The 72,089-nt window shown below is 48.7% G+C and overlaps 1 protein-coding gene across 1 annotated transcript; it reads right to left on the minus strand.

The window, feature by feature from the left end:
• Nucleotides 1–15,237: 15,237 nt before the first annotated feature.
• Nucleotides 15,238–46,234, minus strand: Clstn3 (calsyntenin 3). Its single transcript, XM_052721195.1, is given in 20 exon segments — nt 15,238–16,143; nt 16,376–16,405; nt 16,407–16,562; nt 16,564–16,580; nt 22,851–22,986; nt 23,402–23,547; nt 24,341–24,511; nt 24,832–25,058; nt 32,842–32,990; nt 33,121–33,278; nt 34,024–34,077; nt 34,644–34,806; nt 38,818–38,930; nt 39,657–39,938; nt 40,327–40,512; nt 40,723–40,872; nt 41,144–41,352; nt 42,970–43,165; nt 43,591–43,713; nt 45,895–46,234. Coding segments are annotated over 20 exon segments (2,871 nt in total). The 5' UTR covers nt 45,959–46,234; the 3' UTR covers nt 15,238–16,002.
• Nucleotides 46,235–72,089: the final 25,855 nt, after the last annotated feature.

Raw genomic sequence — 72,089 nt, forward strand, 5'->3', positions numbered from 1 at the left:
GATGTGTCTGTGACGTCATAATTCTAGGCATGAGTTCAGGAACATGACTCTTCCTCCTAAGATCCTTATTCTGCAGTGCAGGTGCCCAGTTCTGCTGCAGTACTATAGAGGGACAGTAGCTGACACTAAGGCCATAATAGTGCCCCACATGGTGCTCCCTAAAGCACTTTGCATGTGTTCTCAACTAGTCTTAATATGCTTCAGTATGTGCAGAAACAAGCAGGATTGTCTGGTGAGTTACGTGGGACTCTTTCCAAGTTGCCGGACAACAAACCAGCTTGAAGGGCTGGACAAGGCCCCCAAACACCTGCTCTCAGCGGGACAGGCCACTCCAGGACTCAACCTCCAAAGCAACCAATTGGTTTTCACCTTTTCCCCAAGTGCGCAAAGTTGTACCCAGTCTCAAAATACCCCCAAATTCTCTGGGTGCTTTCCCCCCCCTAAATATTGCTATAAACCATTAGCATCTAAATAGCCTGTCAAGGATCCAAACCACCAGGTCACTCATGCCTAACTCATAAAAAGTCAGAGAGCTGTGGGAAGACTCTCTATAACACATACACACACACACACACACACACACACACACACACACACACATACACGCACATACACACACACACACACACACCCTAAGATGCTGAGGATATAAAGAAACTAGCTTTTTTGTTTTTGCAGGATCCTGGGAGTAAATTCAAGGCCTACCCTTGCAAAGCAAGTTCTTATAATCACAGTGCTGGGGAGGTAGAGACAGGTGGGTCCCCGGGACTTGATGGCTAGCTACTCTAGCCAATTCCAGGCCAGTGAGAGATCCTGTCGTGGAAAAACAAAAAAAGATGGACATCATCTGAGAAATAATACCTGAGGCTGGCCTCTGGCCTCCATAAGAGCCCACACATGCACCTGCACCAGCACCTGCACACGCACACACACACACACACACACACACACACACACACACACACACATACACACACAGATAATATAGTCAGTAAATATTTGTAGAACAGTAATAAAGGAATGACTTTATTACTATTGGATTTTAAGCAGTGATAATTATGTTCTGAGTTCAGAGAAAGAAAGCACAAAACACGTGAGGTCAAGTCCAAACTTCAGTTTATTGTTGTTAAACCTAAGTCAGAGAACATAGTTTTAGTCTGTGGGACAAGCTTGCTGATGCAATTCCACTTGTAAACCCACGGCTTGGCACAGCTCCCCAGGGAATGCTGAGGTCCATGGAGCCAACACAGTCACCCAGAACCTCGTACCTGCTCTGCAAGTTGGAGGTGTAAGAACATTCTCACATGTCTCATAGATTAGTTTCACCTGATTTGAAAACCATGGCTTCCTGAATGTCAGCCTTACCAGACATCAAATAACTCTCCTGTGGGATGTGGAGGCCAGTAGCGCCATGTCTCCTAACGGAACAAGAGCAACCATGCATTGTCTTTGTCCCTTTATCCACTGATCTTGGGCATCCATGAAGCCTGTTGTCAACCAAGGGTGTGGCGTCTTCTATAAAAACAGATCTGCTCCCCATCATGACACTACTCCCCAGCAATAGCCACTCCTCCTTTAGGAGTGGGCCTGGAACAAGATGTGCAGCATAGCTTTTCCTCCCAGAAGGTCCAAGACTGTGTAAAAACTTCAGATCTACTAAATCAACTTGAGGGTTCCTCTGGACCTAAGGCTGACCTTCTGCTTCCTAGTTACTCCTCATCGCACGTATGCTCAGCCTTGTTACCCACTGTAACTCACAGAGAACCATGCAGAAAGACTGAATAACGTGATAGACACACATCAGTAATATCCTGGCCACACTTTTCAAAAGCTCAGCCAGGCACAGTGGCTCGCATGTGGCTGTCAGCACTCAGGAAACTGAAGCAGGAGGATTGCCACAAATTCTAGGCCAGCCCAGACTACAGAATGAGTTGTAGGCCAGCCTAGAGCTACAGAGTGAGACCCTGGAGAAAAAGGGTGGGGGGCAGAAAGTAGACAAATTTTAATATACATAGCTTTTAACATATATTTTGCATATTTGTGTTAAAACAATAAATAGGGCCACTAAGATGGCTCAGCAGGGAAAATACTTTCTACCAAGCCTGATGACTTCAGTTCAGTCCCTGGAACCCAAGTATGAAAGAAGAAAACCAACTCCTAGAACTTGACCTCCAACTGCCACATGAGTGCTGTGGAGTGCACACACATGTGTGCACACACAAAATTAACAATGAATAAAAGTATAATAATATGTCAAAAGTAATGCCCAGCTTTATCATATGGGTCACTCACTGTTTTTTAATTTAGTATATTAATTATGCAAAATAATGTACAGTTACATTATTTTACATGTGCACAATGCACCTTACATTGTCATATGTATACAATGTACTTCGATCATTCATTCCATCCAGCTCTCCTGTCCACCTCTCCCCTCCTTCTGGCCCCCTTCCTCTCCTCCAATAGTCCCCTTCTCTCATATCTTTTTTCTTTTCACTCACGATTAAAAGAAAGGGGCAATTTAGGTCAGAAAGCAAAACAGCTCTTCATGCTATATACAAAACACACATTTAAAATAGACTCATTCTGAAATGGCAAAAATAATAAGAGTAGGTAGAAGAAAGCACAATCAAACAAAAAGAAAGCATTGCCAGATAAATATCAAACAAAATAAATTCAGGTCCAAAAGCACTTCATGAGGGGGAAAAAGAACCCACTTCCTAATGCTAACATGGACAATTCCCAGTGAAGACAATACTTTTTATAAACATCCAGGCAGCAGAGCAGGCTGAAATTCGCTCACAGTACTAGAGATCGTCTTCCATCAAGGTCTGCGGTGGGTGATAAAAAGTGGGGCTAGGACTACTCACAACAGCTAAACTGTGAAACAACCGAGGTGTCCAACAGCAGAGGAGCAGGTGGAAAGTGTGGCAAAGGACACCATCAAACTATTTCAGCCACAAACCAGAACAAAGTTCGGCTGTGTGCAGGAAAGTGGGTGTGGCTGCGGAGAGCGGCGTTAAAGCAAACGAAGCCAGTCTCAGAAAGAGAACATGGTATGTTTTCTCTCATCAGTGATCCTACATTTTATATAGTCACATAAAATCATGTGTGTGTGTGTGTGTGTGTGTGTGTGTGTGTGTGTGTGTGTGAGAGAGAGAGAGAGAGAAAGAGAGAGAGAGAGAGAGAGAGAGAGAGTTTATATAGAAAGAAATAGAAGTGAAAATGTCTAGGGACAAGCAGGAGTGGACAGGAACAGAATAATGGAAGTAGAGGGACTATGGCAGAAAATGCCCCGTATATGTGAATTTTTTGTATTTTGTATTTTATTTATTTGTGTTTATGAGTATAGATGTTTTACCTACATGTATGTCTGTGCATGCCTGGTGCCCACAGACACCAGAAGAGAGTGTGAGGTCCCCTAAAACTGGAGTTACAGGGGCTGTGAGGCACCATGTGGTTGCTGGGAATCAAACCTGGGTCCTCTGGAAGAGCAGCCAATGCTCTTAAGTCCTGAGCTGTCTCTCCAGCCCTGGATGTTTTTAAATAAATAAATAATCATGTGCAATCAGTTTGTAAAGTGTTTGCCACACAAGCATGAGTACTTAACTTTAGATCAGCAGTACTCATGCAAAAAGTGGGGTGTGTCACTGTCCACCTGCAGCCCCAGAACTAGGGAGGCAGATCAGGAGGATTCCTGGCACTTGCTGGTCAACCAGGAGCCAAACTGGTGAGCTTTGGCCTCCACACTCATGTGCACACACATACACACACATGTGTGTATACACATATACATACACCCAAATGCAAACATACACATACACATGAACACCTAGGCATGCATACAACACACATATCAAATATAAATAAATAAATAAATAAGATAGAGCCTCGCCGGCGGTGGTGGCGCACGCCTTTAATCCCAGCACTCAGGAGGCAGAGGCAGGCGGATCTCTGTGAGTTCGAGGCCAGCCTGGTCTCCAAAGCGAGTTCCAGGAAAGGCGCAAAGCTACACAGAGAAACCCTGTGTCGAAAACCAAAACCAAAACAAAACAAAGATAGAGCCTCGTTTACAGAGGAGAAAGCAATAAAGAAGGCTCATGGTGTGTGTCTGTAATCCTAGAACTCAGAAGGCTGAGGTAGCAGGATTTTGAACCTCAAACCAGCTTGGACTACATAGTAAGATTTTGTCTCAAAAAAACAAAAAACAAAAAACCAACAAAATTAAGCACACTTAGTTTTAAAATTGGTGTATAGTAAAACTAAATAGATGTATCCAAAGCATGGTCCTTAGACAAAATTAAGAAAATAATAAACCGCCGAGAGGTGGTGGTGCACACCTTTAATCCCAGAACTCAAGAGGCAGAGGCAGGTGGATATCTGTGAGTTCAAGGCCATCCTGGTCTACAGAGTGAGTTCCAGGACAGCCAGGGCTACACAGGGAAACCCTGTCTCAAAACAAAACAAAACAACAAAAACCTGACAAGAGGAAAGGGTTGTAGCATGAAAAGGAAAAATCATCACAGAAATTTTTTAAAAGCCTCTTTTTCTTAACTATGAGACTACGTACTTAGCTCAACTCTATTGTCCAGGGTCGAGGAACCTAGGAAATGCACTCTGACATTATCGGCAAGTGTTTCAGGACCAACATCTCTCAGGCAGACAAGAGAAGGGTTGAACAAAGAGAATTCAGATGCCCTGTCTTCAGGCCATAGGTCACCAGACCATAAGGGGTCACATGTAAAACACTGCAAGCAGACTGGACTGGGTATTTGCTGACTAAAGGGATCGACTGTTAGCAAGACAGCTGGCTGATTGCTCAACACCCACCTCCTCACTATGGTCAAGCAGCCGAACTACAGTTCCCAGCCTCCTCTGCTGGTAAAATGCCCCTGGTATTAGTATTAGCTAGTGGACCATTAGAAGAATGACCAGTAAATGCTCCTCCCAGGCCTTCTTTTGAGGCCCTCCCAGGTGCCATCCTCTGACTCTGGTCCTTCTGAACTAGATGCAGCCATTCTTCCACCGCAGCCTTTGGAAGCTTCGCCCTGAGAGCAACAAAGGCACCAGATGGAGACCTGGGTCCCTATTTCAAAACTGATCACCCCCAATACAATGGTGTCCCGAGAAGCTTGCCACTGTCTAAACCCACATTTCCTCATGTCCACAGTCCCTTATCTGAAACTCTTGGGCCAAGTGTAACTTAGTATTCAGGAATCGGGAAACTTCAATAAGGCAACACAGTATATACACATTATATCTCAGTGCACATTAGTGACGTATCATCCGACGTATCATCCGCAGAGAGGTTTGCAGCAGCACCCTAAAACCAACGCTAATATTTCTTCATCAACATGTATGATCATCACTCTGAGGTTGGTCTGACCATTACAAACAGCCTGAAGAGCAGTTCGGGGAAGGCATTGCCACACATGAATTTTGGCATCAAAACTGATGTTTCTTAAGTGTTTGCTTGAAACATATCTGGCTTGGTTTTCAGAGCTCTGTGGACCTCAAAGTTGCAAGTAAAAGGCTACGTGTAGTATATACAGCCAAAGCCCACAGTCAACCTGGAAGAATGGAGGGAAAACCGGTCTCGGTGTTGGGATATGCTGCTGACTATGAAACTAAACTCCACCCAGAGCATTCTCAGAGCCCGCTAGCTTATGAACGGCCGCAGAGGTGAGGAGATGTAGCTCAGCTCTGTGCCAACATACATGGGCGGGCTCTCCAGCAGCTGCCCTCCTGGTTCCTAGGATCAGACCCTACCCGTGCTGTAGCATTTCCTCTGAGTTGAAACATTCCCTTCTGAAAGGAGGAGAGAAGAGAAGCCCTCACATCTCACCAGGATCTGGAAGCTCAGACAGTTCATTCACAAGGCTAGGCCCCACATTATCTAGGCAGTACAGCTGCTGGGGAGAGACTCTTGCTGGTTGAAATGCTGATGAGTTGTGCAGGGAGCCCCAGGGACACGGCCCTTAGGAGTCCTCACCCATGCTGGTGTGGGCTTTGAGTCATCCTAAAGCAACCCTAATAAACTCACTCCTAAAATGAAGTCCCATGAACTCACTGGTTCACCAAGGTAGACTCCAGTGAAGTTGTTTCTTCTGTCTGTGGCCGGCGCTCTATCTGGGGTGACTAGACATTTATTCATGTCTCCCCAGAAAAAAGCCGCACAATCGACAGTGACTAGAACTGAACTCCAATGAAAGGATTATCCCACCAAGAGCTTGGTGTAGCTTTTAATCTTCCACTTTCCAATTGCTGTTTCTGGGGAGACAGAAAAGAAATGTCTATTTACTCCAAATAAGGAAGAAGCAAACAGATCAAAGATTCCACCCAGCCCTGCTGGATGAATAAATACGTGTCTAGCAGTCACAGGAGCAAGGGTAAAGTAACACGGGCAGCTGCACCAGTGAGGAGTCCCGGCCAGTTAGTGTTGTACCTCTTACATAGTTTAGATTATTACGGCTGTAGTGCTGATCCTCTCTCCTTTCTGATGGAGACCATTAACACCTCCGTCAGTTAGACAGATGTTGCATGCTGGCAGCCCTGGAGTTTAGGAGGTGGAAGCAAGAAGATCAAGAGTTCAAGGCTATTCCCCTATACACAGTAAGTTAAAGCCCCTATGCTCACATGAGAGCTTATCTCAAGAAAAAAAAAATTATATATATATATATATATATATATATATATATATATATATATATTTAGAGAGAGAGAGAGAGAGAGAGAGAGAGAGATCGCAGACCTGGCTATGTGTGTATAACTCTGTTTATGTCATTGACAAGGTCACCTGTTGGTCACCACAACTCTTGGCTTCATGACGGCAATGGTCCACAGACTGGCTGGAGGACACAGACACACACTTGCTCTGTCATGGACTCTCCGGCAGCTCTGAGGAACCGTCCTCAAAATGATGTGCTGGACCCCAGATGTGTCTCTGAATCAGCTCTTCTCAATCTCTGAGATTTCTTTGGATCCCTTACATTTTTCTCATGCAATATCTGACACATGCTTACACACACACACACCACACACACACACACACACACACACACACACATACACATTTACTTACACACAAACACACACACATCACTATGAATATTTAGTGTGTATTATGTGTGAAAAAGACTAGATTTTAAATTAGTATTTAACTTATTGAAATTGTAAGTAGAAAATCTGATTTCACATAAGCCTCTAAATTCAATGTGCAAACCTTGATATTCTGTGTATAATTGCACTAAATGTTATGTTTTAAGACTCACTTCTGTTTGATTTTTGGTTGGTGTTGAGCTCACTTTGAACAGAGTTGAATCCCCTTAGCCATCAATCCCTGTGTTCTTTACCTGTCTCGTTGCTATGGTATTCATTTCATCTTTCATTGCTGTGACCAAACACTGACTGAGGCTCTAAGGGAAGAGGGTTGACTTGGGCTCCTGGTTTGGAAGGGGACGGCCGTAGTGGTGGAGAACACATGACGGTAGGAGATGCTGCTGGGACTTCGTCTTTGGTGGCCAGAGTTTTCGGTGCAGTTTGTCACATCTAAGCACGTTGGAAATCAGAGAGCTCAGGCCTGAGGCAGAGACAGTCTCTAATCCTCAAGCTCCACCCTGAAAGCTCCCCAAACAGCACCACCAGCTAGGACCAGGTATTCCAGCCCCTGGGTGAGGGGCCTTTAGGGAGAGTTCATGTGTGAACCGCAGCATTCCACTTAGAATTGTAGCAAAACTTCCACAGCTGCTTTAGACTGTATTTGTGAGTGTGGCACTTGCTGCCATGCCGACAACCTGAGTTCAGCCCCAGAACCCGCAAGGTGGACAGAAAGAATCAACTCCTGTAAACTGCTCATCTACTCACACATCAGTTGCCATGGCGTGTACACACACACACACACACACACACACACACACACACACACACACCAAATACAAATGTAATAAATGTTTAAAGGATCTTTTTATTTCACTAAATGTTATATAGTCTTAGCTACTTTTCTATTTGCTGTGACAAAGCATGACCAAGCAAGGTTACAGTTTGGCTCACAGTCACAGAGGGTTAGAGTCCATGATGGCAGCTGGAACAGCTGAGAACTCACATTCTAATCCGTAAGCAGGAGGTACACACACACTGGGAATGGGGCAAGTCTTTTGAAACCTCAAGCCACCCCTGTGACACACTTCTTCCAACAAGCCACATCTTCTAATCCTTCCCAAACAGGTTCATCAACTTAGACTAACTACTCAAAAATATGAGCCTATGGGGGCCATTCTCATTCAAACCACCATAGCTATAATACTGTGCATTACCTTGAATAGCATCAAATTGCTTTCAACTAAAAATTAACCTAAAGCCAATACATATCTCCAGCTAAAAAATACAGAGCTCAAGAAAACTTATCTCAGAAAAAGGAGCAATTTTCAGATTCAACAAAATCCTAATTAAAATATCCATAAAACTCCCCACTGAAATAGGAAAAAAAATCCCAAATTCAGATGGAACTATAAAAGACCCCAGACACCAAAGTAACACTGAGCAAAAGGAACAATGGCGGGATTACCATTCCATATTTCAAATATATTATAGAGCTCGATTAATAAGACTGTGATAGTGGCACAAAACAGATATGTGTGACATTGGACAAGATACTAGTCCCAAACATGGCCACACACAACTACAGCCATTCGATATATTTGTAACAAAACAAAAACAAACTAAGGAAAAGACGGTATCTTCAACAAATGGTGCTTGAAAAACTGGATGTTCACACACAGAATAATAAAATTAAACCTGTGTCAGTTCTCTGAGATTGCGCACACACACTACACACACACACACACACACACACACACACCACACACACACACACACACACAAGTGGATCAAAGGCCTCACAGTGAAACAAGAAACACTGAAACTTCCAGAAGAAAACATGAGTGTAGGAAACGACTTTCTGAACAGGACTCTGTTTGCTCAGGAATTAAGGCCCAAAATTGGCAAGTGGGACCTCATAAAACTAAAAAGCTTCTGTACAGCTAAGGAAGCAGGGAGTTGAGGGAAGGAGAGACCCACAGAGCGGGAGAGTATCATTGCCAGCTCTATATCAGATAGAGAGATTAACATACAAATATATAAAGAAGCCAAAATACAAATAATCATGAAAACAAAGGACCCAACTAAAAACTGGGCTATGGATCTGAACAGAGCGTTCTCAAAAGAAGGAAAATATGGCTAATAGATATTTCAAAAATATTCATAATCTTTAACAATTTGGTAAATGCAAATTAAACCAACTTTGAGATTTCATCTCACTCCCAGTCAGAATGACTAAAGTCACCAAAACCACCCGGCAGAGAAGTGCTGGAGAAGATATGGGAGGGGGCCCCTCATTCACTGTTGATGGGTCAGCAAACTGCAACAACCACTCCGGAAATGAGCATGGAGAACCCTCAAAAGCTAAAGAGTGGGGAGCAGGGAAAGGTTTGGAGGGAGGAAATAGAAGGGGGAAAGGATATAGTTCTATCTTCATTAAATTAAAATATATATATATATATATATATATAAAGCTTAATTTAATTCTAAATTCAGACTTCTTAAACTTATTTTCAAATTAATTTCAAGACACTATGATTTTTCCTTCTGTCTATATTCTAAATTCTACACCTTCTCAGGGTTTTAAGTACTTTGTCCCACTAGTCAGTGAAGTTTGACCTTCTCAGGGAAGTTGAAAATCATTTGGTTTAAAAGCTAGTGGTGGAGGGGACCGGGAGGCCTGGGGCTCAGTGGCAGAGTACTTGTCTAGAATGCACAAGGCCCTGGGTTAGACCATAAATAAGTAAAAAATAATAATGTCTGCCATGAACAAAACACTGTGTCTACCCATTCATACACTGAAAGTCCAGCTGATAATATGAGTGGCTGGAGCTTGGGGAAGTGATGAGGTCATAGTGTTGAGACCTCATGGATGGGATTAATGCCAATGATGGTCAGAGTTCACTGTCAGCTTAGAAAAAAACTAGACTCACGTGGAAGATAGGCCTCTAGGCTCACCTGTGGAGAACTGTCTTTATTACAGTAACTGGTGTGGGAAGACCCATCTTAATTGTGGACAGGACCATTGCCCAGTTAGGGGTTTTTGTGGCTGTATGAAGCAGAGCAGTTAAGCTGAGCACTAACACTTGTGCAGTAATGCATTGCTCTTTGCTCCTGACTGTGAGAACAAGGAGTCTAGCTCCCACGAGTTCCTGCGGCTCTAACTAACCGGCCATGACGGACTGTAACCTAGAACTGTGAGCCAAATAACAACATCTCTCTGAGTTGCTTTTGTCAGGGTATTTAGGAAAAGGAACTAAAGCTGCACAGCTCTGGGAGGTGATAGGACCGATGCCCTAACTCTTGCTGTGTCCTTCCATGTGAGAACAGAGAAATGAACTAATCTACCAACCAGGAGGACAGCCCTCACCAGACACTGGATCTGCTGGGGCCTAGAGCTTGGACACCCTAGCCTTCCAAACTGTGACAAAGAAATGCTTATTGCTTAAGTCACTCAGGCCATAGTACTCGGTTACAACAGCCCAAACCAAGTGTCAGCTTTTATTGATCTAACGAAACACCTGAGATAATTTATAGAGACTTTAGCTTCTGAAACATGACATGACAGGATCATTGTTTATAGGTCATTGTTGTCATGTCAGGTGGCAATAACACACGCCAAAGCAAACTGCCCACCTCAGGGCCAGGAAACAAACCGGAAAAGGAAGGGGGTCAGGGACAGCTCTAGTGATAGCCCTTTGACAGTACAACTCTAGTGACCTAAGAACCTCCCACCTGGTCTCTCATTAATTGATTCCATCTCCTAAAACTTCCATGGCCCCTCAACAGTGACTCTCTGAAGACAAAGTGTTCAATCCAGAAGCCACAGAAGGGCATTCAACTACATCACAGTGCCAGAAAAACTCACTTGTTGGGTTGGACAGCAGTATAGAAAGCTCAGGACTACTCACCATCAAGGCCACTCTTATTGGTGACCTCTTAGAACTTTCTTCTGGAGGAATTGCCTCTGCTGCCCTCCAGATGAAGTACGTCATGACTCACATCAACCAGGCATCTTTTTCACAGTGCTTTATCTGATCTTGGGTAGACAGACTGATGCTCACTCTTCAGAGCTCAGCAAACTGCCCTCACACAATAGGCTCTACACACCCTTGGCACTGTGCTCATCTACACCAGACTCTATTGACCCGTCGACAGCCTCTTTGTCAACTTCCTACTGCCAATGCCTGAGATGATCTACTGAAGGAGAAAAGGTGGGACCAAGGAAGCTTTGTCAGCAAGGGTCACTGGGTCAGTAGTTCACGCAGGAATCAGCTCCAGGGGGACAGTGGCATGAACTGCTAAGGTCCACCTGGGGCTTGGTATTCGGGAAGTATCGTCATACTGTTGTCTGGAAGTTGCCACTGCTCTGCCTTCTTCTGGACTTACTTTCCCTTTTCCATAGTGATATGGAAAGAGAGAAGATGCTTCACGGTGACCTAGCAACAAATCAAAGGTATTCTCCGATTGGCTATTGTATCTGTGAACAGCCTCTCCCCCCCAGCCAGCCATTTTGCAACCCACAGAAAAAGGAGGAAAACACCAGCTGACGAGGGAGGTAGGAGAAGGGGCGGGAGGAACGGGGGGTTATGTCTTAGAGTCTGAAAATTGAAAGGGAGGCTCCCTCGTTCTTGTGGACGAGAAGGCAGAGCCTGGAGACACGCAGGCTTCTTACTCTTTCTCTGACAGAGCCAGCTCCAGTACACCCCAGAGTCTCCATCCCCCTCCTTCTATCCACTGTCTCTAAATTTAGAGCTTTGGTCTGTCCTTTTCTTGTAGGATGAGGGCATTTTAAGTACTCTCGGGATGATGTCACAAGAGAGGCGATAACTCTAGCACCAGAGGCAGATAAAACAGCTCCTCCCTGCTGCCTGCCAGGGGTTTACCCATCACCCTCACACCTACCTCCCTTCCGCATGCCTTCCTCCCTCTCAGGAGGCAGCTGGAAGGAGAGAGCTGTGAGCCTCCACAAGCCGCTGAGTGAAGTGGATTCAGGAAATTGGGAACCCACCATGCACAGTGGAACTGTGTGGGCACCAGTCCAGCCTCACCCGGTATACTTACAGACATCCACAGGAAACACCCAAGGCTTTGAAGGATCTAAGGGATCCTCACACAGCCCAGAGGAACCGCACATTGTGACTGGTCTGGGAGTTTTTGTGAAATCACTTTGGAGGGTCTCTGAAAAGCTGAAATCTGGAAGGAACCTGAGATCTTCCACAGCTCCTTGAAGAACGGGAGCCAACTAGTTCTTGGCCCTACCCAACAAAGCTCCCAAGGTGAGGCTGATGGGTTGAGAAGCCCTAAGTGTTACTTATCAGCCCAAAAGTGTAAGGTGGATCTATGCACAACTCCACTGAACTTGCATCCTCCTGCCCCAGTGACACCAGGGCGGGTTTCCAGGGCCCTGGTGTGGTAACATGAATAAAGACACAGTCTGTCCTTGAACTAGTAGTTGACACACTGGCCTCTACAGGGTAGCTTCCCAAGAACTCAGATCTTCATCATGGATTAAGCTAATTAATTTTCACCATCAGGAGTGGACTCAGGAGGGAAAGAGTCTCCACGGCAGGAGGAGAAATTGAGTGTGGCCAGGGGAAATGTGTTTGCTAAGTCTAATTAAATTGGGAATAGGTGAACTTGAAGGCCAGCCAAACCTGAGATCCTGGGGTTTTGCCAGATTCCGTAAGGGAGGTTAGGGAATGTTCCAGGAGATCTTGAGCAAGAAAATAAAGACCCATTTGGACTCTCGCCTGCTGCCTTTTCCCTGGATCATTGAAGTTGGCGTCTTGCCTAATTCTATTATGTTCTCTCTCTCTCTCTCTCCTCTCTCTCTCTCTCTCTCTCTCTCTCTCTCTCTCTCTCTCTGGTGTGTGGTGTGTGTGTGTGTGTGTGTGTGTGTGTGTGAGAGAGAGAGAGAGAGAGGAGAGAGAGAGAGAGAGAGAAAGAGAGAGAGAGAGAGAGAGAGAGAGAGAGAGAAACAGAAACAGAAACAGAAACAGAAACAGGAGACTGAGAGAGGCCAAAGGCCTGGTTTTCTGCTCTTCTGCTTGGAAAGCCTCAGTCTCTGAGACTCACTCAGGGTGAGTGAGGACCTGGAGGTTGACAAGAGGGAGGAGAGGGAGGTTGGATACGCTAGAAGTCAGGACTGTAGATTTCAGACTCTCTGGTACTCTTTGGAGAATTAAAGCTTCGGGTGCTCTTGAGCCTCTGACCTTCACCTCGGGCTTCTGAAGGATGACAGGAGCAGCTGGAAGACTCCTTCCCATGCAGGGTCGTCACAGATACAAACGACACTTCAGGGCATCTTCTGGGCCACCTTCCACCCCCTAACTTCCCAGGCCAATGGGTCACCAAGGCAGCTCCTCTCTCCCCAGTACGTCTTCTGAGTCTGAGGACCACCCACCACGTCATGCATCATTTGGGAGCTCCTAGTGTGTGCCTGGCCCTACGAGTTGCAGAGGATACAGAGACTCTATCTGGTAGACATACGCATGCTACGGTCTCAGGGGAGCGTGCTGCCATGGAGGTGTGACCACAGGGTATCTGAACACAGAAGACCTCCTGGAAGAGGCAAGAGTTGAACGGAGCCTTCGATAATGAGTAGGGCTGTTGGGCAGCCAAAGGGGGGAAAGACATGCCAGGCAGAAGGAACAATTCATACAAGGGACGGAGAGACAAGAAAGAGCAGGGTAGCTCTCAGAAGCGCCAGTTGTTCGTGTGCCCTGCATTCAAGTACGCGGGGCAGCGGTAGCAAGGAAGTCAGGCAGGGGAAGGGGCTGAGAGGCTGCCAGGGGATCTGGGGACTGACTCAACCAGCAACAGAAAGGAAGATTATTCCAAATAAGAGAACGACGCAGGTGGCAGTGTGTGTTGGAAAGGCCACTAAGGCCCAGAGCTAAAGGTGAACGAGAGTGGAGTAAGTCAGAGGAGACGGAGCAGGTGGGAGGCTCAGGACAGACCAGGTCAAAGGTGAAGAGCACACATCAGTGTGACAATAGCAGCAGCATGACACGGCTGAGAAAACTGAGGAAGCCATGACAAGGTTTCGTCACCATGCGGACACGGGGATGGGTGAGAAAAGGAATCTAGGCTGACCGCCAGCTTTCCGGATTAGGGCACTGCATGGGAAGGCTAGGGAGGGGGAACCATGACTGCAGTTTGGGCAAAGGCTAAGTTCGAGGCAGAAGATGCCAGGCCTTCATATCAATAGACAGGTAGAAATACCAAAAAAGAAAAAGACCTGGGTGAGAGACATACATGTGGAGCCATTAACGTACAGCTGAGAGCTGGAACTGTGAGCTAGGTCCAGGGCACCTGGTAGAAGTGGGAACCGAGGTGAATGGAGCATCAGTAGACTAGAAAACTCCAGCTCCGCCCCACGATGCCACAAAGGACCAGGTAGGACTAGGGAAGGGCTAATGCCCTAGGTCACAGGGCTCTTCGGACAGGAACTAAGGTGCCCTGGTATTATCGCCTGGACAGGAACAGTACAGGAGGGACAGTGTCCACGGCAGCCATTTCCTCTTCATTAGCTCCACCTGGGGCCTAGGGACAACCAAGGCCAGAGAACCAAGGGCCCAAAAGGTTGAGGACAGACCAGAATCTGCCATCATAACAGTTCAGTGTGAAGAGAGCTAAGGCCACACAGTAGCCATGTCAGGGGATGTGGCAAAGCAGAGGTCCCTGGGGCCTGAGTCACAGATTGGTCAGAAGAAAAAAAAAAAAAAAAAAAGCCCTGATTCCTTTGTTGCAAAGAGCAGAACCACCAGCCCCCCTCCCTCAGACTCTCCAGGTGGGAGCTGACGTGCTTGGGGTGGGATGTTGAAAGTGGTGAGGAGGAGCTGACAGGCTCCCCGGAGAGTACTGGGCATTTGTCCATGCTTCGACGTCATTCTTTCCCAGGATGCAGAGGGAAGAGGACAGTGTGAGTCGTGTCTCCCCACCCACCCGCCCCCACCCTATCCCCCGTTCTTACCTTCCCAGGGACCTGACACCCTAGGGATTCCCACAGCCAGGGCCACCATATGACAGCCAGAGCCAGCCCTGCCCTACGTCACCTCAACCTGCTCAGAGACCTAAAATGGCCTGCGGGGTCAGAGAGGCCACAATCACACAGCATCAGCCGGGTAGACAGCAGACTAGAGCTCTTTTCTGGTTGTTTTATTTGAAAACCCTAAGGTGTGTCCCCTCCTTGACCACACCCATCCCCTACCCTCACCCCAGGACATGACAATGCCACAACACACGCACACATACACGGCTGTGAGCTGCACACAGAAACACAGGAGCTGTGCTCATGACAACATTGAAAAAATATACACTATATATAATACACCCGGGGCCCCCGCTCCTCCTCCTTCCCCACAACCTAGGCACAAGCAGGCCGTGGAGAAAGGGACGGGGACCGTAGGACCTTGGGACTGGTCAGGCAGGAGAGGAAAAGAGGACAAGAGATGGGGGAGCAGGGATCCCCAGAGTGAAGTGGGAGTAGAGAGGCGAGGGGACCCTAAGGGAAGCAGGGAGGGCCCAATGGACAGGACAGAGTAGGATGGGCACACAGCAGGGCTCCTAATCAACCCCATTCCCACCTCAACCATGGCTGTTAATGTCCCCCTCCCCCAATACAGTGCATGACTGGCAGCCAAAGTCACCCAGCCTCTCCCAGCACAGCCAGCTAGGGCAGGCAGACGCCTCAGAATGCCAGGGAAAGGGCAGCCCAAGGCAGGGGCAGGCTGGAGGAGGAGGGCAGCCCCTGCGGGGCCTGCTGGGTTCTGAGAGTGAAGGAGCACTCCGCATAAAGAGCTCTGCCTCCCCTTGGTCTTCTCTCAGAATGCCTTTCTCCCTTTCTTTCCCGGGTGCCTGTCTCTCTCCAGGGCAGGCCTCCCTCCAGGCAGGGTTGGAGCCTCAGTAGCGGTGTGGGGGGCTCTCAATGATGCGCCTCTCATCGCTGCTGGGGGAGTCGGCTGCCTCTGAGTCGCTGCTGTCCTCTTCCTCTTGCTGGCCACCAGCAACCCCTGCCACACCGGCCTGCTGGTTCTGATAGGACTGGAGAGGGCAGAGGCAGAGAGAACAAGAGCTCAACGGCCTACCCACAACCAGAGCCTCTCCTTAAAGACGCGTACGCAGGCATGCACGCACCACCACGGTGTCCCTCCCCATCTCCTCCCGCATCTCACCCTTCCTCCTCCCTGCTCTCAGCAGCTGTACCAGGAGCTTCCACCCGAGGCCTGGACCCTCATCGGGGGTATTTGCCCCCTCCTTCCTCCAGGCCACTCACCTCCATGGGGTTCACGATTATGGTGAGAGCAGGAGTCATCCCAGAAGAGGTCAGGGTCTTTCGGGTCAGTGGAAGCCCCTGAGGGTCCGCCAGTTCCCGAGACGCGGCGGTGAAGGGAGTGGATCCGCACTAGGCCGAGGATGACCATAAGCACCAGGAAGCCCACACAGACCACAATGATGAGCGTAAGCCGCACTGGGGACCACTGCAGGGAGAGCTAGGAGTCAGGGGAAGCACAGCACACCTGGGAGATCGGGGCTGTAGGGCGCCTGAGGGAAGAGGTCCCGGTAAGAAAAGACAGCCCCACGGAGGCCTTGAGGAAGCCACGAGCCTGAGAACGTGGAAGAAAAACAGACCCCACCAGGAAGGGTAAACAGGAAGTGGAGGAAGGCTGCTCCCTAGGGCCGAAGACACACAGACCGGAAGGGAGAGGTGCAAAGAGAGGTGGGTGGTGTGGAGAAGGCCCCCCAGCCTGGTGCTGCCTTGACCAACCATAATTGCCTTTGTGTAAACGGCAAAAACTGGACGCTGCCTATGCCTTTCTGCCTGGACCTTCCCCAGGGACCGCCTATTTCCCAGAGGGAAAGAGAGGGGCAGCTAAAGGGCACTGACTGGCATGAGAAGAGAAGCAGCTGTAAGCCTAGCCTCCTGACCAAGGAGCTGCTGTCCCCAAGGCTGGGGGACAGGTTCCAGTGGCAAGGAATGGCCCCTCCACTTACCCCACCTGGTCTGAGCTCACTCCTGCTCCGTGACACCTCCCTTCTCCTTGTAGGCTTGAGGTTCCTGGTCCTGCGGGGATTCTGTTCCTTCCCAGTCTCCCCCCTGAGGTGTTCCTGCTTCCACCGCTGCACCCCCCAGGCTCCCTGCCCTGTAGCCTCATTCTGATGCCCAGGTTCAGGGGTACATGGACTCTCACGGGCAGAGAGAAACACATGGGTATGTGCACTCTCACATGGACCTTGGAGCTGATGGCGGAAAAGCAGATGTGCATACATAGGCACGCGCCAACAAAGAGCGAGCGGGCACACAGCTGGACAAACGTTGCCATGCCCCACACCCGAGCCAGGCCTCTAGTTACCCACACACCTGCCTGTACCAGCCACCTAGCAGCCTGCTCACAGAGCAGGATTAACGGGATCCGTGTCAGAGTCTCTAGCACAGCACCAAAGAGCCATATAGGCAGGGTCGCGCAACTCCCTACCAGCTGGGCAAACCAAGCAGTCCCCTGAAGGAACACATAAGCACTACAGGCGTGGGCCCCACGGGCCGCAGAACAAGCAGCTGTAAACACAACCGGGGCTCCCTTCTGCACGCACACACAGAGCACTTGGAGAAGCGTAAGGAGCCAAAGCAGGGGAGCCGCAAAGCCCTGAGACAGCAAGTGGGAGAAGACAACCCACAGATACACTCCCAAGCCCAAAGCCCTCTTGGGCAGCTGGATTACTACCTGCCACATGGATCCACACTTCTCTTCACACCCTAGGCAATCCTACTGCTAAGAATTAGTGTGTGTGTGTGTGTGTGTGTGTGTGTGTGTGTGTGTGTGTGTGTCAGACTAGCAATCAATCACACAAGCAAGCCTTACATGAAGGTCACATTGCAGCCCAGCCTCAGATTTACTTACATCCTAAAACTCACACATTAAGAAACAGAACAGCCTAGAGGAGACAGCATAAAAGCCCACATACACCCAGCTGCCGACCCCTCTTACCAGCAGCCAAGCACACACACAGCCACCACTCCAGGACCAATCAGGTAAGTGGAGAATGCCTGCTGGGGCTGTCCCAGCCACCACACACCTCCCGAAGGCTGCCCTGATGGCTCTCTGACAAGCCGGTTCGCAGCCTGACCTGACCCATGGCCCATTTGGGACCACTTGCCAAATAGAGCTAACTCTGCGGGGGCGCGGCCAGCAGGCTCACTAGGCCCTGGCTCCAAGGCAAAGATGGGCCTGGTTGGATCAGCATTTCTCAATTGCCTGGGTATGGGGGAAGCAGGGGAAAGGGGACAGAGCTTCTCTTTCTGTGCAAGTGCCCAAAATAGCCCCTCTCGGGTCCCCAGGTCAATGGACAAGTCCAAGGAGTAATGGCCCTGCCAGCAGATGGGCCCTGTGGCCAAGCCGAGGAAATCCCACTTTCAGAGTGCAAGCCACAGCAGGTGACCTTGCACTAATGGGGACCATAATAATGAACCCAAATCAGATGCATTTGTACCCCTGAGGCCCCGACATAATGAAGGAAACGCCATGTTGATTACCATGAACATGAAGTGACTTCAAAAAGGACAAATGCAAACACCCCAGCTGTAGGCCGACAACTCTCATTCATTAGGACAAGCCAGTAGGTTGGGAGAATTTTTAAATTAGCTACAGACTTCAAAAAGCCCATTCGATCTTGCTGCATTAGATCTACACGGAGAATTCTGGCCTTGAGTGACCACTGCAGCCAACAGTAAGGGATGCTTAGCAAATGGTCCAGGTGGTCGTAGAGACACTGTTGAAAGCAGTCTATAGCCCAACATAACACCCCCCCCGCCTTGATGAAGAAAGCCCCTCAGAAGAGCTGTCTTTCTGCACCCAGCTCCTACCCTGTGATTCCATGCTTTTTCAGGTTCCTTCTTGCTTTAGCTACCAGCTCGGATTTTTGAATCTGGCACAGCTTTGCAGCCCCACAGCAGCTCACAGTATACGCTTCATATGAGCTGACAGCAGTCCCTGGCTTCACGCATCTCATTCTCCTCCCGTCGCTGTCCTGCCTGCCTGCCTTCCTAATCCTTTTCTCTTTAGAGTATTTTGGTTCAGATTTGTTTGTTTTGCTTTATTTTGGTTTCATGAGATGGTGTATCGCATTGTTGCCTGGGCTGGGCTTGCTCTCTTGGGCTCAAGCAGTCCTCCTGCCTCCGCCCCAAGTAGCTGGAAATCTAAGTACACAACGCTGTATCAGGCTTGTTTTCTCCTGTCCTTTTCTTTCTTTCAACCATGGACCCTGAGAGAATTAGTCATCTTTTTAGAAGGAATTTTCTTTTTTCTTTCTTCTTTTGTTTTTTGTTATTTCATTATACAGGGTTACGCAGGCTATTTCCATGCAAGTATATAATGTATTTTGAACATAGTCACCCCAATACCCCAATACCCTTTCCATTCTACCCCATCACTCAAATTAGTCACTTTGTTGCCCCAGACAACTTCAATTCTTCTTCTTCCACGTCAACATCATCTTCTTTTTAATACTGTGTCTTTGCGTATCTTTCTGTGGTGCTTCAGGTACTTATAAAAATCAAAGTAGAGAAAGGGTTCCCAAACTTAGCCGAGCAATGGAGTTACATGGGGATCTTTAAAGTTAAACCCTGAAGGAGGTGGCTGACGAGATGGCTGTGGGAAGAGGTGTTTGCCTTGCAAGTCTAGTGACCTGAATCCAATCCCTGGAAAGCATGTAAAGACAGAAGGCACTGGCTCCACAGAGTTGACCTCTGACCTCTGACACATGTGCCCACATAGACACTCACACACACCCAAATATACAATAATAATATTAATTAATTAAAATTAAATAAAATAAAAAGGCAATGATACCTGTCTCTCACCAGTTTGGGGTGTCAACCACCAAAAGATTTTAGTTCTCCATGTGACAGGTGTGAATCAAATTTTGGGATAACAGCATAATGTCTTCATCATCTTGTCTCACTCCTTAACTACCCCCCAGTCCTCACCATCTCTCATGCTTCTTCTGCCTGCCTGAGACTCCTACTCTCCACGATACTAGCGCAAACTCTGCATATGTCAAAAATCTTCCTTGACTGTTCTTATTCACCGGGATCTCTTTTCTCTGCTGCATAAGAAGCTACACAGAAATTAGCCTCTGCCATTGGAGGAGATGGTAGAGCTACGTCTACTCTCTACATCATCTACCTCTGAGACGGCAGAGCTACGTCTACTCTCTACATCATCTATGTCTACTCTACAGCTCATCTACCTCTGAGATGGTAGTTTACTTCTACTGCAGCTTTAGAGTAGTGTAGCTTCATGAAACCCTAGTTGTGCAAAGCAATGCTTGGACTTGGGAGGTGAAAGGGAGGGAACACCTTGGTGTCAGAATCAGTGTACGGGACAGGTTTGGTAGATGTGGATGAAGTGTGTCACCCGGTGAGCTCAAGCTATATCACTCACAAATGGCCTCAGAAAAATGGTGAACTCTGTACCTACTGGGGCCAAAATAAGGGAAGAGGCGAAGGCAGGTGACTACTGTCCATGGAAATCTCAACAGGAAGTGTGGTTGACCTGGATGTAAGTCACAAAAGGACATAGTATGCAAGTATCAGAGCAGGGGGATGAGGGACAACAAACACTGCCTTTGGAGCCAGCGGGGACAAGGCAGCTGGGCACTCCGGGTGGAAGCCTTGAGCAGTTAGAACAAGGACATCCCTCCTGGGACCTCAAACCAAAGAGAGAAAGACTGAGATCAGGGCCATGGTACCCAGATCTAGCTTGAGCCCGCTCATGGGAGCAGAACCTGGCATCCAGCCCAACAAAAGGTGCACGAGGTGACCCAGTGGCCCTGAGCTCCTCGAGAAATTGCCTAAAGAGACTGTGACCTTATGCTGCTTTTCAAAAGTGATGGCCTGTGGCCTTTGGGGGTGAGCTCAATGTTTAAAACATTTAAATGACCTCCAGAGCCAACTCCGACACAAGTGGATAGTGAAGTTGGGTAACTTCACTGGGTCAAAAGCAAGGTGTGTCTCAAAAGTGACGGGAATAAATAAACGCACCTCCAAATGGGCTCGGACAACAATTCTAGAAGGGTTCCCAAGAGTCACTATCAGCAATGTACCACCACTGTTCAGATTTTAACAATTTAAGACAAGACTTACTTTATAATCTGAAGTGTAAGTATCAGATTACAAGATGGTGTGATGTCAACTTCATAAAATATAGATGATAGATAGATAGATAGATGATAGAAAGAAAGGTAGGTAGGTAAGTAGGTAGATAGATAGATAGATAGACGATAGATGGTAGATGGGTCGGTAGATAAGTAGATAGATAGATAGATAGATAGATAGATAGATAGATAGATAGATAGATAGATAGATAGATATAGATAGATGATAGATGGATAGATGATAGATAGATAGATAGATAGATAGATAGATAGATAGATAGATGGTAGATGAGTTGGTAGATAAGTAGATAGATAGGCAGGTAGATATAGATAGATGATAGATGGATAGATAGATGATAGATGAGTAGATAGATAGATAGATAGATAGATAGATAGATATAGATGATAGATGAGTAGATAGATATAGATGGTAGATGGATAGATAGATAGATAGATAGATAGATAGATAGATAGATAGGTGATAGATAGGTAGACAGATAGATAATAGATGGGTAGATAGACAGACAGACAGACAGACAGATAGATAGATAGATAGATAGATGAAACACAGTAGAACCATACCGTACCCCAGCAGGATTGTAGCCTCAATCTGACAGAAGTAAGGTTAATTTTTCTTTTTCTTTTTTAATTTATTTTTCTATTATCAGCTTGGTACAGTATAAATTCTTATCCTAATAGTGAAATGTTTGATTGAGGCTTGCCCAGTAATTGAGTAAAATCAAAACTTATTATAAGCCACAGTCATCCTAGGGTCCCCCCAGCTATATAGCCTCCCTGGTTCTGTGGGTTGCAGTCTGTATACTCATGTTTTCTCCTTTCTTTTTTTATTTTTTTATTTTTTAATTAAGGAACTCTTAGTATTAAAAACAATCATTGAGCCACTATTAAAAGATCATAACCAGTGGGCAAGACAACATTTGGCATGTGTTGATTTAGAAATATTCTTGGAATTTTCCAGAGAACATACAATTACATGTCTAATAGTGCCGACTCTTTCCGTGGGGGTGGGGGGTAGCTATTCTGTAATTCTTTCCTTGTATCGCATTTATGTGTTTATTATTTGTGTATGTGAGTCATTCTGCCACCCCTCGTTGTCCTTTTGTTTTCTCTCTCCCTCTTCCCCTCTCTCTCTTTTTCAATAGACAGATCTCACCACATAGCCTAGGCAGGCCTTCCTCCTGTCTGCCCCAGCCTCCTGAGTGCTGGCGTCATAAGTATACACCATCACACATAACTCCTAAAAGTCCTTTATACCCCCAGCAGCATAAATAACTTCACTACAGAAGATCTCTAGATCCCAGCTAACTTGACTTTGGGAGCAGGGAGGGCAGCGAGAATAATAAAATGCCTACAGTCCACACTGCTTTGTGATTCCAGGCTTGAGCACCCTGCATTGACCCAGGATTCACCTTCACAGTGGAGTCAACAGTCCAGGGGGATGCAGAGGTTCTCCCACAGCCATTACTAAGGCAGGTACCACACAGAGTAGGATCTACTGCCTGGACCTCCTCCGCTCCCAAGGTAGGTATAGGGATGGATGTCATGCCACGCTCCTCATCCCCACTCAGCTTACGTACTGGAGTTCCGGTGGGAGCTGGCCAGGCTGTGTCCAGCCATCTCAGGAGGAGGCTGGTGACCCCGGTGCAAGAACTGCTGTGAGCTGAGCACGTGACTGGGGTGGGCCACCCGGTTCATGCTATGCAGGACGTTGACCTAAGGAAAGGGAGGACTCTGTAGGTACAACTGCTTCTCCCCAGGACCCTTTCCACCCAACTCCAAGCTCACTCAGTACACCCTCTCTCATTTGGGATGGGACTCCTACGACACAGTGTGTGTGGAGATCAGAGGACAACTTGCAGGAGACAGTTCTCTTTGCTATGCGGTTTCTGAGGATTAAATCCAAACAGGCCACTAAGCTTAGCAGCAAGCCGTATCACCCATCCCTATCGCCTTAACTATCACCCACATCTCCTCCTCTTTCTCCTCTTCCCGCTTCTCCATCTGTCATGGGTCTAGGAATCTTCAATGCAACAAAGCCCCTGTCCATCAAGCATCTACCTGAGTCCAATACATCCTGGCTCCTTGCCAGGAGCGGGTGACCTAGAAAGGAAAGGGATTCTCTGGGTACCTCCACGATGAATTCGTTGCTGGAATAGCGGCCATTCATCTCTGAGCAGGAAAGCCTGAATTTCCTGGCATACAGGGCGGCTCCATGCCGCAGCTGGTAACGAGCATGCCTCAGGATCTCTTCATACACAGTGATGGTCTCCACCCCTGGGGAATAAGGAGACAAGCTCAGTGGAGAGGTCAGTGAAGGGAGGTCCAGGGCAGCAACAGGAGGGATGGTTAGCCCCATCCCTCAACAGAGGCATAAGCTGACACCTAGGAGAAGAAACACTCCCACACACTGTGATCTACAGGGGTAGAGGAAGCCACGTTTGCTTCCCGGCCCCTCTCACCTAGTCATGTGGCCTTTGGGACTCCCCAAGGATGAAAGACTCTAGATAGTTATAGAAAAGAAGGCAGAGACATCCTCCAAGGGAAGGAAGATAATAGACAGAAGGGACACAGTTTTGGTGAGGCCCAGGATGGAATGGTCATTGCCGTGTTTTCCCATTCTCCCTCCCGGACGCAGTTGCCTCTGGAAACCACCAAACCGTCGCTCCCCACCGTTCACTGAGTGAGGACTGAAAGCTGTGGTGGATGCAGGAAAGGATAGAGAGCCTAAACACACCCAAGAGCTACAAGACTCCAAAGCTGGTTGGGGAAGACAGAGGCAGGAGAGAGAGGGCAGAGACCTGAAGGGACCTGGAAGTGGAATCAGGAGAGGAGGGGAGCCTGGCTCTGGAGAGTAGAGGGAAGAGAGATGGGGTTCAGAGACTCTGCCCAGGCATGCGTCCCTCAATCTGGAAACCAAAGGATCTTCCAGCTAAGAAGGGACAAAATGGCATTTGACCAACATCCTAGGAAGGAGGAGCCATGTGCTTAATTGGCAGAAGGCCACACACACACACACACACACACACACACACACACACACACACCCCAGATCCTGGGCCTCACTGACCAGCAATGGTGAGGTAGGCAGATGTGTTGGTGAGCTCCAGGCCTCGCTGCTGCAAGGATGCCATGTCCAAGAGCAGGCTTTCTCTCTCAGGGTCTAGGTCATCTCCCACCAGAGAAATTTCACAGCCGTCCAGGTTGTGTACAATCTCATCTGACATGCGTGTGTCTGTCACTGTGGGAGAGAGTCGGGGTCAAGGTCAGAGCTGTGCCCATTGAGGTGCTGAGATCCGGCCACTGTTATCATATTATGGTCACTCCTCCTCCCCACCCAGGGCCACTCCTTAAGGAAGGCAAACATCATCATGACTATCAACATGCAACATTTCCCTACACTCGTGGCTTCCCAGAGGCTCTGGTTTTTAAGGGTGAGTTGTTCTCAGTCACACTGACCTGTGAGAAAGCCTTCCCATTCCATCCCCGCAATCACTCCCTCTTTCTGGTTCCAGACATCACTGTTCTCTGGACCACATCACCCCTTGGGGTCATCCCTACCTGTGCCCTGCCAACTCTCATCTGCTTTGGCCTCCACCTGGTGGGAAATGGAGCAGGTGATCTGAAGATCCGGGAACAAGGGGACGCCCTCGGGTCCCTCAAAGTCCACAGCAGGGCGGGCAAAATGAGCTGTGCCACTCAGAAGAATCTGGGGGGCATCAGGCTGAAGGACCACCACATAGCCTTCCACTTCAGGGATGGAGACACAGGACTCTTCACTGAAGCACCTATATAAGAAGAGAGGCAGCTTGTCACTCCCTTAAAAACCCAGAGTCTGCCCAAGCATGATGGCACATGCCTTTAATCCCAGCACTTGGGAGACAGAAACAGCCGGAGCTCTGTGAGTTCAAGGCCAACCTGGTCTACATACAAGTTCTAGGCCAGCTAGAGCTATACAGTGAGACTGTGTCTCAAGAAACTGAGCCCCCACCTCTGCATCAGAGGACCACCCCAGAGAGAGTGAGGGGAGGAGAGAAGACAGTGTCAGCCTCCCTATACCCAGTCCCCCACAGCAAAGCCCTTCCTTGTACAGCATTGCTACAGGAAAAGCAGAGGGTAAGATAGCCTCAGTCTGTGGGGTAATCATCAAGGCTACACACCATGGAATGTCTGTCACGTTCTATTTTAACAAAAATAAAATAAAATGAATAAAAGAAACTGAACTAACAAAAATGCACATACATGAAGATGGAGTCTTGCTATTTCACATCCTCTTTCTGCCTTTCCATCAAGCATGGTTCTCGACGCAAACCGATGGGCGAACCGCGCTATGAAAGTTGCCTTAAATATAAGGCGAGCGCTTTGACTCCATCAAGCATGGTAACACATGCCTGTAGCTCAGCACTCAAGGGGCTGAGACAGGAGGATTGCAAGTTCAAGGCCAGCTTGAGCTAATACTCTGTCTCAAAAAATAAAAATAATGCAAGGCGATGGTGGTGCACGCCTTTAATCCCAGCACTCGGGAGGCAGAGCCAGTCGAATCTCTATGAGTTCGAGGCCAGCCTGGTCTACAGGGTGAGATCCAGGACAAGCACCAAAACTACACAGAGAAACCCTGTCTCTAAATAAACAAACAAACAAAATGTTAAGTATAAACACATAGTTCTTTTCCCAGTGACAGTTACATGGGTTCAGTAAAACATCTGCCAGATATGGGTTCCAAAATATCCAACACTAAGAGTGAGCTAGGGTGGGGTATCTATCAATAATGTCCTCTTGTGTGTGTGTGTGTGTGCGTGTGTGTGTGTGTGTGTGTGTGTGTGTGTGTGTGTGTGTGTGTGTGTGTCTTCTATCTCTTTTACTGGACATCTGCCCAGAAGACTTACTCAGCCAACCAACCAGCTATGCTCCCACACACTCTTCCAGCCCCAGCCCTTGAGTAGCACCCTGACCCCCTCACAATCTCAAGCTCTTGCTAGCTTATGAAGCATTTTGTCATGTTATTTCCTTACAGTAGTGCTTCTGATAAGGGTAAGAGACCATGCACAGTAGCGCACATCTCTAATCGCAGCACTCAGGAGGCTGAGGTAGGAGGATTACAGAGTTCAAGGCTACACATCAGAGTACCGAGCCAGCCTTGGCTAGATAGCAAGACCCTGCATCCAAAAAAAAAAAAGGTATGACACATATAGTTTAACTACCCTAGACACTAATTACCAAATAAAAGAATGCTGCGCAGAGATACAATGTCATACATTACTTGTTTAGAACAACACTATTCACCATGAACTTACTAAAGATTCTTCAGTTGCTACAATAAAAGTGTTTTCTGTCTACTATATTAAGTTAATTAAAATAGTAAGTAATATAGTAATATAGTAAGTCAATAATCAATATTTTGGCATCTCTGTAATTAATGACTTCTCACAGCATGTTTATTCTCTACTTCAAACATATGATTCAATATATTTTTTTATAAAGTCCATTGGCTCTTCCAGGATACTGTAGTTCAGTTTCCAGTATGTCATGTTGGATAACTCAAGCTCCAGGGATGCCCCCTTCTGGCCTCCAACAGCACTTGCACACAGGAGCACACACACACAGACAAACATACATACAAGTAACTAAAATAGTTGGAAAAGTAGAATTTGAGGACTTGGTAGTTTCTCAATAAAAGAATAACATTCTAAGTTTGGCGTGATGGTGCACACCTGTAATCCCAGCACTCGGGAGACAGAGGCAGGTAGGTCCCTGTGATTTCTTGGCCAAACCTAGTCTACAAATCAAGATCCAAGCCAGCCAGTGCTACATGGTGAGGTTCTATATAAATGCCAAAAACAAAATAAAATAAACAAATGCTAGGAAAGAGAAAAGGAAGGAAGGAACTACTAGACCACACAAGCAGTATTCGCCACAGAGTCAAGGCTTCAGCCAGAGTCCAACTGCAGCCCATGTTTGAAGCCCTGATTTGTATCAGGGAAATTTTCCCTCCCCATGTCTCACCCTCTTCCTGCACCTTCCACCATAGAAACAAGACAGCCTTCACTAGACACCAGAGCCTCAGTCTTGGGCATCCCAGCCTCCAGAACTATGAGAAATAAATGTGGTATTGTGTTCCCCGAAATGTTGTGCACGCTAATGAACTTATCTGGGGTCACAGAACAGAACAGCCACAATATTAAACATAGAGGATAGGCGGTGGTAGCACACGCCTTTAATCCTAGCATTCCAGAGGTAGAAATCCCTCTGGATCTCTGTGAGTTCAAGGCCACATTGGAAACAGCCAGGCATGGTGACTCACGCCTTTAATCCCAAGGAGTGATGGTAGAAAGCAGAAAGGTATATAAGGCGTGAGGACAAGAAACTAGAAGCATTTGGCTGGTTAAGCTTTCAGGCTTTTGAGCAGCACAGTTCAGCTGAGATTCATTCTGGATGAGGACTCAGAGGCTTCCAGTCTGAGGAAACAGGATCAGCTGAGGAACTGGCGAGGTGAGGTGGCTGTGGCTTGTTCTTCTTCTATGATCTTCCAGCATTCACCCCAATAACTGGCCTCAGGTTTGATTTTATTAATAAGACCTTCTAAGATTCCTGCTACAAACCTCTGTTTTTATAAATCCCCCAGTCTCAACTATTCCATTATACAACAAAATAAGTCAGGAAATTGGGACCAGAGAAGCAAAGTGTTGCAGTAACCAACATCAAACTGTGAGAGCAGCTTTGGAACCAGGAAGTGGGGTAGAAGGCGAAACGGTTTGGAAGGGAACGCTCGGGGAGGGAGTTGCGCTGCCGTAAATGGAGGATTAAGAAGACTCTGTTGAGAACTCAGAGGGAAAAAGCTCTTTTGTTTTGTTTTGTGTGTTTTGTTTTGACGAGTTTCTCCCTGGGCCCAGGGCTCACCAGTTGGTTATACTGGATGGCCAGAGAACTCAGAATCCAGTCTCCCCCACTCGACCTCCCTCAACCATCTCAGCACTGGGGTTACACATGCCACCTCCTGACTCTTTCGTGTGAGAGTTGGGGATCTGAACTCAGGTCTCAGGCTTGAGTGGTAGGCACTTTATCTACTGAGCATCTCCTCAGCATGGAACCTCTTAAGAGATGACTGAAGATGCCATAATCAGGATTTTGCTAGAGATGTGGTCCAAAAAGGCCATTGTGCTGAAGTCTAATGAGGAGATGGAAGTGAAGACTCTTTTGTAGAAAACCAGAGTCAGGGCCATCCTTGCATACACTGGCAAAGGACTGAGCTGCATTCTGTCCAAGTCTGAGCATTTTTGGAAGCAGAACTTAAAGTCAATGAATAAGAACAACTGATCGGGGCTGGAGAGGGCTCCCTTGTTCTTCCAAAGGATCCGAACTTGGTTCCCAGCATCCACTTCAGCGGCTCACAACTGCCTGTGACTCCAGCTCCAGGGGATCTGAGGCCCTCTCCTGGATTCCATAGGCACTCACAAACACATGTGCATCCATGCAGATAAATGATACTTTTTTTTAAAGGCTAGTTAGTGAAAGAAACTCTACGACAAAAATTGAAGAAGTTGCATGAGTACCTTTAGTCATAGGATTAAGATGAAAAGAAAACAAATTTAAAGATGGAATTCATAATTCAAAAGCAAACAACATATGGATTTGAAGGATTCACAGCCTCCCAGGTGAAGAATGAACAAGCAGACAAGAATATAGCCAAATGATCCTTGATAAAGGGATCATTGCCGACAGAAGGAAGGTGCTGTTTATCAAGACAATGGAAAAATAAAGGCATTTCAGAGATCTTCAAGGCAGCCCCAGGATGTGGAGAGAATCAACATTCCAGGCCTGGGTCACTTCAGGTCTCCGTTCCCTACTTTCTGATACAGAGCCCCACCTCCCCACCCCACCCCTCCTAGACACGGTTCAGCCATCCCAGGTGCAGCCTGGATCACCTATGAGAGCACACACAGGCTCTGGTAGCATCCATGTGGTGGATTCTAGAAAGAGGGGGCATGGTTCATTTCACCTTGATTTCAAACGATTTCACAGAGAGCCCCAAGAGTTATGAGGGCAGAGACAAGACCGACATTCAGTCCTCCAGAGCAATGAAGGCCAAGTCACCAGAGGCCCCAGAGCTGCAGAGCTCCTAGCGTGGGTCATCAGCCTGGCAAAGCTACAGTAAAAACTGTTACATAACTGATCCCAGCAAGTCCTGGAAGGAGGTCTGTCTGACGCCTTCTGGCTGACCCCCAGCCCAGTGTCTCTAAGAGCAGCACAGGGAGTCGGGGTTATTTGAAAGCTTTTGTTTTCTTTTGTTACGGGGGGGGGGGGGGGGGGGGGGGGGGGGTCTCATGTAGCCCAGGGTGGCTTCAAACTCTCCATGTAGCCAATGATAACCTTAAACTCCTGATCCTCCTGTCTCCACCTTCTGAGCCATGTAGCATCATGCCCAATTTGTCTTGTGCTGGGACTCAAATCCAGGACAAGCAATTCTACCAACTGAGCGGCATCTCGAACTCATTATTGGGAAATCTTAAGATCTGAAACTAGCACAGCTACGGAGACAGTTCAACCAGCAAAGTACTCACCACGCAAGCTTGAATGCCTGAGTTCAGATCTCCAGCACCCACATAAAAGCCAGGCTCGGTGACACACACTTGTACCCAAAGTGCTGGAGTGGCAGAGACAGGCGGATCCTTGAACTTACTAGCTAGCCAATCTAGGCAAATTGGCACACTCCAGATTCAGTGAGAGGACCCAACCCAAAGGATAAGGTGGAAAGCGATTGAGGACACCTGGTGTTTATCTCTGGTCTCCACTCATGTGCACACACATGTTCACATACAAACAAGTGCATGTATGTATACACAACAGAGAAAATAAAACATAATATTAGGTAAGTGTGATGTGGCACACTTATAACCCCAGCACTCAGGAGGCTGAAGCAGGAGGGTCACAGGTTCAAGGTTGCTTGGGCTGCATAGTGAGATGCTGTCAGTCCTGACTACTTGGGGATGTGCTTTCTCTTTTTCCTTCATTCTTCTCCCTTCCAGAAAGGGCATGTCTAATCTATGCATGCCCCTTTCATTGTTTTGGGGAAACAGCTAATTTGTTCAGTCACACAGGCCCGAAGATAAAGAAGCATTTGCCTCAGGGCATATCAGGCCCTACGATGCACCCAGGTCTCATCTGATGCCACTCAAGACTTTGGGTTTTTGGAGCTGATGCTGGGATGAGACAAGACCGTCAGGATGGAATAGATGGTCATACAGGATGCATCCTCATTAATGGATTAGTACTGACTAGAAGAGAGAGGGGCTTGAGCCTAACAGCTCCCTCTCTCATGTTAATGTTCTTCCTCTCGATCCCTTTCTCTCCTTCCCTCCTCCCTCCCTCCTTCCTCGCACCGCCCCCAGGCTCTCAGCTGTTCCATTAGAGGATGATAGAGCAAGAAGTCCCTAGCCAGACACTGGCCACCAATCTTAGACTTCCCAGACTCTAGAACTATATAAACAAACAAACAAACAAATAAATAAATAAATCTCTATTCTTTCTAAACTGCCCAGTCTCAGGCATTCTATTATAGTAACAGGAAGCAGACTAAAGCCAGGCATGGTGGCTGATGCCTGCGATCCCAGCACTCAGGAAGCTGAGTCAGGAGGACTGCTGTGAGTTTAAGGACTGTGTGGGCAACAGAGTAAGACCCTGTCTCAAAAGCAACAACAAACAAAGAAAAAAAGGCTGATTCACCCTTCTTGAATGAACAGTCTTGGCAAAGGGGTTGTGTTCTGCAGGGCTGGGGACTCTGGTCTCTATGGTTGGACTAGGTGAAAGGATTTGGAGGAGAGGACTGAAGTCATCAGCATTACCAAGCACACCCAGTTGACTGTCGGAACTAACAGAAAAAGCTGTACCCTCAGCAGGTGTGATGGGCTCAGAGCCCCTGAAAGGAGCCTGTTATAACCTGCAAATGGCCCCAGCGCCCTGGGAATGGAACACAGGCAGCAGCAGACCTGGGCTGCACTGATGCTCTAGGTGATTCAAACAGGAAAAGAAGGCTGTACCAGCTTCAAAAGCCAAATAAACGAGCTGGTGCAGAGATTCTGCGTGGCATACAAACCTCGCACTGCGGGCAAATATGGTCATCCCAGAATGAGTTGGAAAGACAGAAAAATAAAAGTGAGGAGGATTCAGAAGAAGGAGAAATTCTTCCTGGGCAGGATAGAAATAGAGTTTTGTTTTTTTTTTTTAAAGAAAGGTAGGAAGAATCAAGAAAATTAGCAATTGAGGTAGCTTTGAAAGGGTGAAGGACTTTGCCCCAGATTCGATTCACAGCAACCACATGGCACCTCAACACAGGTTGTAACTCCCACCCTAGGGGATCTATCCATGCCTTCTTCTGGTCTCTGCCAGCACTGCACAAATGTGGTATGCAGACATACGTGCAGGCAAAACACCCATGTACATAAAAATAAATAATATTTTACAAAAGAAATTCTGACTAGTACAGAGTGGGGTTCATACAGCTCTGATCCATGTTCACAAGATGCTCAATAGTCTGTGACCTTCAGCTCCAGAGTGTAACCTCATGACAGCCCAGCACCCCCTTCCATGAGTCTGATTGGAGCTTGGTAATTGTGCCCAGTTACTTTAGGTCTCAGGGCCCCTCTCCCAAGATATCTGAAGTCAGATGCTTCAGGGAATTTATGGAGAAACTGAGGCAGAGAAGGGAGAACACCTAAAATCTGACTCCTGAATTGTGTGGTCCACCCACTAGATGGCAGTATCTCCTAAAACTGCCCTACAGACCATAACTAGGGGTGAAACCGCCTACAGAACAGGCACTCTGGCAAGCATTTGCTCTAGATTGTAGCATTTATTTCATAACAGTTGCACTGGTCAGGTTCTATCATCCCTCGAGCTGTGTTTTAAAATATCCTATAAATACTTAAACCTTGAAATTCACAATTTTTTTCTGCTAAAGAATTCAAAAATCATCCCATTAGAATGCAAAGTTCATCAGGTTTTTCCGGTAAAGGACAATCTCTCTCTTTTGGAGATACAGTCCCAGGCGAAGCTACTCACCTGCCACCACACTCTAAAAGCAGCCATGAACAATAGGCAAACAGGCAGGGCTGTGTGCCACTGAAACTTCCCAGAGTAGACAGCAGGTCAGCTTTGGCCTGGGACCATTCATGGCCTGGGTTCATCAGATTCATTTTGCAAGAACTTGGTGAAGTAAGACTAAAATAGGCAAAACCAAGCAGCGTTCACCATTTGCCCAAGGTCATCCAAACAATTAGTATGGAGTCAGAATTAATGCCAGGTCTCCCAGTTTCTTCTCTGTCCCACTTTATGTATCAGCATAGAGAAGATCAGAGCCCCCAAATCCTGGCAACACAGTTTTGCAGAGAGGAACAGATTGGGAAACCTGATTCTGGTCCAAGCTCTTCTACCAACATGACCTTCAACAGGTCAGCTGTCCTCTCTCGGTGCTCAGGGAGGGACGTGAAATGAAGGTATGGCTAGCTCTAGGGATGTCCTAAGACAAAGAGTGACACTGGCCCTGCTCTATGATCTGACCTCCCACCCGACACTCACTTGACAGCGGTGGTGAGGCGCAGGGGCCTGACGCCGGGTGTGGCAAAGCGCAGAGTGTTCATGTAAGCCACATGCTGCAGGGCATGGTTGAAGGTCTCCACATCATCCCCTTCCAGGGTGAGCAGGGACTGCGAGGGGTTCACGTGGACCTGGGTCCCAGACACAGACATAGCTGAGAGCGACACCAGGAGGCAGGAGAGGAAAGGTGCACAAGTGTAGAGGGGCCAAGGGGAGGGGCAGGGGCATGCCGGGAAAGAGAGGGAGTGGAAGGGGCTATACCTTCATGCCTTTGCCCAGGCTCTCGAAATCCCTATAGTCCAGCCCCTCCCGACATGCATAGAGGCACTCGATGACCTCACGGCTCTCCAGGCGACCTGAGCGCACGCTGAAACCAGCCAGGTAGCCGTGGAAGTAGTGGTGGATCAGCAAGGGGTCTCCTAGGGCGGGAACACAGGGGCAGGCCAGGTGGTGAGAGGAGAAAAGAGGAGCAGAGGAAAGGTGGGACCGAGGGTGGGGCCGATGGAAACGGGAAAGGGAGAACATATAGAAGGCTCCAGAAAGAAAACGAAAATGCGGAAATAAAAGAAATGAGAGGCGAGAAAAAAATGGGGCTAGGGGTGGGATAGAGAAGACCGATGTGCCAAAAGGCAGGACAGAATTTTTGCCTAGCATGTGTGAGGCTCTGGGTTCCACCCCTAGCAGCACACAGGGAGAAGAAAAATGAGAAAGGGAGGAGGAAAATCACAATAAGGAGGAAGGGGAGGAGGAGGAGTGGACACAAAAAGTTTCTGAGGAGAGAGAAGGGGAAAACCACAGTCAAGAAGAGGAACATTAGAAACCACCAGGAAATGAGGAGACTGTGAGAGAGGCAGTCTGTCCAGGGACATGCAGGGAGACCAGGATGAATGTGTGTGATCTTCACAGGTGCCTAGACTGTCCCCTCCTGCTACCTGTTTTCTGCCACGTGGAAAGTCGGCAAGAGAAGCATTACTACATTCTGTGAGCAGGGAAAAAAAAAACCTCCCCAGAATCCAGCCAAGCTATGCCCAAGGACACCTGCTTGGAATGGTCCAGAGACTCTGTACCATGGCGGAATGTCTGTGAAGCAGACACTAGAGAGGCTGGCTCGGGGCGGACCATTGAGATTAGAACTCCGGTCTCCAGTTCTTATACACGGTGTACCTGGGGTTGTGTCTGTACTGTTGTCTCCTTTTTCCTTCTCTTTGTTCTTCTCTTCTGGGAACCAAGGGGGGAGAAGTGGCAGTGAGCAGAGGGCTGTGACAAGAAGTTCTGTAATTCCCCTAAATCCTCTCACGCCTTGTAGGATTTACAGCCTCTCAGCAGAGCCCCAACCCCTCTTATGCCATGTCCTAATCTTGCAGACCTCTGTTACAGATGACTCTGTTGCTGAGGAGACAGGAAGGTTCTGGTAAGATAAGTCCACAAACAGAAAACTAACAGTCCTCTGGAAGATTCCTGTCCTCCTGCAAGGGAGAGGCCGTGGACACCATCATCTCTTTGAGGGAACAAAGTGAGACCTGGCTGGAGTTATACTGTAGATTTGTGGATGGAAATTCCACCAAGTTTAAGGTACTGATCCACACAATGGGGGTGGGGGGGCGGTAGTATCAGAAGCACAGGTCTCCTCCAGCAAAGATTATTGGGAGTCATCACCCTGCCCAGCTGTCCAGAGATGCAGGAGGTAGCCTCTGCAGAGGGACAGGCTAGCCTCGCTCCTCACCTGACCACCTCCCCTCAGCCCCAAGCCACTGAGTCTTTACTGAGAAGATCAGGGGACCCACCAGTCCAGCAGGCCCCAATCATGAGTGCAGGTTCTCTCCTGGGTGGGTGGATGAGACCGTTGTCATGGATGAGAGCTGGGTCAAAGGAGATGCCATCGGTGTAGAGTGTGACTGTGGGGAACTCGAGGTTCAGGGCATAGTGGTGCCATTCATCGTCACATACCTGGGGGTGCAGAGTGAGGGCCAGAGCTTCTCAGTTACTTGCTCTCCGAGGAACTAGCCCCAACCCTGCTCCATGTCCTGGAGACAGGACAGTCCTATACATCCCCAGTTCTACCAGCAAGGCTGCCCACCCAACTCAAGGAATAGTATCCTTGTCCAAAATCTGTAAGACAGGCAACCTTCTATCGAAAACTCCATGAGTTGGGGGAACCTTTAACCCTACAAACAGAGCTAGGCACAGGAGTACATGCCTAAAGTCCAGCAATTCAGGAGGATTACTCGAGTCCAGGAGTCTGAAAGTCAGCTTGGTAACACAAAAAGCTCTTGTCTCAAAAAAATTAAATAACAACAACCAAAAAAAAAAAAAAACCACTATGTTGTAAATGAATTTCTCCAAAGATATTTATGAATGGATAGATGGAAGACATTGTGATTTCCAGGGTGGTTTCTAACCCAACAGGAACCTCTGGGATATCTACTGTTTCACTCTGCCATTTCTCCTGGAGTCATCGAGATGGGAGAGGAAGGCGTAGGAGTCTCTTCCTTACCTACTTCCCAGTGTTGGGATCCCTCAAGGCTGAGGCACCGGCACTCTCCCTTACCTGCTCTACATCCTCTTCCTTAGGAGTATCCTAGTCTGTTCACAGGACTGTTCATCCGTCCACATTTACACTGGTAACACCGCCATGCCCATCTCCAGCCCAGAGCTCTCCCCAAATTCTGGGCTTTCCACTCAGATGTCTCATGGCCATCTCAAACTTAACACGCATAAGATGGAAGCCAATATGCTTCCCAGCTCCCCTCACATCCCATCCTCCACACCCAGACCACCAGCAGGTGCTTTCGTCTCAGGACCAAACAAAACTAACAGCTGTGGGTTGCTATGTAGGACTTTCCATCTCCATGGTCCCATATCCGTGAGTCCCCAGGCCCTTTTGTACCTCCTCTTTCTTCTTTGAACTGGAGAAAGAACCTAGGGCTTTGAGCTTCTGAGGCAAGCACTCTACCTCTAAGAATATCCCTGGTCCAGTCTTTTTTCCGACATTTTGTTTCTGCTTTGGATGGTTGGTTTGGGGCTTGTTTTTTGTTTGTTTGTTTGAGGCAGCGTCTCTCTATGTAGCCCTGGCTGGCCTGGAACTCACTTTTTAGACCTAGATGTCCTCAAACTCACTGAGACCCACCTGCCTCTGCCTCTGGAGTGTTGGGATTAATGGTGTGAGCCAAGAGCCATCATACCTGATGGTTTGGGTTTTTTGAGTCAAAGTCTCATGTTGCCTGGGGCTAGCCTCAACCTCATCAGGACCTTGAACTTCTGACTTCCCCTGTATACACCATGACACCTGGTCTTATGTGGTGCTGCAGAATTAGCCTAGAACTGTTCCCTGTTCCTCTCATATCCCATCCTCCACACCCAAACCACCAACAGACGATTTCCTCTCAGGGCCAAACTAACAGCTGTGGGTTTCTGTGTAGGACTCTCTATCTCTAGACTGCCATCAGTAGGAAGGCACTCAGCCAACTGAGCTATACCCCCAAACAAACGGTGGTGGTGGTGGTGGTGGTGGTGGTGGTGGTGGTGATGGTGATGGTGATGATACTTAAAAAAAAAAAAACAAAGTCTCACTAAATTGCCAGGAGAGTCTTGAACTTTCAATCCTCCTGCCTCAACTTCTGGGGTAGCTGGGATCACTGGCCTGTGCCACCAGGCTTGGCTTGCTTCCACCCCTCTACCTCATCAGTATAGCCCTCCCACAACTACCCAAGTGACCATCTTAAATTATAACTCTGACCAAGTCAGAGTCCTGCCTTAGGGCCTTCAGACAAAGGCTCCCAGAAGCCGCTGTCCATTCTCCAAGCACTCCTCCGCCCTTCCCGGATGTCTGCTGTGCCTCAGCCCCACTCATCTCTTCCTTGCCTCAGAGATTTCCCATCTGCTGCTCCCATTTAGATTTTTTTAACTCCACCTCCTCTAGAAGCTAGGTTAGGGTCAAGGACTGACTTGGCACACACTGGGTCCTGGGCTAGATCCCCAGCTCTGCCAAAAAGAGGAGATGGGGAGTGAAACAGAAGACAAGGGAGGAAAAAAGAAAAAGATGACAGCTTACCTACCCAACTAAAATATAAGCTAAACGAAACTGAGTATTTTGATTCATATTATTATTATTATTATTATTATTATTATTATTATTGGTTTTTCGAGGCAGGGTTTCTCTGTAGCTTTGCGCCTTTCCTGGAACTCACTTGGTAGCCCAGGCTGGCCTCGAACTCACAGAGATCCGCCTGCCTCTGCCTCCCGAGTGCTGGGATTAAAGGCGCACCACCACCGCCCGGCTTGATTCATATTATTAAACTCCATTATACCCTTAGAATCTATCCATTGAAAAAGCAAGCACTTAATTTGTGTTTAATAGATGTTTTAAATAAATGATAAAGAAAATTTTAAAGAGAAGGACTAGGGATGTAGCTCAGTGACAGAGCACTACCCTAGCACATGTAAGGCCCTGTATTCAGTCCCCAGCAACACATACACACACACACCTACACACATTCACACACATATACACACACACATACACACACACACACACACACACACACACACACACACTCTAGCCTGGCATGGTGAACAGGCCTATAATCCCAGCTCCTTGGGAGGCTGGGACGAAGTGATCACAAGTTCAAGGACAGCCTTGGCTACACAGTGAGTTAAAAGCCAACATGGGCAACTTAGGGAATGAAACCTTGTCTCAAAATAAAAAGTAAAAGATGGGCTGAGGACACAGCTCAGCGGCAGAGCGAGGCCCTAAATTCAATCCTCGTCCCACGGAAAAGAAAGAAAGGAAAGGGTGAGAGTGGGGAGGTAACAACATGGAGAAAGATCCAGAAGCAGCAAATGCAATCTCTCTATAAACGTGCTACAAACAGCAAAGCTTTTGTAACCAGACCTCGCATGTCAGGTTTGTGTTTCCCAGGCCTTTCCTTCTCTTCTGTCTCCTGTGCTTTTTCCCATTTATCAATTACCCTTATGGGGTGTGTAGGAAAGGCAGACAATGGAAACTCAAATTGGCTCTCACTGGCCCTTGTAGTCAACTTGGCGAAGGAATAGACAGGATACGGTGGCACAAACCTATGGTCCCAGCATGCAGGAGGGCTGGAAGTTCAAGGCCAGCCTGAACTATAAAGACCATCTCAAAAACCAGACTGCAACTCTGAAGTGTTGACTTAAGAGAGAATCTTAGTTCTTTTGTGCATTTTTATCTATCCTTCATAAGCATGGACAAAATAGAGAAGATTAACGCATATAGAGCATTTTTAAGTCTGTAAAGTTCTATTGTATAATTTGATCATACAACCACCTCAGGATGTAGAATTATTTTTAGCCTTGTGAAAAGGCTAAAGTTGAGCTTGGCATGATGGTACACACCTGTAATCCAGGTACTTGGGCAGTGGAGGCAGGAAGATCAGGAGTTCAAGGTCATCCTCTGCTACTTAGCAAATTCAAGACCAACCTGGTCTACAAAGAGACCCTGTCTCAAAAAATAATAATAAAATACCATAAAGTGAAAAGTTACAAATTTTAAAAATATTAGCCAGACAGTAGCAGTGCATGCCTTTAATCCCAGCCCTCAGGAGGCAGAGGCAGGCGGATCTCTGTGAGTTCGAGGCCAGCCTGGGCTACAGAGTGAGTTCCAGGAAAGACACAAAGCTACACAGAGAAACCTTGTCTCAAAAAACCAAAAAAAGAAAAAGAAAAGAAAAGAAAATGAAATAAAATGAGGACCAAGATGGATGGCTAGGTTTAGTAGAGAGTTGCCCCTACTTCCCTTCAATCTACGAATGCTTCTCTAGGCAGCAAGCCTTGAGAGGACCAGACAACCTGGGGTAGATTAATCAGGGACTGAGGTTGGAGGAGGGCCAATTAAAACAACAACAACCCCAGAAGCTTGGAAACTCCTTCCCTAAAAGTTAGTTCCGCCCAGCCAGCCCTCTCAGAGGCAGGCCCCTGTCTCACCTGCTCCAGCTTCCAGAGAAACTTGACGGGACGTGCACTCTCAAGCAGTGGCCAGTAGAGGAAGGCAATTCTGCAGCCGTGGACCGTCAGTGAGTAGTGAGAGAAGCCATCCTCTGGAGGATAGGAAAGGGACAGGAGTCAAACACAGGCTGAGGCGAGAGAAGGTTCAAAGTGACAGTTGAGGCTGATTTTTGTGCTCTCATTTCCTCACTGCCATTGAGAGGGGCATGTGGAGAGAGTCGATCGGCTCCTAGAGAAATGGGTCAACCTTTACATGGGCACTGGTGGGGCCTTTGTGGGTGAAAAGATTGGACAGGGATGCAACTGCCAGCAAGAAGGACAATGTCGTCTGGGAGTCAGTCCCGCTGCACCCAGAGCAGGAACATCTCAAAATGTCATCTCAGCAAGTCACAGAATTACAGGGGTGGCAAATCTAGCCCATGAACGGTGCACGGTGGCGTTTGCCATAGTCATAGCTACCAGGCAAAGTAAGGTAGGAGGACCTCTTAAGCTCATGAGTTCGAGGTCAGCCATGACAGTCTAGACAACATGGCAAGACTCCATCTCTTTTTCTGAAGGTGGTGTGGGGAGTACAGTGGGACCTTCCTGAAATCTCAGTGCTCAGAAGGCTGATGCAGGAGGACTAGTCGTTCAAGCTAAGGGCCAACCTGGGCTACACAGCAAAACTGGAAGAAAAAAAAAAAACCTAGCACCATCAACTTACAAATTAAAAGAGGGAAAGAGACCTGTCAACAGTCTGCACTGGGTAGTGACAGGTGACAGATGTGGGACAAGGAGCCAGTGTCCCACCTCAGGTTAGGGCCCCACGGAAGACTCACCATTCTGGACTGTGTTACACACAATGGTCTCCTCCTCCTTCTTCCCCTTGCTGGGAGTCACGCCATGCTTCATCCAGAAGGACAGGGTGAAGTGGTCACTGAGGCCATCCTGCGGTCCAGAGCCCAGCCCTGCTGGGCCACCCAGGGGAACCTGCACAGCTTGGGTGCCGTTGAACCAGTAGATGAGGCTGCTGTCCTGGCTGTAGTGCACGGAGAGCCCCGCCGTCCAGTTGGCATTGGGGCCGGGCATGGGCAACAGGTCAACCTCCCCAGTGGCAGCACCTGCAGAGGGCCCAGGAGGCACAGGTGTCAGGGCTGAGAAGCAGCGGATGAGGAAATGGGAAGGAATTAGGAAAGGGGGCACTGGCAGCCGACCATTCACCACCTCCTGCAGCCTTTCAAAGACAAGAGAAGGATAGCAATGTCTCTCATTAACTCAACCCATTCACCAGCTCTCCATTGCTCCCAAATACTGTTCTGTGGTGCCTCTAGTGCCAGATCCAGCGGTTCATCACCTGCCCTCTGGGCCACCAAAGCTACCCACAGGCCTCACCTCCCATGGGAGATATACACACCTGTGACGGCCCCAGGAGTCAACTTTCAGAAAAGGGACAGAGAAGGTGAGGGATGACTGGGAAGGGATGCTCCTGGGGGAGGGGGACACACGCACCACAGAGCTTCCGCAGTGCCCTTTCCGAGTAGTTGTCTCGGTCGCATCCCTTGGCCACATGGCTGGTCTGCAGCTCTATGGTGGCCTGAATGTTCCACAACGGTTCATCACAGGTCTCCAGGCGGATGCCCGGGAACAAAGCCAAGCTCCCAGCTCCCGGGGCATACTCAATCCTTTTGTTCCAGCCTGCACAGGTAAGACAAGAGAAGGCAGATGGTAAGGCAGTCCCCTCCTGCCGTGAGCACTGACCGTCTGCAGCTCCTAGGAAAACCACCTGCCCGGAAATGTGCTTCCAGCACCTACCCTACCTTCCGTGGTCATCAGACGGGGTAAGAGAAAAATGTGAAAAAAGCGACATGACGAGATTTACAAGCAGGTCCCCGCCGAGTGCCTCACCTTGCCAGCTGGGCTTGCAAGTGGGCTTCACCTGGATCTCCACCTCCGCATCGTCTGCTGCCCGCTTCTTCCCACAGTCGTACGCTGTCACTGTGAACTTGTAGAGCTTCTCACCACTGTACTGCAGCTTCTCTGTGTTCTCGATGTTGCCTGGGGTAGGAAACAGGAGGATAGACAGACAGGTCAGGTGCGCTAGAGGAAGCCCAGGGAGGCACAGGAAGCAAGTAAGCATCAGCGGGAGCATTTATCCGCAGAACGTGGGAAGGAGGTATCCGGGAAGAAAAGGGCCCTCACACAGGGACAGCGTACGAGGAAATGAGGGTCCGTGGGGAGGGGCAGGAGTAAAGAGCAATGCCCTGGGTCAGTCATCCAGAGAGCAAGAGGGTGCTGGGCAGCGAGAAGGGACAGAGAGAAGGCTCACCGTCATTGTCGATGAGGAAAGGGGTGTTGGGTGTAAGGATCTCATAGTAGCAGATCTGGCTGTACTGAGGGGAACAGTCCCCATCAATGGCTTCCACGCGTAAGATGCGATCATACAGCTTCCCCTCTGTCACCGCAGCACGGTACAGGCGCTCCACAAACACTGGGGCAAACTCATTCACATCATTGACCCGAACATGCACGGTCGCCCTGCACCCACAGGAACAGAACGGACATGGAAGCATTAGGCAGCTGCAAACACCGAGCAAAATGCAATCAGGAATCCAGATGGGGACGGAGAGGAGGAGGGAGCCAGTCTACCCTTGAGACGGCCCGTCCCACTCCGCAGGGCACTCATAACAGATATAAAACCATACAAGGAGAGGGCCCAAGGAAAGGGCCAATGACTGGGAAAGAAGGAGCAAGCCTAGAGAACACCAGAAGCCATCTTGGTGATTTCTGTCCAGAAGGCTGGAGAGAAGGAGGAGGAAGAGAATAAACAGGTTCAGTACATATCTAATACCTTTCAACTGCCTGCTCCTGCCTATCTACACAGCTCATAACACACACAGATCTCAGTGTAGTTGGGGAACCCTCAATGGGATGCCAAGGTGAGTGGAATGGCCAAAACAATAAAAACAAATAAGTAAATTTGGCAGGTCCCTGATTTAACAAAAGTCAAATCTTACAGAAGAAATGAGAAAGATATAGACAAAAAAAAAAAAAGTTAAAACCAGCCATCAGGGAAGTGGCATTTGACGGGGAGTCATAAGTTGATACATCTGAGTAGTTCACCTGTCTAAACTATGTCTCAGCCATGGCCCTTCCCGACTCACACACCTTCCCAGGCAAACAGAGCTGGGTCTAGGACCTTCATTCTATGCCCTAAGAGCCAGGCTCCAGGGAAACTGAGTCACAAAGAACTTTCTAACCTCTGATGCCTCTCAGTGGCCCAGGATCCCTTATTACTGGTCTGTCTCCCATCGTCTAGTGAGAAGTTGGCTGGTGACAGAATGTAGGTGTCTGAGAGCTGGTCCTCTTCCATGCTCTCACCATCCCTCCCTTCCCTGGCCCCTCCCAGCTGTGTGTGTGTGTGTCACACGCCCCATGTATGCTGTGTGCTGCAAATGGAGCGGAGGGCCACGTGGAAGGGTCTGGCTGCGTGTGGAATGTTCTCATCTCTTCCTCGCTGTTTGTCTTGCCGCTGCCCAATGCCCATGTGCTGTGCAGCAGGTTTGAAGGGACACACTTTTTATACCAGCCATCTCCCATAAGCTTCCTAGCAACACCTCTGTCGTGTAGACAAAGAGAAGCAAGTCCAGAATGTCTGAGTACATTATCCAAGGTTGCAAGAAGCAAAGTGGGATGAGTGGCCACTGAATCCTCCTGCACACTTGTGACCTTGACCGGAGATCCCTGAACTCTATGAATAGCAGGGGTAGGGTGACGTTCAGTCAGAATGGTCAGGGACTATGGAAGGCTACGTTAGAACAAACAACAAGCAGTTGACACAGAGAAAGAATAAAGTGGGCATTATTACTCATTTTTGGTAGGAACTTTGTCAGAGTAAATTTGGGGCTGGAGACATAGCCCATTGGCAGAGGGCTTCCCTGGCACTGAGAGGCATCAGAGGTTAGAAAGGCTGTGGGTTCCATCCCCAGGTTCCGGTTGGTCTATCCTCTGCCAACAAGAGGCTGAAAGGACTGAACTGGCTGGACTAAGCGTCACAGTCTCAGCTTACGAAGGAGAGCCCCATCTCTGAGAGACCATTGTTGAAGGAAGGAGAAGGGTGCCATAGCAAACAGGCATGGGGTAGGTTTCCCTCACTTGTGAGACTTCTTGGTGTTGGTGCCATCGGGCCCCTCGCCACAGTCATAAGCCTGGATGGTAAAGGTGTGTTCCTTCTGGGCCTCACAGTCCACAGGCTCCTTGGCCCGGATCAGCCCTTCACCTGTTGCCTTGTCCAGGATCACAGCCTCAAAGGGTACCCCAGATCCATGCAGCCGGAAGCCACAGATCTCACCTGGCAAGGCAGGAAGAGAAGAAATGAGTCCCCACGTGACCCAGAGCATCTCCTTCCAGCCCTCAGCCTCCTTGCCTGGGTCGTGCCCAGCTGCACATCTCCTCCCAAACTCCAACCCCTTCTCCTGATGACATGAGTGTCAATGATCCCCAGCTTCCCTGAGCACCACACTCAGAGCCAGCAGGGCTGAGGTCTGCAAAATCTCTTGTGTTTATTCCCTGGCTGCTCAACTCTGACACACTTTGCTACATCTTCATTCTTCTGTGCAGCCCATCCCCCTTCTTGCACCTCCCTTTCCCTGATGCTTTCCCCAGGCCTGTGCCCCCCTTCCCCATCACTCCCGCTACCAGGACCTCCCACCCCTCTCTTGCTTTCTGTCTTCCCAGTCATTTTTCCCAATCCCACCGCGCGGTAGCCCCAGTTACCTGCATAGCGCAGCGGGGCATCTTTATCCAAGGCAAAGAGTGGTGGATTCAACAGGACCGTGTTGTCGTTCTCCATGACAATGCCCTGGTACTCGGCCTCGATCCATGGCTTGTGCTTGTTGGCTGGCCCCACCCCAGGGAGAAGAGAGAAAGTACTTATGAGCTGACCCTCCACTCCCAGGATGCAGCCCTTGTTAAGCCCACACCCTAGATCAACACCCTTTCCAGGCCTCGCCACCTTGCAGGAGGGAGAAGAGTGCGCACAGAAGGACTCAGAGGCTCTGTAGGAGGTCACAGCCTTCCGTAGAACCGGAGAAGCAGCTTCCATGGCAACTACCTCCCTGTGAGGAAGGGACCACTCTCTCCCCCTGGGGATCATGGTTAAGGGTAGAGAATCTCCTAGACTGTCTTTTTGTCTCAGCAAATGGTGACTAAGGACTCAAGAAAAAAAAAATGGTGGCCCTTAGAAGGTCCTGGGAAAGGACAGGGATGAGTGAAGGAAGAGTTCAGACTAGGGAAGAGTATTGGCCAATTTCCTGTGATCTCAGTGGTTTATCCTCCCCGATACTGAATTTCAACCCAAATCCCTTCACTCTATACTTCTCCAAGTCCGGCCCAGACTCCAAGCCATTCTCCCAGGAAAAGAGAGAGGAAAGAAGTATATAGGGCAGTCGCAGGGGGGGCAGAGAGGGGCAGGGAGAGAGCAGAGCAATCAATCAATGACAAATGACTGGACCCAGCAGAGCGACGACGTCCTAGGGGATTATAGAGCTGGCCTAGAAACACAGCAAATCCCTGCCTTACTTCCCATCCCCACACCCGAGAGAATGCAGTCACAACCAGTACGTTTCTAGGTCCTCTCAAGACCTCCACACCCCACAGTTCCTGAACTCTTAAAGACCTATGACCGAATCCTAATTTTCTCTACCCTACGTACATCACCCTTTCTCCCAGATGCTCTCAAGTAGAAACTCTTCCCCAGGACCAACTCCCCTCAAGCTCTTGAGGGGCTACAGGAAAGGCACGCATATCACTTCGACCTCATCCCCAGACCCCGCCTCCACCACCTGATCTACCTAATCCCATTGGGCCCATCCATGCTCCCAAAGCCAGACCCAGAGAGGGGAGGATATGTCATCAGAGGGAAACTGAGTCACCGGAGGACTCTCACCCCAGTATTTCATGATGAGCAAGAAATTCTGATTTCTGTTCATTCCTCTAACCACAGGCCAACAAACGCCCTGGAAAATGCAGGCCTCACCATTTCATGAGGGTGACCGCCATAAACCTCTTCCCTAACGGGGGCCGAAGAGAAAGCCTCAAGATGGTATATGGGAGGCCAAGTGGGAAGTGATAGGAGGCTGGAGAGCCAGGAGGACCATCCCGAAGTAGGAGCTCCAGCCAGACATGGAAGACGACAGACAGAACCACCAAGGACAGAGTCAGGCATCCTGCAAGCTTGTGTCTCCTGTGGCCCCTGAGCCCTTCTCCCCGTCCCCTCCTGTGGCTGTCCTGTGTCCATTCTTCTTGGCTGCCTCCTCCCCCACTTCTCACCTTTCCTGCTGATTTCCCTCCCTCCTTCTGCCTCTACCTTTCTCCTTCCCCACCCCTTCTTATTCCCTTCCCACTCCTCCTCTCCCTTCTCACCTCTTTCCTGGGGCACCCCACACCCCTTTCTGCCCTTTCCAGCCTTTCTCCCTCCCTTCTGCCTACCTGAACCCTCTGCCCCTGGCCCCACCCTCCCCCTCCCCCCTGACGGTCTCACCCAACTGAATTTATCTGCTGTCTGCCAGAGAGGGCAGCTGTGGTCACCCACCACCCAGCGGATGCATGCAGAAGGGTTTGGATGCAGAGGGACACAAAAAATATACGTGCTCGGAATTGCTGAGCTGTGGTACACAGTTTCTCCCCAGATGGATCGGCCACACACCCTTAGTGTGCACACCCAGTGAAAACGAAGCTGAGGGAATGTCACCCTCGGAGAGCAAGTTCCTTTGAGACAGGAGGTGTCTAGCAGCATGGAGGAGTTGGGGGAGGGGGGCAGAGAGACCCTAGGTGGGAATGGAGACCAAATACAAGCAGGATGCTGGGCGAGCACATGTAGAGATGGACCAGAGAGGAGGAGGTGGCCCTTGGAGGTGAGAAGGGTGAAGGGAAGAGGTCTGAGGAAAGGATGGAAAGAGGCAGTCAGAAGGGAAAGGACACCTGTCATGCGCCAGAGTCTCGACATCTCCTTCCCTCCATACCCCCACATCACTCAGCCCGACGCCCCAGTTCGGAGGCCCCCATCCCGGTCTCTCTCACCTTTGTTGCCAGAGCTGAGCTGGAGCAGAGAGGCCATCAAGAGGGACAGCAGCAGGAGGATCATGGTGCGCCGTAAAGCACGCCAGGCCAGGCGTTCCCGTCCCCTGGGAGCCTCAAGCCTGCTAATGCCACCTTGGGGGAGGGATGCAGAACGTCTGCAAGGAGGGGAGGGCAGTGGGACAAGATCAGAAAGGAGCTTGCTGACCGCGCTGGTCCATACAGCAGATGCGTGCAGACCCGCTCGGTGGCCGAGACGGAAGACTTGCTGTGGCTTCCCTTGCTCTCCAGCCCAGCGTCCTCACTCTCGCTCTCTCTCTGGCTCTCTCACTCACTCCCACCCCATCCCCGCTACTGCAGGATGACATCAGCACAGCCAGGCAAGGATTGATGGGGCCGCTGGCCAATTGGAAGACCGGGGGCGCCAGGTGCTGCAGGGAGGGTAGAGAACCAATGCGACTGGGGAGCAGGGGCGGGAGAATGTGTTAGGGCTTTTTCCCCTGGCTGCAGTTTGGAGGAGCAGAGAACTGTGGGGGCTAGAGAGGAAGCTGGAAAGCCGCGGGGGGGGGGGGGGGGGACATCGGAAGACCTAGCTGAAATCCCGGAGGTGGGGTGAGGACGGGAGACGTCAACAGACTTGAGGTTGGCCAAGAGAGGCAGTATCCACGTCACCCACCCCCAACTCTGCATTAACCTCTTTTCACAGCCCGTTCCGTCAGCTAGTCCCTGCTGTGTGCTTTCTGGGAACCGGGAGGCAAAACCTTCAGCATGAACACGAGAAATTCTAGCATTTCAGTTTCAACCCAGGGCCCCACGGGAACCAAAGGAGGGACAGCAAAAGCATGACAGGGGCCTGAGATGAGGAAGAGGGGGGACTTCCTGCACCCCTGTCCGCATAATCCACCAGCACCTGGAATGTCAAGCTCTCTTTCTCCTACTGCTTACAGTCCCTGAATTCCCGACCTTAAACCATGATGGAGCCACCCTACAGCTTGTGAAGCCAGAGACAAGAGCATGGGCCAGTTTGGAAGACTGGTGGGCAGCTGGGGGCAGGATATACAATAATTTCAATATCCCACCCAAGCCATTATGATGATGTGTCTTGATAAGAGTGACAGGTGATGGTATCCAGGACTCGGGATTGAGAGGAACACCCTGGATCCCAAACCAGAGTATAAAATCCTCAGCCCTCCCTTGCCTTCTCTTGAACTCAACACTCACTGAGCTTCGATTCCTCCGCCTCCCTCTTACACGTCCTGGAAGATCAAAAACACCAGTTTAAGGACCACATTCAGCCAACTGTGAGGGAGCTGTGGAGGCCTGGGGGTCCAGGCCTTGCTTAAATGTGGCTCCTGCCTAAGAAGTTGTTCTCACCTCCTTCCCTCACACCTCTGAATATCCCGAATATCCCCCTTCCCTCACACCTCTGAATATCCCGAATATCCCCCTCACACCCTCAGTCTAAGAATAAAGCTAGAACGAATAGCTGCTCCACACTGCCATACCATGGGGAGCCTCCAGAGGGAGCCCTCCCTCGGGTTCCCAAACCTGCCAAAAAAAACGGCAGGAAGGCCAAAAGTGGCACTCAGAAAATTCAAGTTTTGAATGATTGACAGCTCCAAGGTCATTTCATAGAAAAAGCTGAGACCAGGCATGACTTTGTCAAGCTCCTGCCTCTCCTCAGTCTGCAGACACCAGATCAGAGCTCATCACTGGGGAGGGGGGCTGGGGGGGACCTGGACCTTCCCACACTGCATATGGAGGCTGGTCTGGAAGGCTGTGAGCCTCCTCTTCCAGATAGCCTGATTTCTCAGTCTGTTCCCGTCTACACTGAACACAATGCCTCCCAACCTGTTCCAGAAGAACTTGGAGGACTACCTGGAGGCCCTAAGTCATGACCTCACCCTTTCAGACCTTCTGGGTTCCCCTTCCTCCCGCTCTTCCCTTCCTCCTCTAGGTCCTGCTGAGAAGCCATGCTGGAGCTGATCGGACACCCCACCTGATGGCTTAGGATCCATTTCCTTCCAGGCACTGCCCTTCACAGCCTTGACACAGCTGTTGCAGGCAACAAGCCCCTGGCTAGCCCGTAGAGCCCTTCGTAAGACTCAATCTCCACGGGCATCATTGTGGCTCGGAGGAAGGGAGTACCGCTGAGGCCGGACAAGATCAGCCACCAGCGCACCCACAGAGTGGTGAAGTCTCTCAGCTCCTTCTGGGCCGGCCTTATGGAGCTCGAGGCGGAAATGGAGTTTGAGGGGGATCTAAGGATTGTGGGTGGATGAAAATGCCAGGTACTTTCCCTTGGGCTGACAGGGCACAGGGAGATGAACAGGGGCCTCCTAGCAATGTGAGCCAGAACAATGGCCCCTCCAGCCCAAGCCAGGGACAGTGACCACCTAAGCAGGCCATGGGATCCCCAAATAACGGTCTCTGGGACCAAGAAGCTCCTACACTCCCCAGCTCCTTCCTATCTCTTCCTTGCCTCTTTTATGTTTTTAATAGAAGAGTTAATTCAGTTTACTTTATCTTCTAATTTTTTTTTTTCGTTTTTCGAGACAGGGTTTCTCTGTGTAGCTTTGCACCTTTCCTAGGACTCGCTTGGTAGCCCAGGCTGGCCTCGAACTCACAGAGATCCGCCTGGCTCTGCCTCCCGAGTGCTGGGATTAAAGGCGTGCGCCACCACCGCCCGGCCGTTTATCTTCTAATTTTTAAAAATTTCTTCTTTTGATTATTTTTTATATGGATGGATGTTTTGCCTGCACATATCTGTGCACTACATGCATGCCTGGTGCCTGAGGAGGTCAGAAGAGGGTATCGGGTCCCCTGGAACTGGAGTTATGAGTTATGAGAGTTATGAGCTGCCATGTGAGTGCTGGGAATTGAACTCATGGCCTCTGGGTGAGCAGAGAGTGCTCTTAACTACTGAGCCACCTCTCCAATCTCTTCCTTGCCCCTTCTCAACATCAGTCACAAGAACAAAAAGGACAGGCCAGCGAGCAAACATCTGTTCATCCTGGAGCCTGTGACACTAGGTCTCTGACTTGTTTGTTTGCTTGTTTGTTTGTTCTTGACTTCCTTCCTGTTGCCTGAGGACTCTGGGCTAAGTCAACTGTGCCCATGCTTTCCGCTGCCATCTGTTAACTGCCCTTGACATTTCTTCTTCTGCCACGGCCAGCGCCTGAGCCCCAGAGTAATGTTCTCAGTCATCTGTAAAACGTTTTCATTTGTGTGCCCAAAGTCAAATTTGAATTCCTTATCTCCTCAGTCCCAAGCTCCTCCACTTTCATATTTACTGTGTCTGTGGATGGCTATACCAGACAGACCTTAGCCACACAGATGCCCCCTTGTTTTCCTATTGCCACACATCCCCCCTCCCCCGCCCCGCTGCCACATGCACCACATCCAGAATTACTTCCTGCACCAGCCAACATGGTAGCTATTTGGCATGTAATTAGTCCAAATGGAAATGTGCTAAGTGTAAAATACATACCACGTTGTAAAATAGTATCAAAAACATGTCCAATTTTCTTATTGCTCACATGCTGAAATTATAGTATTTTGAATAGTTTATATTAAACAAAACATATTCCTAAAATTGAATGTACTTGTTTCTCTTTGGTCTTCTAAAGGTCTTCCTAGGATATTTTACGAATGTGGCTTGCATTTATGACTTTTATTTCTATCGGCTGGCACTCTGCTAAGTGTCGGTCTGCTGTTCCTCCCTTCCTAACTAAGGCCCTTATTTCTCACCTGCCCCAAATTGGTCCCCAATCTTAATCCTCCCTTAACCAGGTTGCATAACCTATACACAGGGTCCTTCTAAAAAGTAGAAATGATCCTGTCACCCTGCTTACAGCACTCAGTGACGACTTATACTCCAGATAAAGGCCACTTCCTGAGTGGCACCAGCTCCTTGCTGTGTCCCTGTGGCCTCCCGGGGTTTCCACCTTCCTTCTAGCTTCTGTGTCTTTTCTTTCCTCGCCTGAAATTCCCCATTATGAGCCACGTCTAGTGACACGGACTTGTAATATCTGCAGGCTGAGGAAGGAGGGTTGCAAGTTCAAGGCCTGGCTAGGCTACAGAGTTCAGGGCCAGTCCGAACAGCTTAGACTGTTTCACAGTAGCAGGAGAACTGCAGGGGCTAGCAGGATGTCTCAGTTGGAAAAGCACTTACCTCGATAGCATGGGTTCTATGTTTGAGTCCCAGAACCCACGTAAAAACGCTGACACAGTGGTGTGTGCTTGCAATCCCACCATAGGAAACGGTGAGACAGGAGAATCCTTAAGGATCGTTAGCCAACCAGCCTGCTTGTTATAATAATTAGTGAGCTCCAGGCCAAAGACAGACCCTGTCTCTAAGAAGGTGAACAGTAGCCAAGCACATGCGTGCACACAGGTGCACATACTCATATTTTAAAGAAGAGAAGGGAATGTGGGTACAGCTCAGTGGCAGAGCACTTGCCCAGAATGCACAAAGTCCTAGGTTCAAACTCAAAGGAAGGAAGGAAGGAAGGAAGGAAGGAAGGAAGGAAGGAAGGAAGGAAGGAAGGAAGGGAAGTATGTTCCCAACTTCTCATCTCTCTAACTGAACCCTTACCTCTCTTGGTCTGGCTCCTCCCTCCCTATTTCCATTCCCGGCACTCTGGCCAGATATCAGATGCCTAAACGCTGATCCTCCACCAGTTCAAGACTAAGCAAGCCAGTTCTCTGGGAGGCATCCACTAAGGTCTGCTAGAATTCCAGGCTGGGAGGTGGGGGGTTGCTCTTGTGTTCCCAAGGGCTCAGCAACCAGCATTGAACCAAAGCAGGAGGGGAGGAAAGACCAGCGTCTTTGACTCCCAGGGAACCTCTTTTCTTTCTACAAAAGTCCATCCAAACCATCCAGCCGTGTCGGGAGGGTGCTGTCCCCATCTATCTCCGTCTCCTGTCTCTCCAGCCTCGCCCTCCGTTAGCCTGCTCCTCCTCTGCTCTCCCTGTGGTCACTGTAGATAACTCAGCCCCCCAGCCTCAGGTCTTCATGGTTCAAAAGCCTCACGTGTTTACCAGAATGAGATCCAAGGCCATGCTCACAGAGGACGCCAGACTCACATCACCCATGTTTCCCATGTGCTAGAGCAAAGGATGGGACTGGGCAAGACTTGTACAGTCCTGGAGGAAGCCACAAGCTTCCCTTGACCTCCATGGCTGTGTGGGAAGCCATGGAGAAGCAAAGGGGCCTGGGAGAGAAAGGAGGAGATGGCAGACACAGGCTTGGGGGACAGAGGGATGCGTTACACTTGGGTGTGGAAATGACAGTATGAGAGAACTGTAGAGACCCTCTGCTTACAAGCCAACCAGGCTGGGGACAGAGGACAAGAGGGACGGCTGCAGAGAAGGAACCTAGAGTTCCAGAGTCACGTTGTGGAAAACAGTCAGAAGGGTGGAGCTGGCTCAGGACCAGCCTCAGCCTCCTCCCTCCCTCTAAAGGCCTTAATTTTTTCAGGGTAAGAATCTGTGGGTCAAGTGTCAGACAGAAGAGAGCTCAGTGTAAGACAAAGTGAGGTGGAGAGGCAAGGAGGAGGTGTTGGAAAGTCCCGGGAAAACGGGTATGGTGGTACACATCTGTTGGGAGAATTTTCTCCCTGAGGGTAGGGGGAAGAACAGGCAACTTCTACTCCCTTCCTTCTGAAGTTTCAACAACAAGCCAAAGCGTTGTCCACCTGAGTTCCCCAAGGGAACCGATGAGTTTGTGTGGCTTGCTTGCTGGGGCATGAAGGACCCCCAAAGCACCCACACTGGAACACCAGCATCCATGATGGCTTTCCCGGAGCTGCATCGGCGGAGCTTCCTCCCGCTACTCCCTCCCAGCCTGCGTACCCCAAATGCTCCGGAGACCTAGAAGGTCACGTGCAGTTGGGGCAAATTGCACACGATGGTTGGGAGGAGTGGCTGGGTATTCAGGTGAGGGTCCAGTGACCTTCCCCACCCCTCCTTCAATGAGGGAATGTCCACAGTCAACGAGTCCAGCAGACTCAACTGATGTTATGAAGATGACAGTCGTTTGGCTCAGAGGACAGTGCTGCTGGACAATATCTAAAATCTCAGCTTTGGGGAGACTGAGGGCCAGTTGGGCTGTATGGTGGGATCCAGTCTTTGCTGGATGTGGGGGGGGGGGCCTGTTATCACCAACTGAACACTCCTGCTTTCTCTTCCCGCAATAGCTAGGTGCCTTGCCCATCAAAGACAGTTACTGGGGCTCTGCCCAAGAACGAAACTTGACCCTGCATTGATTCCAGAATGAATTTGGAGAAGAACTCAAAGATGAATTGGCCTTACCCTCTTCCCGGACTTCCTAAATGTCCTCAGCACAGTGGGAAGTGGAGTCCTCTTCTCAGAAAAGCTCTGTGGACCACTGGATCCTACCACGGCCCTCCCCACTCACAGCACAGGAAAACGTTCCCTGTGTAGTCAGCCACTGTCCAAGGAGCTAGAATGTTCCATGGTGGCTGTGAGACCCAAGCCAAAGTGAGCTTAGTCCCTCAGAACTCACCATGACTCCGGGGGTCCAGACCACCCACTCTGCAAGTCCACACCCTCCACCCAGTCATACCCCCACCAAAATCCGGAATCCTCTAGATCACTCAAAGAAGTGCCAACATCCAGAGCAGGACTGAGCAGCTCCAGAAGCTACTACAAGGAGTTAGGAGCCTCAAACCACTCAGACTCTGAAGATAACAGTGCCTCAAACCGCTCAAAAGACAGAGTGCTGTTCCCGTTGTGGGCAGCAGACGGCGCTACTCTGCAACGCTAGTCCACACACCTTGGCTATACCACCGCCCACACATACACACACTCCCCCTTTCCACACCCGCAGACAGCCTCACAAGACAATGTCCCTCATTCAAATCGACCCCCATTCATCCTTACAAGGAAGAGACGGTTGCCAAGGGGATAAGTATAAGATAATACACATAAGTAAAGAAAGGGTAAGATGGGGTCAGATGGGGTAAGCCCCACCCCGAACGCTTCCTGCGGCGTGTGAGACTGTAGAGTCAGCTTCGTTCACGAGCGTCTTAGACCCAGGGATATGACCAGGAATCCTGAATGCTTATTTCCATAATCCATAGAGGGGCTACACTGACAAGCTGGGCCTCTGTCCCCAGACCCTGGAGCCAGGTTGTCTGACCAGGAGCTGAAATAGGCAGCCGCTTGCTCTCCCCACCCTTGGGTCTCAGCCACCAGGGCTGGCCAGGACCAGCTCTGTGGGCATCTATGCTCCTCGACAAACACTGCCCCCCTTACCAGGGTCTACCCAGATCCCAAGGGGACAAAGTAGACTGGCTTTGGAGAACACCAGCCCTACAGTAAGAACATGGGGGCCTTCAGCAGATAATTGTGCGTGCCAGTCACCAGAGGATATACCCAGAATACTTCCTTCTCCTAGAATTCTATGACTTTTCCATGTACCATCATTCAGCGGTGTACCAGGAACAGAATGACGTGGGGAAATGTTCGCTATTACTATTTGAATTTGTAATAACTAGAGCTCTCCAAAGCGGGAGCAAAGCATTGTAGTCTACAGATAAGGACAAGGCATCAATCGCCAGTTCCGCTGAGGTGTCACTAAGGACGCAATCACCCCAGTGTATAAATGACTGATAGCAGAGAAGTGGAGTTAGTCACCAGAGCTTCCCTACACGGGCTATTCACACAGTGAACTTATCTAGGGTGAACTGGATGAAGGAGAATTGTTTCTCCCCAGCCTGGGCCCCCAAACCACGATCCCCACTGTAGTCTACCCCCTCGTGCCCAAGAAAGACACTATATGGAGAGGGGCGTGCATGGTTCTGAATGCTTCTGCCACTCATTCCTGCCTTCCTGACAACTAAGGGGCCTAGGAGTCAGGGAGAGGGGCCGCCTTGCCTGTGTGCGCTTGTGCAGACTCATCTGGCTTCAGACCATACTCCACAACACACCTGGAACATATCCACACCACAACTGGGCCCTGGACTTCTGCCATCACCAGGTGTAGACTCAGCCACAGTCTGCCTGCCCTTCCTGTTCCCTGCCTCTTATGTTGGGGTACAGAGCTAATGGGGACTATGGGGTCCAGCTCCTCCATAGTCCCCTCCCAGGGTCTGGGAAGAATCTACAACCAGCTGATAATTAATCTTTGATGACAGAAAATGAATCTACACACATGAAACTCAAGTTCATACACTTTATTCTTCTGAGTCAGTTCTCTCTCTGCACAGCTTCTATTCTGCTCTCAAGCCTCGCTCCTTTCTCGCCTGATTTCTCTCTACATTTATCTGCTGTCCTCTCTAAGTTCTCTCTTAATTCTCTCATGTTAGTTCTGCCCCATCTGGCTCTCCCTCATCTTCCATCTAGTCCTCTAGTCCTCTCTTCTAGCCCTTCCATCTAGTTCTTCCCCATCTAGTTCATTCCTCTCCACTTCTTACCCTTCTAGTTCTTCCATTCTCTTTTCTCTTCTCCGTCCCATCCTCAAGTCCCTCAAACCCTCCTCCAAGTCTCCTTATCCCTCTTTTTTCTCTCCAAGTCTCTGAGGTATTTTAGTTACAAACCCAAGCAACAGCAATCCTCTGGCTGAGCAAGGTCACCAGGCTTGAATTCTTTTTTCTTGTTTGCTTGGTTTTTTGTTGTTGTTGTTGTTGTTGTTTTTCGAGACAGGGTTTCTCTGTGTAGTTTTGGTGCCTGTCCTGGATCTCACCCTGTAGACCAGGCTGGCCTCGAACTCACAGAGATCCGCCTGGCTCTGCCTCCCGAGTGCTGGGATTAAAGGCGTGCGCCACCACCGCCCGGCCTTGCGCCACCACCGCCCGGCCTTGCGCCACCACCGCCCGGCCTCACCAAGACTTCTTAAGCCATGGCTTGACCTTCGGAAAGGTCCTTGACCTTTTGTCATAGTAGCTGGATTCCATTACATTTTCCTTCGACTTATAGCACAGAGCCAACACTATCCTCCTGCCCTGGAGTTCTCACATTTTCCTCTTCACTGAGGGCTTCCTCTACATCTACAGAACCCCACCCCCGAATCATCTTTCCACACTAGTCGGCTTCCAGCCCTCCCTCCCTGTGGTCTTTAAGGGTTGGTGCCCTCCTGTGACGGCAAGCCGAGGGGCCACACAAGTGGGTGCTGAACATTTTCTCCCACAAAAATTCACATAGGCTACACCATTCTCTCTGTCATACCTGTCTTCTATATGGGGAGTGGAGAAAGCTCCGGGTGTGCGACAGCCTGAGTGAATGTGTGTTGTTGACACAGGCATGGCCATATCAAGGACCCAATGCCTTGGGCCCATGGGAAATGGCAAAGCCTTCCTTCCTGGTTCTAGTGCAAACGTTGACCGTGTGTGCAGAAAACGCCCAGCACAGTTTTATCCTCCCAGATGATTTTGGCCTGAAGACTGTTCCTGTACAGAAATGCTAAACTTGCCTCCTTGACTGGGCTGTACACCAACACCCTGTCCCCTTGGTTCAGCTGTGTGCAATAACCTCCCCTCCCTGTTCAATGTGTAAAATAAACACGCTGAGCTTCCCTGATGGTGAGGCCTCTCCATCGGAGAACCCAGTTTTCCATTTGTCTATGCGTCTGTTCATTCCTGCACTGACCAGTCAGGTCAAGTCCCCGGAGCTGTGCTGTTCAGGGCACGTGTGGATATGTGAAGAAAAGCCTCTTTTCTTCCTTTTGTGTTCATAACAGTAACTATGGCTTCTTCGGTGTCCTAAGCAAGCGGCCCAAGGCAGAGCTAAAAGCATTCCTGGACAAGTCACTGTTGAGACCCCACTGGGTGGTCCTAGGCAAGTTACACCACTTCCCTGTTTGGTCGGTGACTGATCCGTTCCCTTGCCTTCTGTTGCAGCCCCTCCCCTTGGGTTCCGCTCTCTCTGCCCAGCTATTTTAGGAAAATGCTTGCTCCATCCCCTTGACACAGTTGCAAGAAAGCTATCGTCATCTTTAGTGTAACAAAAACGTATCCTCTGGGTCTCCGGTGCGGAGAACGCAGACGGGAAGGGGCAGGTAGCCGGCAAAGCCCCGTCTGCATGAAGTGGTTCCCACCACCACGGCACTCCCCACTCATTCCGAGGTAGCCACTGCGCTTCTGAACAGCTCAGACGGGCCGGGGTGGACTGTCTGAAGAAGGATTTACCAAAGCCATAAAAGGGGGAGGGGTGGGACAAGAGAATTCTGCAGTTCATCGGCACAGGCACAAACCCAGCTTCACCCACGAGCTCGTCTTTGTGAGGGAAGGACGGTGCAGAGTCTAACAGAACCCCCCGTTGACAAGCTACCCACATAGGCAATGTGCTATGGAGCTTTGACTGAAGGTCTTTGCTGCAAGAGGAAGGTCCACACAAAACCGGTGGGACGTGGGAGGTTTAGGTTTAGACACTTCAGCCAGGGAGCATGCTCCTTTGGACCATCTTTTCATGAAGCCTGGGAACACCACAGCGTGGTTACCTCCACTAGGCTAGAAGGACATTCTGCCCAGGCTCCTCTAGCCTGCCCTGCCTTGCGCCTCTTCGAAAGATGCTTACATCTTTTTATCACCTTGAGGTCCTCTCTAAACCCCACCTCTGTTTACATTCGATCTGCTGTGGGTCATTTGGATCTGTCCAATCCTGCTACTACGGAGGGTGAGAGCCTCTTCAAATGCTAGGAACGATTCCTGAAGTATTCTCTTTGAAGGTCCCTTCCCACGCCATCTCTTCCCACAATGCATTGGGCGTGGCCTGAGTGAGAAATAAAATATAAGGGAAGTGAAACTACATTTCTTCCAAGGCTAGGTTACTCTGGAAGGTCCCCTACCAGCTCTTGTTTTGAGTGTCTGCTCCCCCTGGCTTGTGGCCTGTTTTGAAGGCTGTAGAGTCTTTGGGGGGTGGTGTGTGGCTGGTGGGAGCCTTTGAAGGTTATGCCCAGCAGTGTCCTCGGGCTCCCACTACCACAGGCTAACCCACACCTCTCTCTGCACTTTCCCCACAGTAATGGACCGGATCCCTCTGAATCTAAGAGCCAAGGTCAGGTTTTCTTCTGCTAAGTCGTTTCTGTTAAGCATTTTATCCCCATGGTGGTACGAGTGACTAACAGGGCTGAAAAGGAACTCTGGCCTCTGACCTTGCCTTTTTTCTGTTTTGGGTCATTCATAATGGCTCTCAAGTGTCCCATGGAGAGGGCTGTGTGGCAAGGAGCAGAGGCCTCATCCGGTCTTGGCCGCAGACCTCCTGCCCAGGCAAGCTTTCAAGTGCCGAATGCCCTGACCACAGCTGAAGCCTTGAGAGACCCTGAGGCTAGACCACCCCTCTAACTTCTGATTCTGACTCCAGCAACTGTGTGAAATGATACATGTGGTCTGTTTTAAACTAAAAGAAGGGACAATTTGTTACACAACAGATAACGAATATTTGAATTCCATCACAAGTGACTCGTTGCTAGCCTCAATATTTACCAAATCCGCAAGAGAATGGGGGAGGGGATGACTTGGGAAGATAAAAACACATCCAAACACAAAAGGCTACAGTCCTCTCTCTTCTCCCTGCCCTGTCCTCCTCAGTAGAAACCCAGACACCATCCTCTTTACAGGTCTAAGATTTCACCCTCTCTAGGCTTTTGAGAAAGCTAGTTTTTCCCTTTCCTCCCTCTGCAAGCTCCTCCTGCCCTAGTGATGTCAGAGGACCCACCCCCACCCCACCCCCTCCACCAGGTAACTGGTCAAAGGAGTGTCCAGAGTTTCAGGTGGATCCCCATCCCTCTCCCACTTGTGTGCCCTCACGCTGCGTCTCAGTGAACATCAGTGTCCCCAGAGAAAGGCTGATCCAGAGACCGGGAGACTACCTCAGACAGCACCAGGTCTAGAGCTGGTGGGAAAGTCCGCACAGGGTGGAGCAGCTGAACAAGAAATCGTAGCGCCAAGATGAAGGCTTGTGAAGCCGGACTTAATGCCTGGAGCGCTTAGTGTCATGGGACTTGCCCCAGCACCAGAGCAGCACCAGAGCAGTGTCCCAGCCTGGCAACTGGCAACAGGAGCCTTTGCTGTCAACCAACAGGCGCATGGCACTCACCATGTCCATATCTGCCACCTACCAGTACCCTGTTACCAAAGGATAGACCCCCAGTGAGGAGCAGCTGGGCCAGCTCAGGCTTAGATCCTCATTCACTCATGGCGATGCTCCTTCCAACAAAAGATGAGGTTCCCGTCCCTGAAGAGTGCTTGGTGATGTCTGGTCACTAGGACAAAATCCCTGACAACTTAGGGAGAATGTAGTTTGGCTTGTGGTCCCGGGGATATGGGTCCATTAGGGTGAGGAAGATGTGGAAACTAGAAAGGCTTAGTCTGAGGCAGTGGGAAAATGTGACATGGCTTGTTCACATCTTGGGAGATCAGGAAGTGGAACACTTAGGTAAGGAACAGAAGCAGATAGACTCTTCAAGCCTCCACCCGCACCCATCCCACTTCTGCTAGCTAATTCACACATCCCAAAGGATTCTCAGGCTCCCCAAACTGTACCATCGCTGGGGACCACGTTTTTAAACACATGAACACATTTACCTCCAAACTATAACGGTACCCAACAATGGCGAGGGAAGGCAGGTATTGGGGTTAGAATGAACATGTCAAATTGCAAATGGAGCATGTCTACACCCACACCGTTGGCCTCCACTACCACCCTCAGATCCTGGACCTGCCTGCCTACCACCTGCTCTACCTCCCTCAACATCAAGGCCAATGCTTGGTACCTACTTCCCTGCTCTGGCCCACACCCACCCAAAGACATAGGTGGTACCTGACCTGCCAGGCTCTGCATTCAGTCCTGAGGATGCCAAAACCCACAGGACAAATTCCTTCCCTCAAGGAGCTGCTTATTTCGGAAAGACAGACACGTGAGCAGGTGGATGGCATGCATTAAGATACACTCAAGGATCCAACAACCACAGGGACAGTAATGTCACCCAGAGTCGGGAAGGCTTCCTGGAGGAGGAGACATGAGGAGAGAACTAATAATAATGGTGGCTGAATGTTACTTGCCAAGTATTTACTCCTTACGAGCCCTGTCACAGGTTAGAGAGGGGGCTCCGTGGTTAAGAGACAACTTAGTTTGTTGTGCGCGCCGTCCCACCCTCGTTGACTTAAGTCGCGGATACTCACTCACTCACAACAGGGTCCTGCTGCTCCTCCAGAGGACCAGGGTTCGATTCCCAGCACCCACATCCGATGATTTACAATGGTCTGTAACTGCAGCTCTAGGAGACCCTGTGGCGTCCCCCACCATGAAAACATATAAATAAAAATAAATATTTTAAAAAAAGCCCTATCATAGCTCAGTCCAGTGGTGCATACCTGAGGTAGAGACAGGACGAGTTCAAGACCTTTCTGTGCTGTATAGTGAGTTTGGACCATTCTGGCTACATCAGATGGGTGAGGTCTTGGGGGAGGGATATATAAATTGCCTTTTTTTTTTTTTTGGTCTCTATTTTACAGTCAAGGAAATTAGGGAGCAAGTTTCAGTAATTTACTGAGGCTATGTGTAAAATAAAAAGGGAATTTGGAATTTGAACCAAATTTGGAGTTTGAACCAAATTTGAAATTTGGCGGGTTGGAGCTGAGCACCTAAACCTGTGGTTCTCAACCTCGGCAGTATCGACATTTCAGATCTGTGTTACTGTTACCAGAGGCACAAATGTAGGGTGCATCACTGGTCTCCACCCACTAGGTGGCAGTAGCATTCTCCCACTTTTTAAAAAACCTCTAGAGATTGTCAAATATTCCCTTAGGGAGCAGTTCTGCTCCTGGTTGGGAACCACTGAGCTAACCATTTTTCTCTCTTACCTCCATAAACTCATAACGAAGCTTATTGTTCACCAAGGACCAGGCATCCTCCTAACAATTTAAGTTATTAACTCATTTAATCTTTACAACAGCTCTCCAGTGCAAGCTTCGCTGCCCTCTGTTCTGCAGAGGAGGACATCAGTGGCACAGAGGAACTGCACACACTGGAGACAGCCACAAAGCTTCTAGGTAGCGGTGCCTTGGTTTGAACCTGTTGAATGTGGCTTGGAGCCAGCTTTTTATGGCGGGGCTGTGCTGTTTTTTGATCTCTTGTGACTGAAGGGCACAGCAATGGAGTGGGGGAGGCGTCAGGCAGGTGTGAGAAATAGAGACTCCATAAGATTAATAGCAGGACTGTTACACATGATCACAGCCAAACAGAGCAGAATGAGAAGGCTTGGGGGGGAAAATGAGACAGCCGCAGTTACTGAGGAGGAACCTGACGGGACAGACAGACAGATCTCTCAGAGGGCTCAGACCTTGAAAAGGTTTCAGATGGGGTCGGTGTGATTTAGCTGTAGATAGACGATGGCGGTAGGGAAGGCGGCCTGGAGAGCTAAGACTGGGGTTTTTGGTTTGATTTGGACCCTGTTGTGAGTGAGTGAGTGTCCGCGACTTAAGTAAACTAAGTCGTCAGAGCCACCCTGTCTCCCAATCCCACACCCCTGATGTCCATTCAGAACAGAAACCCAGGCTCACAGCCCGACCGACTCAGGCCACCTCAGGCCCGATGCTGTACTGGATCTCCCTTCAACCCTGGTACTGGACCCAGAAGTCCCGGAGTGTCCTGGCCCGGGGCAAAGCTTGGAAAGGAAAAGCCAAGCTGGGCTAGTGAGACGGCTTGAGTTTGATGTCAGGGTCCAGAGAAGCAACTATCTTACGCTGTCTTCTGACTTCCTCACATGTGGAAGTCACCACACACACACACAAGCGCACACACACACACACACACACACACACACACACACACACACAAGCGCACACACACACACACACACACACACACACACAGTTTCCCCATGTTTCCCCAAAAGCAGGGATGGAGGAAGTGTGGAGCAGCCAATGCTGTCCCAGGCCCCTCCACCTAGGGTCTCCTGTGGCCCCTTGTGCTGGGCAGAGCTAGTAACTCCTCTCCCAAGGAAAGCAACAGAAAACCGGGACCGGGAAAATCCAGGCCCTTTCTCCTGGGCCTATCCCCTCCCCGAACAGCAGGTGGCAGCACCAACATGATTTTCAAACTAAAACCAAAGATAAAAGCCAGAACCAAAATGTGTTTATGCCCTTCCTGGATTACGTATCCTCTCTGCTTTCCCTCCATCCCCCTCTCCCTGCCCATGCCCTTTGCCCGCCTCAGTTAATGAGAAACAGAAGCCAATGGACTTGGAAACAAACTTCGGAGGTGAGAGGGACCAATGGGGGAAGGGATATCAATTTGTTTTTAGACTTATTCCCGGTCTCCGGTCTCCGGAGCACAGCACTCACGCAGCTCCCCAGGGTTACATCTGAGGTTGAAAAGTTCCTCACGACCAGAGAGACAGCTCAGATGTTAGGAGCACTTGCTGCTTTTGCAGAGGACCCGGGTTTGATTCCCAGCACCTACATGGTGGTCCATAACTCCAGTTCCACAGTATCTGACACCCTCTTCTGACCTCTCTAGGTATCAGGCACACCCACAGTGTACATACACACATAGAGACAAAACATTCATGCATATGATATAAACATTTAATTTTAATATTATTTTAAATCCTTTTTAAAAGTCCCTCATTAGTGACGAGTATTAAAGATACCGCAGAGCCCGTGTGTCACATGATTTTCAAGATCCCTTATTGGGAGCCCTTTGTGATGCCTCCCACCTGAGTGCTGAGGCAGGAGGATTACCATGAGTTTGAAGCTAGCCTGGGCTACTAAGTGAGAGAAAAAGAAATTCCTGGCTTGCTCCTCCTCATCTACCTTAGAGAGGACCATTATTCAACCACAGTGATGTGTATTTTTCTGTTTTATGGGAGGGGGATTAAATATACTCATATATTCGGGGGCGGGGTGCACATATGCTACCGCATGCGTGTGGAGGTCAGAGGACAAGGTTCTCGCCTCCCCCCACCTTGTCGAAGCAGGCTCTCCCGTGCGGCTTTGACTGCTCCAGGCTAGCCGGCCCACCTCCCGTCTCACCGTAAAAATGCTGGGACAGCAGATGTGCGCCAGGTGGACTCTGACTGAACTTGGGTCAGCAGGCTGGGGTGGCTAGTGCTTTTACTTGCTTCACCGTCTCCCCACCCTCCTTTGGCCTTTTGAGCTAGAGTCTCCCTGTGTAGCCCAGGCTAGCCTCAAAGTCACAATCCTCCTGCCATAGCCTCCAGTGCACTGGGATTACAGATGTCTGTCACCACACCTTGTTTACAATTATAACTTTAAATACACTTACTTTACTGAAGCGAGTCAGCATCACAGAAATTTCACTTAAGAAGTTTGTGCATAAACTCTACCACAGTGCAGTTACTTTGGTTTGTCTCGAGAGTGTTTACTGCATTTGTGAATATAGTGCATTCACCATTTTATACCTTACAGGCATGAGCCCTCAGGACTGGCTTGCTTCCCCTCTGCCGGACCTCAGACCTCAAGCGTGCACAGGTCAGACATCTTGTGCTCTTTAGTGGCTGACATTGGATGAGGGAAGGGTAGCAGAGTGATGGGTTAGAGTGAGATGCTCAACTCTCCCTCCCAGTTCTCCTGAAGCTTGTGTCCCAGGAGACCCGTGGGTCCCCAGCAAGTCCTGGTGGTCCAGTAGGTCACTGGGACAGTTCATCTTCCTTGTGCGCCTGACTGGATTTAGGATCATGTGGAAGACTGTCTCCATTTGTTTTCCTGCTGCTGTGACAAGTTTCCCAACAAAGGCATCTGAAAGGGGATTTAGTCTGGCTCACAGTCCCAGCGCTCGGTCCATCATGGAGGGCGCGGTCCATCATGGCGAGGAGACAAGGCAGCAGGGCTTTGAGGCAGCTCTTCACACCACATCTACCGTCAGGAGGCAGAACGGTGAAGTGCCCGGGCTCCACTCAAGCATGCCTCCTTTTTGTACAGCCCAGAACCCAAGCCCAGGCAACAGTCCCGCCCACAGTCAAGATGGACGACACACGCCTTTAATCTCAGCACTCAGAAAGCAGAGGCACGTGGATCTCTGTTAGTTCAAGGCCAGCCTGGTCTACAGAGTGAGTCGGAGGACAGCTGGGGACACACAGTGAGACCTTGTCTCAAAATTAATTAAATAAATAATAATAAAAGATAGGTCTTCCCACATGAATTAATATAATCAAGAAAATTCCTCATAGATGTTTCTCTCACAGGAAGGAACTCAGACTTTATTTCTTGTATAATTTACACAAGCTGGAGGTGGGGCACAGAATCCATTGGACTTGTTGAACAGCTCAAAGGAAAACTGCCCAGTACACTAACCTGGGAGTTCTCCCATGTATTCCTGGGGTTGAACTGTTGTAACAAAGTATCATAGACTTAACAGAAACTAACTTTTGGTGGTTCCTCCATGGGCTAGAAGAGCAAGATCACTCTATGAATCTAATCTCGTCAGGTTCTAGTGACGGCCTTGTCTTGGGTTGAAGATGGCTGCCCCTCACAGGCGTTATTAGTCAACAGCCTGGATCCAGATAACCCCTTACAGGTGTGCCCAGAGGTTTGTCTCCGAAGTGACACTCACAGAGATGTGCCTCTGTGAGTAATGAAGAGGGAAGCCCCACCCCGGATGTGGATGGCAGGACTGGGGGCCTGGACAGATCGAGGTGAAAACCAGAGTCCTTGATCCCTCTCTCATCCTTCCGACACCAGGCCCGCCCTGCTCCTCCTGTGAACTGAATGAACCCTTCCAATCTCAAGTGAATTGGTATCAGGCATTAGTCACAGTGCAAGAAGAGAAACCAATATGTTCCCTCTGTCAGAAACAAGTCCCTCGGACTAAACAAGGTTGGGGTTCGGCGGTCCTCTTTAATTTTTATGTTATCCTTTTAGATTTATGGCTTTCCTTCCCCTCAGTTCCCCCGCTGCTGCTAGGCAGTTCACCTTGAACTTTATGCCTTAAAAATTATTGAGAACCTCAAAGGGCTTTTGCTTATGTAAGCTCTGTCGAGCTGGAAATTCCAATGGAAGATTTTAAAACAAAAAAAATATGCAACATGCATCCCGTGGTTATCAGAGGATGAGTCACCACCTGTCCTGAAGCCTCCGATGTGCTCCACTGCATGCTTATGAGAAAATGAGAGAGAAGCAAATAATAGCTTGAGTTTTTTGTGGAAATCATTTTGACCCAGAAAAGTGTTCTGAAGGGTCCCTAAGGCTTCCCCAACTGCACATGGAAAGACACCACTCTTTGGAGAGCCAGGGAACAGCAATTACAGTATACATCCTTAACTCCCAGCCTTCAAAGATTACATCCATTTAGTCATAAACCGTACAATACAGTAGTATGGGTTTGCGCTAAATGATTACATGCATTTTAAAGATATAAGAAGAAAAGTTTGGGGCTGGAGAGAGAGTTAGAAGTGCTTGCTGCTCCTTCAGAGCACCCTCCATGTCCCAGGAACCACATCAACTGGTTCACGACCACTTGGAACTTCAGCACTAGATCTGATGCCCTCTTCTGGCCTCTGTGGGTAACTGCACACATATCACACACACACACACACACACACACACACACACACACACACATCTATTTTTTTTAAAAATGCATTTTACATTTACCTACAAATTCCCCATTTCTCTCTCCTCTTCCACCAGTCTTGTCCTTTTCTGAAGACATCTCTTCAGCTTCTCATGGGCAGGTCTGCTAACGGCATTGCCTTAGTTCATCTGAGTCCTGGAAGATTTGTTTTTCTTTTTTAGATAGAGTCTCAGTATTGACGTAGGCTGGCCTCACACTCATGGTTCACCTGCCTCAGCCTCCCAAGGGCGTGGCTTACAGGCACCTTTTACATCACTAGCTCTTTTGGTAGCATCTTAAAGGTGGTGTTTCTGCTATATATTGTTTCTGAGAAAAAAATACTGACATCATCAAAAATGTCCTCCAAATGCAGTGAGTCTTTTTCTTCTGGCTGCTTTCAGGGAACTTCATTCATTCATTCATTCATTTTTGGTCTTGAGGTTTGAACTCAGGGCTTGCACATGTTAGGTAAGCTCTCTACCCTCCTCCTCCCTGGCTGCTTTCTGGATCTTTCCTTTATCTTTGCAGTTGACTCTATTTTTAATTTTCAGTTCTGCTTCGGGTTTACCAAGCTTCTTGGATTGAAAACACATCTCTCTCTCAAGCTAGGAAAAGTTCAGCCGCGGTTTATTTTGTATTTTTCTAGTTAGCACATAAAACAATGGATTTCATGTATATCGTACTTTGCCCCTGTTCATGCCCCCTTTATCTTCTCTTCTTCCTCATTCCCATCTCTGCAGGTTCCCTTCCCCTGACAAATACGTTCCTCTGCTCTCATGGCCCCATCCACTTCCTCTTTAATCTAGACTCCTTCTTTCTGGGTCTGGTTTATTTTGCTTAACATGATGATCTCTAGTTCTGTTCATTTCCTAAAAGTAACATCTCCTCCTCCTCTTCCGCCTCCTCCTCTTCTTCTCTGAATAAAATATCACTCTGTGTGTGTGTGTCACATTTTCTTTATTGACCTGCTGATGGGCCTCTAACCTGATTCCATATCTTGGCTGTTGTGTATAACGCTTCAGTAAACACATATGTGCCTGAATCAATGGAGCATGCCATCATTTCTTTTTTTTTTAAAAAAAGATTTATATTTTTTATATATACAGAAGAGGGTGCCAGCTCTCATTACAGATGGTTGTGAGCCACCAGGTGGTTGCTGGGAATTGAACTCAGGACCTCTGGAAGAGCAGTCAGTGCTCTTAACCTCTGAGCCATCTCTCCAGCCCCATCATTTCTTCCAACGATTCTTCTGCATGATTCTCTCTTTCTCCACCTCTGTTTGAAATTACAAGAACATATGTGTTCAGAAGCCTTACATTTCCAACAGGTCTCTGAGTTTCTGCTCATTAAAATGTTTCCTCTGTTCTTTAGGTAGGATTGTTATTATTTCTGTTTTCAAGTTCAAAGACTTCTGTTTTCCACCTCGGCATCATTCTATTAAGCTCACAGCTATTGTTTTGTTTTCTTTTCTTTCCTTTCTTTCTTCTTGTTTTCTTTTGTTTTGCTTTGTTAAGATGGAGTCTCACTCTGTAGCCCCAGCTGGCCTAGAACTCATTAATATGTAGACCAGGTTATCCTCAGCCTCACAGAGATCTGCCTGCCTCTGCCTCTCAAGACTTAGGACTAAAGATGTGCCATTCAGCTTGCTTGCTTTTGGTTGTTGTTTATTGTTGTTTTGTTTTGTTTGGGGGGGGTTGTTGTTGTTTTGGTTTGGTTTGGTTTTTTGAGACAGGGTCTTATGGCCTCTGTGTAACTGAGGGTGCTCTTGAATTCTTGATTTCCCTGCATCCACCTCCCAAGTGCTGGGATTATAGCGATGTGCCACCCTGGCCATTTTTGCTGCTTTTGATTTTTGAGACAGTGTCTCACCATGTACCTCATGATCCCCCTGCCTCAGTTTCCTAAATGCTGGGCTCACAAGCATGCATCAGCACACTTGTCTAAATGCTGGGCTCACAAACATGCATCAGCACACTTGTCTAAATGCTGGGTTCACAAGCATGCATCAGCACACTTGTCTGATTCTTATACTTCATACATTTTATTCTTTGTTACTAGCATTTAAATGTGGCTATGGGGTTTTCTTTTGGGGAGTGTGAACATATATTTCACAGCACAGCTTTACACAGAACAGTAACAGTACGTTTCTTCATATTTTACAGAAGGGTTTGAAGTATAAAGACTTTCTATTAATATTTATACCATATTGCAGTCAACTCCTAAATAGATACACTGCAGTTTGTTTAGAATTTGAAGATTCCATAGGAAAAAAATCAGAGGAGGAAAAGGAGTAAGTTTATGTTTCATAACTAATGGAAAAATAAATTCAAGAGGCCATTGAATGCGGTCTCACATGACCTGAAGGATATGATTTATTTTCTGTGTCAAAACAAAAGAAAGTCATCTGTTTGGAACTCCTGTGACTGCCAGGTCACAGAATCAGCAGTCCTTCCCGACAGGAGCTGCCAATCTCCTTATCTTGATTGGCAGGTCTTGTCCAAAACAACTGTGCCTCCCCATTGTGGTCCATGCCCGTGTAATTTCGGCACTTGGTAAGTAGCGGCAGGAGGGTCTTCCTCCTGGGCTACTGTGGCGTTCCTCTCAGTTGTCAACTTGATGAGATCTGAAATTACCTGGGAGATAAGCCTCTGGGTATACCTGATGGATATTTAGCCTCTGGTCATGCCTTCTGAGGGATCGTGTTACTTAGATTCATTAAGGTGGGAAGAACCTGTGGTGGTTTGAATAAGAATGACCCCCATAGTCTCATGTGTTTGAATGCTTGGCCACAGGGAGTGGCACTATTCAGAAGTGTGGCCTTGTTGGAGTAGGTGTGGCTCTGTTGGAGGAAGTGTGTCACTAGGGGGTGGACTTTGAGATCTCAGATGGCATTCTTTTCCTGCTGTCTGTGGATCCAGATGTAGAAGGTGCTCTTTCTCCAGCACCATGCCTGCCTGCATGCCCCTATGCTTCCCTCCATGACAATAATGGACTAAATCTCTGAACTGTAAGCCAGCCCTGATTAAACGTTTTCCTTTATAAGAGTTGTCGTGGTCAGGGCTAGAGAAGGCTCAGTGGTTAAGAGCACTGGCTGCTCTTCCAGAGGACTTGGGTGTTGGTGAAATTATTAAGGCAACTCCACATAGTTAAAAGGGAGGTTTATTTTGTGGGGTAACTTACAAGTGAAGGGATAGTTTACAGGATCTGGGAAAGGTGTAGCACAGTCCGTCGGTGTTCTCTGGAGAACTCTGCTCAATCTACCTCCAGCGTCCAGGGCCCAGGAACCAACAGAGCCGGTGTTAGTTTTTCGGCTGCGTTGTGTTCTTACCCTGCAAGGAAATGCCACGAAACACGACAGAATCCGCTAACAAGAGTTTTATTAAAGGTAAAGGGACAGAGAGTGAACAGGCCTGCAGGAAACACGTGTGTGGAGAAGAAGGAGGAAGAAGAAGAAGAAGAAGAAGGAACCGGGAACATGGCGCCGGATTTTAAAGGCTGGGCGTGGACAGATCAGTGTCACTACTACACACAAGCGCGTAGATCACATGGCCACGTTGCGCCCCTAGCGCCTACGTAGCCAATGGAACTAGGCAATGGAACTTCACGGATCCTGGTCACTCGAGACACCTTGACCCGGAAATGGCTATCCTGACCTGGAACTGGCTAGGTGGAAGTGTCTGTTGGGCATATGCGCGTGTTGTAAACCTTTCAGCCGGGGCACATCTGGATCTCGGGTCTTCAGGGTCCTCTCTCAGCCGCGCCTTGTAGGCATGACAGTTACTGAAGCCTCAATGGGGGTTGGAACTTCCAGATCAAAGCTGGAATGGCTACCCATTCTACACTTGGGTTCAATTCCCAGCATCCATATAGCAGCTCACAACTGTCTGTAACTCCAGGTATAGAGGATCCAACACTTGCACACAGACATACATCTAGGCAAGACACAAGTATATATAAAATAAATTAATTAATTAAAAAAAAGTTGTCGTGGTCATGGTGTCTCTTCACAGCAATTGAAACACTAACTAAGACAGTCCCCACTGGGTGGAACAGTTTGGGAAGGACTAGGAAGTGTGGTCTTGTTGAAGGTGTGTCACTGTTGTGGGATATTTGATCACACTGTGACACTACGAGACTCTTAATAAAGTTAACCGTGAATCAGGGAGCAAATCAACGACCAGTTGACTGGAATTAACCACAGAGATTTTGGAGGACCCAGGGTACAATAGAGAGTACAGGAAAAAGTAGAGAGAGGCTTAGAAAGATTCCGGCCCTTTCAATCTGGGAAGTGTGAAGAGAGGGTCAGCTGGTCCTTCCTCCCCCACTTTCTTAATCTATCAGGGCTTTACCCCAATATCTGATTCCTGAGTTTTATTGATACAGAACAATTTAGATAACCACTTCCTGTCTCTGGGGGCAGGCTTTGATATTTCAAAAGCTCATGCCATTCCCAGTTACCTTTCTCTGCCTTGAGGTTTTGTCTCAAGATGTGAGCTCTCAGCTCCTGCCCCAGCACCATGCCTGCCTGCCTGCTGCCATGCTCCCACCATGATGGTCATGGACTCAAACACTCTGAAACTGCAAGCTCCAATGTTCTTGTAGTTGCCTTAGTTATAGAAATATCAATAGAAAGTTGATATTGCAATAGAAAATCAATTAAGACAGACCCACACTCCAAATGGAGTTTGGTCCTAGACTGTATAAAAAGGAGAAAATTAACTGAACACAACCATTTGATGTTCTCTGCTTCCTGATTGTGGATATGTTGTGCCCTCATCACAAGACCACCACAAAGCCGGTATCGAATGCAAAACACACAAGGGTTTATTGATAACAAGCAAGCCCGGGCTTGGTCCATGTCCAACACCCTGACACAGTGGGTGGAGAAGGACGGCCCTGAGCTCTCAGGGTGAGGTGTTTTTAAAGGGAAAAACTGCAAGCAGGGTGGTACAAGCCTTGGCATCATATGATTGGATGAGGGTGTGTAACTTTTGAATTTCCTGGGTGGGGTTACAGTTATCAGGCCTGGACAAGTCCCAGGCTTTGTCCTTGAGCTGCCATGGAGGCTGGCTGGCCTCACACGTTCACATTGACCCACGCACGTAGCTCTAAGTTGGTGAAGGGTCCCAAACAGTAAAGAATTGGCTGAACCTTCATCGGTCAGAGTATGTGCAGAAAGGGAGCTACTGCAAGGTCTATGTCTTTTGTTCACGGCCCTCCCAGAAACTGCTTGCTCAAGTCTCAGGAAACTGAAATTGAGGCCTGATCTCTGACAGAAGACTGAGCAGCCTGTTATGGCATCTGCCTGGTCCTTTCAGATACAATGTGACCCACTGCTTCAAATTATTGCTGTCTTGACTTCCTTATCATGAGGGACTGTTTCTTTGATCCATGAGCCAAAACAAACCCTTTCTTTCTAAGTTGCTTTTGTTGGGGAATATTAAAAGAGGAAAATTAACTAAGGCAGTTATATACCCAGTTCAAGGCCATCCTGGGTTATACGAGACCCTGTCTCAAAAAGAAACCAAATAAACAAACAAATACAAACAACTGCAAAATCAAACTGTGTGCCATTCTTTCTTGTATCTGGGGAGACTTGATTTACCAAATGGGTCGATTCTTCTAGGGCAGGAATATCCTGGGTCATTGGTTGGTCATGGTGATGTTTAGTGGTGGTGATCTAATTTTGGCTATTGTTAAACTTTTAATTTCCTTGTATACTGTCCCTACCTTTCCCCTTATTGTAAGTGTATTTTTTCTTGCATCTTTATATGTTTACTGTTTCCAACATCTGTGTCATTTTGAAAGATTATCTCCTTTGAGGACTGAGATTCCAGCTCCCAAGCCACTGCTCAGAGTTACTCAGAGAATGCTCCTCAAGAGCAAGGGCTTAGAAAAGTTTATCTACAATAAATTCACACACAATCTGAGGGTCATTTTCTTTTATTCTTCTTCAGCTCTAATTCTTCTTTACAGCTCTAATTCTTCCTAGTTCTAATTCCTCCTAAGTTCTAATTCTTTCTAGTTCTCCTCTGTTCTGCACAGCTGTATACGTATTTTTCAGGAGGCTTTTTTCAGTAATAAGAAAAGTTACAAGGCTACCTCTGAAAGTCATAGCACAGTCCTTGAGTAAATGATAAGGAGCAGAGCCATTTACCATGGCAAGGCAAGGCTTCAAGGTTCCTGGTGTGAGACTGTGACCAGAGGCCAGGGCACAGTGCCGGGTGAGACAGGCTGCAGAGAGATCTGCACAGAGTCAGGTCTTGATCAGCCAGACTTAGCAAGTGAAGAATTGGTGTAGTATCTTAGGATGTTTTGTGCTAGTAACCTTGGCTAGACATCTGCAACTCTGTCCTTGTGCATATCTGTAAAGGTTTAACTTACAATCCAGTTACAGAGACACCCAGTCCAGTTTGAACTTGCACTGAGGTAAAAATGAGCTAATAGTGTGTAGTTTGTCTTAGACTGGGGAGAAACCGCTGTTTTCTTATGATAGTCTGAGTTAAAGGAACAAAGTAGGCTTCTCAGGGTCTCACAGTCCTCGTGGGACAGTAGGTGGAAAGTTGAGCCAACACGTTGGGCAGCCAAAGGCAGCCAGAAGTTTTCCTGTGTCCTGCCCAGTCCCGCAGCTGCTCAGACCCAAATGAACACATAGAGGATTATATTAATTACAAACTGTATGGCCATGGCCCATGGCTCAAGCTTCTCACTAGCTATCTCTTATAACTAAACTTAACCCATTTCTATTAATCTCTATGTTGCCATGTGTTCCGTGGCTTTACCTGTGTGCCATTACATGCTGCTCCCTGGATGGCGGGATGGCATCTCTGGGCCTGATTTTTTACAGGACCACCAGCCCGTTGGTAACACTGCCCCAGGAGCTGGGCTTTCCCACATCAATCATCAATCACGAAAATGTACCACAGGCTTGCCCACAGGCAGACCAGGTGGGGGTGTTTTCCAGTTGAAGTTCTCTCTTCCAAAATGACTCTAGCTGCTGTCAAGTTGACACAAGATTAGCCAGCACATTCTGTAAATTAACTTTTCTCATAAGTACGGTTTGTGTTTTTCTTTCCTTACATTTTGAGTAACTTTGGATTATGTATTAGTTATTTCCTCCTTGTGCTAAAATGGCTAACAAAAGCAGCTTAAAGAAGTGTTAGTTTTTATCTCACAATGCAATGTTTGGCATTCCATCATGGTAGCATGGGGAGGGAAAAACCTGAGTGAGCTAGGGATATAGTTCAGTTGATAAAGAACCTACCCAGCATGCACAAGGTTCTGAGTTCGGAGCTCAGCACCGCATACACTGAGCATGGTGGTGCACACTTGTTCATTCTAGCCCTTGAAAAGTAGAGGCATAAGAAGTTCAGGGTCATCCTCAGCTACACATTGAGTTTGAGGCTACCCTGGGCTACATGAGACCTTGCATACAAAAGAAAGTGAAAAGGCCTGGTGATGAAGGAAAATCCAATTCAGGAAGTAGATCTACCTCACCTCACACTGCTCCCCTCCCCACAGCTCCAGAGCCCACATTGACTTATTGTCTTTCCCACTCCCAGCCACGGCCAAGTGTTACCATCCCACACAGTGTCAGCTCTGAAAAGACTGTACCTGCATTGGTGCCGTAATTATTCAGGCAGAGACCTCTGCTTCTTATA

Source organism: Peromyscus californicus, unplaced genomic scaffold (assembly GCF_007827085.1).
Source record: "Peromyscus californicus insignis strain IS unplaced genomic scaffold, ASM782708v3 Scaffold_6__1_contigs__length_162567912, whole genome shotgun sequence".
Taxonomy (NCBI): domain Eukaryota; kingdom Metazoa; phylum Chordata; class Mammalia; order Rodentia; family Cricetidae; genus Peromyscus; species Peromyscus californicus.